The sequence below is a fragment of the Diceros bicornis genome, chromosome 4 (assembly GCF_020826845.1).
Source record: "Diceros bicornis minor isolate mBicDic1 chromosome 4, mDicBic1.mat.cur, whole genome shotgun sequence".
Lineage (NCBI taxonomy): Eukaryota > Metazoa > Chordata > Mammalia > Perissodactyla > Rhinocerotidae > Diceros > Diceros bicornis.
In genome coordinates this window covers 102,077,580-102,147,336 of record NC_080743.1, presented here as the reverse complement: position 1 = coordinate 102,147,336, position 69,757 = coordinate 102,077,580, and the positions used below count along the sequence as shown (strand labels likewise).

Below are 69,757 nucleotides of genomic sequence, written 5' to 3'. Positions count from 1 at the left end.
CATTTGCTTTCTTGGGAGGAAAGGGATCAGGAGAATGTTTAAACAACAAAGCTACTATAAAGCCCCTGCCTATGTTGGAGGCAGGCCACTGTGCCCATTCACAGTTACCCATAAGCTAAACAAGGCCTTTGAGACCATGGAATCCTGCCCTTTACCACAGAATTAATGGTAGGACCACTCCCAGCCAGAGGTTCATTGGAGGGACGCGTAGGATTCAGAAAACAATGCAGAAAGGTCGGCAGGCCGGACTTCAAACACAACACAACCATGGCACCTGGATAACTCCCATCCTGGTCTCTTCCCATTTTGTCAAGGCTGGGTTCTTCAGGGACCACCTTCTCCAGAAGACTTCCCAGAAATAACGTACCATGTCTCCTCTCTCAGGCACCTACACACAACTCCCCAGGGCTTTCCCTCAGGTAACCCTTCTCTCTTCTCAATCTGCTAATCCCACTTCTCCAAGTTGCTAGGAGCCTCATACATCTCAAGCCTCCTGTAGGAGCTGGCACCGCACAGGGCTCAAGAGATGGAGGATGGCCTGACTGTTCCACTTACTGATGAGTCTTAAGAAATAGCCCCTCCCAGTGAAATAACCTCTAGCTGTCTGAGTACACAATTTGCTGTTACATGTGATGGTGCTCAGGGCAAGCTACCCCAGGAGGCACCACTCTGGTATGCAGATTATTTTGAACTGAAGACAATAAGGACTCAGAGAACTCAGGATGAATATTTGAGTTTCCTCTCCCAAACTGCCTAAAGAATTTAAAACAAAAGATCTGTTTCAGGAAGGAGTTATTATCATGATGGCTGTAAAGATAATGTAGGATAGAGGTTACAATAGGAAAGGCACCAAGCTCCTTTTATCAAAAACTCTATCTCTCCCTGACCACATTATCTATAGATGACCCTGAGAAGAGTTGCCAGGCAAACATTTGCATTTCTATCTCCATGTGAGTTGTCTTCTTGCCCTCTAAGGTCCCAGACCACTACCCACCCCCAACACCTTCCTCGCCTTTAGCTACAATACTTAAGCGGGCAGCTTAGACAGAGGGACGAGTTGTTCATTTCTGAGTTTCTCCCATGTATACATGTTATTAAACTTGGTATTATTTTCTCCTGCTAACCTGTCTTGTAGATTATTTGGCCAGCCATAAGAACCTTAAGGAAAAGGGCAGAGGGAGATTCTCCCTTTCTCCCGACACATGTTAATGTAGATTTTAGGGTTGTCCCAGTATTGTTTTCCAGAGAAAAGATACAGCAAGAGCTTAAAAGGGTCCTGAACTCGAGACCCAGACTTCTTGGTTTCAAAGCCCACTCTGCCACTTGCTAGCTGTAAATGTATAGGCAAGTTCCCCAACCTCCCTGTACCTCAACTTCCTTATCCATAAAATGGGGACAACAGTAGCACCTGCCTCCCAGGGCCGGCAAGAGGAGTGGATGAGTCAGCACGTGTAAAGGGCTTAGAACAGTGTCTGCCACACAAGCAGGAACTCATAATGTGATCCTCTCCTTAATTAAATGGATGATTCTCACATGACCTCAGGTGATTCTCACAACACTGGGAAGTGGGTAAAGCTATCTCCTGTCGGGAGAGAGGGAGAATCTCCCTCTGCCCTTTTCCTTAAGGTTCTTATGGCTGGCCAAATAATTAACAAGACAGGTTAGCAGGAGAAAATAATACCAAGTTTAATAACATGTATACATGGGAGAAAGCAGGGACACTGCGTTTCTCAACACAATAGCAGAAATTCTCGTCTTAAATACCATGTTCAGCCAATGACAAAGGAGGATGTTGGGGGTGGGGGGAGTCAGTTACAGGAGATTACCACCAAAGCACAGTAAACAAGAGTAAGGTTATTATGCAGATTTAAGGCCTCACCTTCCACATTGATAAGTCTCTAGAAATGAGGCCATCCCCCCTCTTCCCAAAACAGAGAGGGAGATACCTTTACAAATGGAGATTTCCCTTATAAATGTAAATGTTTGTCTGGCAACTCCTTGCAGGGCCATCTAGAGAATGTGGCCAGAGAGACATAAGATGGGCTTGTTGATGCATTTTCTATTGTAACATCTATTTTACATTATATTACAGCCATCAGATAGATAATCTGTTCCAGGAAGGAGTTACTATGTCCAATTCTTTAGGCAGTTAGTGGGGGAGGTCAAATGTCCTCAGAGAAAACAACCAAGGTAAAGAGATAGATTTCAGGGTGGCCAAATCTTGATCTCCCACACTCCTCTTCACAGAAGAGGGAACCAGGCTCAAAGAAGATAAAGTACTTGCCTCAGGCAACACAGCTACTGAGAGAGCACATGGTTACTCACAGCTGGGATTCTGAGTCCCCCAGACGCAGCCTGTGGAAGCCCTGAACTCTGGCAGCCCTGCAGTCCCTCCGTTTCCCCCTCCTCTGGCATCCTTGTGGCCTCCCCATACATGCTTGAAGCCTCCCGGTAACAGTTGGCGTTCCCACTCAAAACCCACTGTGGGCTAGGGGAATGGTGACCCCTCGCCACACTCCTGCCTTTCTGGTCTGGGGCAGGGAGCCCTACAGGAGCCACACTGGACTCGAGTGGCAGCTCTGGTGGGCGCTGTAGGTGGGCAGGAGCCACTGCCCTCATTTGGCTCTCCCAGGGCCCAGCCTGCACAGGATCCTATAGATTCTCTCCTGGCATCAACCTGCCAGGCTTTGCTGGCACAGCCCCAGGGCCCAGTACAGTGGAGCCTCATCAGAGCAGGACACCACAGACCCCAAGACTCTGCCTCTGAGACAGCCTGGTAGACCAGGTGTGGCAGGAAGGAGGCTGGGTAGGGGTCCTTGGACAGCTGCAGACAGAGAGCAGTTGAGGAGCTTGCTCTGCACAGGCGCCGGACGTTATCCGAGAGGCAGAATGACGTTGTATAGAATATTTCGCTGGGACCCTCAGGCAGGGCTGCCTGCACAGAGACCACCGGCAGCCCTTATGAAGTGTGGATGTGAACGCTGTGAGTGACCGCTGATCCCTCCAGGGTGTCTGGGCTTTGCAGCTCCCACAGTCCCTTCACAGCTGCTGCCTCGGGAGGTCTCCGAAGCAGGACCAGAGGAAGGTATTGCCATTATCTCCACCCACAGGGGGAACTGAAGCACAGAGCTCCTGACTCCTGTTCAGAGGGCTTGGACCGACTTCACCCTTGGACAGACACACTACAGACACAGAGCTGGCCTCCGGTCGCGCCCCGTGAGTGGGCGCAGCTGGCGGGAGCGGGTGGGGCCTAGAGACGGCCTGCTTAGTGCCTGATGATTGTTGCCAGGTGGGAATGCAGCTTCAGGATTGCGAGATCTTTGGATTTTTCCAGAGAAGCTGGAAATCTGGATTTTTAAAATGTGAAATTTCTCATATTTTTAATGTTGGCAACTAATTTAATTCACTTTAAAATGTCTAGCGGGCTAAACAAAACACATTCTTGGGCTAGACTCGACTCCAGGCTGCCAGTTTGCAAGACCTGGGCCCACACATTGCCTCTCAGATGCCAGTAAGGCTGGGATAAGGCCCACCCTCCTCAACTGAAATGAGACATTCAAATGCCCCTGGCGTGGGTCACCACAAAGGTGTGGGGAATTATTTGTTGGGTGCCTACATGTCAGACTTAGTTTGGAATATGGGAGGTAAATCGACAAAAACCCCAGCCTCACAGAGCTTACATTTTAACTGAAGAGACATATTATACAGATAAATTTGTAAAATTTATAGTGTCTTAATAATAACTACTAAGGAGAAGAAGAAAGCAGAAAAGTGGTTTAAGAAGTTTTATGCAGGTATTTCAACTTCAGAGAGGGCTACCAGAGACATCTCACTGAAAAGGTGCAAGACGATGAGGAGGAGAGGAGGGAGGGAGCACACAGACACCTGTAGGAAGAACACACGGAAAGAGGGAGCAACAAGTATGAAGGCCCTGAGGCCCAGGGAGAGCATTCCAATGGTTGAGATAGGAAGGGAGCAAGGGTGGCTAGGAGAGGGTGGGGAGGAGTGTTAGAGGTCAGGGATGTAAGAGTGAGGAGGGGAAGCCAGAGTGCCTAGGGCCTGCGGTCTTACTCTGAACAAGATTGGAAGCCATTGGAGTGACAGGATCATTCCTGCTGCTGGGTTGAGAGTAGATTGAAGAGAAGCAGGAAAGGAAGCTGAAAGACCCTTTAAGAGGCTATTGCAATAATCTGGGTGAGGAAAGATGGTGGCTGGGCCCTGGTGGTGGCTGTGAATGTAGTGAGAAGCAATCAGATTCTGCATATATTTTGTAGGTAAACCCAGTGGTGTGCTGGTAAAGGTTTAACAACTAGCTCGCAGGGGGTGGTGGCTGATTTCCACGGTGTAAATATTCCTAATACGGCTGATTTCAAGCCACCAACAGGATGTCAACTGGCTCACAAGATTTTTAAAAGTTTTACAATCGGCTCTTGCAAGTCAGGCCAGGCCAGCTTCAACACAAGGCTGGTAGACTAACTGGACCTGCTAATGAACTAGATGTGAGAGGTGAGGGAACAAGGAGAACTCGGAGATCTGGGCAATTGATAAGACGGAGTTGCCACTTATTTCGATGGGGAAGAATATGACGAGATTAGGTTTGGAGGAAGTATCAGAGATCTCAGTTTGGACATTATAAATTTGAGAAACCCATTATATCTTTTATTTTTAAGCCTCACAAAACATTATTATTACTGTTTTATATAGTCGTTCATTTAGATTTACTCACGTATTTGCCACTGTATTTCCTCTCCATTCTTTCTCACCTCTTAGACCTTCCCTCTGGGATCATTTTCCTTCCGCCTAAAAAGAATTTCCTTCGGTGAGAATCAGTTGGTAGCAAACTTCATTTTTTGTTTGTTTTTTACTTTATTTTTATCATCTGAAAGCGTCTATATTTCACCTTCATTATTGAAATGTATTTTCACTGAGAGAAGAATTTTAGGTGGGCAATTATTTTCTTTTAGCATATTGAAAAAAACTTTTAAGATAATCTGTCTTTAATATTTTTCTCTGTGTTTTGATTTATTAAAGTTTTAAAATGATGTGACTGGCTGTGGATATCTGTTTCTCCTGCTTGTGATTAATTTGCCTTCTTGAATTTGTGACCTGTTGTCTTTCATCAGCTCTGGCACACTGTCAGCTGTCATCTGTTTATATGTTGCCTCTGACACAGTGTCTGTCTTTTGTGTTTCTGGGACTCCAATTAAACATCTGTTGGTTCTTCTACAGCTCCTAACTTTTCTTTCATAGTTTCCATGTTTTTGTTCCTCTGTGCTAAATTTTAGATAATTTTTTCTATCTTCTAGTTTACTAATTGTCTCCAGTTGCATCTTTTGAGCTTTTATTTTCATTAATTGAATTATTACTTCTAGAAATTGGATTTGGTCTTTTCCAAATGTAAATCAATTGTTATAGTCTCTTATTAACTGCAAATATTTTCAAGTGTGTCTTTCATTTCTCTAAACATAGTAATCATGATTGTTTTGTATTTTGTGTCTGATAAAATACAAAATCTGAAGTTTTTGCTATTTAGTGTCTCTTGTCTGTTGTATCCATAGGTTCTTACTCATGATGCCTGTTTCCTGGTATATTTGGTTATTTTTGTTTGCTGCTCATCATACTTCAAAATAATTTGAGACACAGGGGATAAGAGTGTCTTCCTCCAGAGAAATGTTTTTATTTGTTTGTTTTATTCTGTTTTTTGCTTTTGCCAAGCACTTGTGGGCAGTACTGATCTGGAAACACCTTAAATCAACTTCAAGTTATTAAGATTGCGTGAACCAGGGCTGGCCTTGTGGCTTAGCAGTTAAGTGCGTGCGCTCCGCTACTGGCGGCCTGGGTTCGGATCCCGGGCGTGCACCGAGGCACCGTTTCTCCAGCCATGCTGAGGCTACTTCCCACATACAGCAACTAGAAGGATGTGCAACTATGACATACAACTATCTGCTGGGGCTTTGGGGAAAAAAAGGAGGAGGATTGGCAATAGATGTTAGCTCAGGGCCGGTCTTCCTCAGCAAAAAAGAGGAGGATTGGCATGGATGTTAGCTCAGGGCTGATCTTCCTCGAGAAAAAAAAAAAAAAGATTGCGTGAACCACACAGTGATGAGAACTCCGTAGAATTGTTACCAATTGGTTTCATTTAATTCCCCTTTGCCCTCAGAGTGTAGTCCTTTGGGATCCTTGTTTATGGAGGAGAATACTTCCCCACCTTCTTCAAGTCCCGAGCTTCAGTATGCATCCTCCTTGTTCTCACAGGTACCAAATAGATGGTCAGATTTACTGGATCAGCAAATACCCTCAGGGCAAACCTTCAGTCTCTGTCTCTGGGGTTTCCATATTTTCCCTTCAATTCAGCCTAGTTGTTTCATTCTCTCTTACTAACTCTCTAGTTAGCTCTTGTTTTTTAGGAAAAAAATTTTTAATGTCTTATCTATCAGCTTTACTTGTTTCCAATGGTAGAGTTTGTCCAAATAACCTAGTCCACCATTCCCGGAGATTGGGATTCCCACTGAATGGTTGGGGGGGTGGGCATGACAGAATTTTTCAGGGTGATGGAAATATTTTACATCTGATTGGAGTGGTGGTTACATGAGTATGTACATTTGTCAAAGTTCATCAAACTGTACACTTAAAAGGGGAACATTTTACTCTATGCAAATTATAACTAAAAAAAAGTTGATTTAAAAAGTAAGAAAAAAATATCTCTTCCTCCTGGTGAAGAATGGATTATAGAGTGCAAAAGGCCCTGCACAGGACCTTGACAGAAAGAAGAAAGATGAGGCATGCTCCCTGGCCCAGCCATCTGTGAGTCTGGAGTCTGATTACAGGCAGGAGGTAACAGCCCCTCGTTTATAAACGCAGCGTCAATGAGTTTGTACCACTGTTAAGATGGATCAGTTGGTAGCATGTGGGGTGGAATTGTTTATCAGAATAAATCCAAAGCTAAATAGAAATAAATGGGTCTGAGGAACTAGAGATGGTAGGATAACCCCAGAGATGCATCTTAGAGAAAGCAGCCTTGTCTACGAGAAGAGAAGAGCCCAGGATGCCTTGACCCTGATGCTCTTGTGGGCAGACTTTGATGGAACGGCAGGGAGGGAGAGAGACAGAAGTGAAGATGGTGGCAGGTTCAGGGAGGGGGTGGCATGGCTTAGAGAACAGAGTGGGTCCCCGTGCATCTTCAGGTGCAGAAAAGGGTGTCTGAGCACAGGGGCAGGAGCCCTCCAAGGACAGGAAGGGTGCCAACCCCACTGCTGCTGGACCCAGCAGGGGACTGGAGGCACAGCTATACTTCCAGGTCTGTTCCTCCCCATCAGCTTGGTTCTCTAACTCCTTTTATGGGATCTTGGGGGCCCCTGCCCATGGGGCCACGAAGAAGGGTAAGACACAGACCCTCTATCAGTGATAGCTGTGTGGCTTCTGACAAGTTATTTAATCTGAGTCTCAGTTTCCTTATATTTAAAGTGGGGATAAAAATTAAAATGAGGCAATAAATTAAGGTTCTTAATATATTGCCTGTCACATATTAGTCATTTAATGCATGGAAATTATTATTATTATATTATTAGGGAGACAAGATTAATACAAGGGAAACAAATGAGAGACCAACTTAGCACAGGATATAATTAAGGATATTTTTAGGTGGTCTAGCCCGGACCAGCCTTCAGGCTCCAAAGTGGGGCTGAGTGCCTTCATCATTCCAGCAGTAGTGACTGTGTCTTAGGGACCCACTCTGGATCCTTCCTCCTCATAGCACTACCGCCATCGTGATATACTTAGATTTATGTATGTGTTTATTTTATGTTTTCCCAGCTCTACTGAGGTATGACTGACAAATAAAACTGGTACGTGTTTACGTTGTACAACGTGAATTTTTTTAAGTTGTTTGTTTTCCGTGCCTCCACTGGACTGAGCCCCCCAGGGGGCAGGCCCCACGTCTGTCTTGCTCACAGCCGTGTCCTCGGAGCCCAGCACGATGCCAGCCACAGGGTCGGTGCTCGGAGAACCTTTGTCGGACAGACGCCAGGCCTGTGTGGGGGCTGGGGTGTGCTGTGAGCCCTCATGGAGCTTCTAGTCTCAAGGGGAAGCCAGGGTAATTTGAATAATTAGTCTGAGGGCAGTTTCCCGATCTCTGTGAGAGCAGAAGGTATCAGGCAAGGGGGCTGAGGTGACAGGGACAGGGCGGTGGAGGAAGACGACAGGGCTGGCACAGGAGTCCTGACAGGAAGATGGGTGTAGGGGTTGGGGAGAAGCAAGAGAAAGGGCCCAAGGCCGGGCTTGAAGCGGGCGCCGGGCCAGGCGGCGGGGTGAAGCGCGGAGAAGGAGGCTGCCACGTGGGCAGCTTCGGGCTCAGAGCCACCGCCACCGCCAGCTCTGGGTCCCGGGACTGGCCCGCGGCCCCGCAGGGCCTGACGGGAACCAGGGCGCGGGAGCCAGCGGCCGGACCACTCAGACCCACAGCGCGGCGGCGCCGCAGTTTCGTGCCCTCGCGAGAGGAGAGGCGGCAGAGGCGGGCGGAGCGCGGACGGAGAGTCACGTGAGCGGCGGGAGGGCGAGACGCAGCAGAAGGGGGAGGCGGGGGTGGGGTGAGGGAGGGAAAGCGTCTCCTGTCTACAAGAAGCCGAGTGACGGGAACGAAATCATCCAGAGCTCCCCGCCCGCGCCTCAGCGGGAGGGCTCGGCACACACGGGGCTCCGGAGGTAGCCCCTCTGCCCACTCCTCCCCAGACTTCCTCATCCCCATCTTTCTTCCTCCCTGCAGAGCAAACAGGAGGAGGGTGGCTGCCTGCCCAGAGAGCTGCTGCGTTCAGAAGGAAGGCAGATGAGTAATGCTTATGGTGTCACAGCGCTAATGACAACACGCTATTTACCCAGCACCTGTCTCCAACGAGCCCAAGCTCTCTGCAAACCCAAATTCCACTTAAGGTGGGAGGGGGCTTCTCTGTCCCCAGTAAGGATCGGAATATAAGAAAGGAGCTCGAATTCCAGCATGAGAGAGGCAAGGTGGATGGAAGGAAGAACTTCCCGACAAGGTCATTTCAGCCTGAAGTGCTAGGCTAACAAAGATGAGCGGATGGTGGGGTGGTGAGTTCCTTTCTGGGGGTCTCTAGAGCCACCACTGTCCCGGCCTGCCTTCCCCCCACGCCCCACACCACTGTGCTAACTCCACAGCCTCTCATTGAGCCCTGGCCCATGGAGCAGACAGACAGGGCTGCCAGCCACCTTTCAAAACATGTTTTGCCTTTTTGCCTTCATTCTGTGGCTTGGCTCAGCTGGGCCTGAAAATTTGCCACACCTGGGGTGGGCCAGGATGGGCCGCTCTGTCGCTAGCATCACTGTTTCCATCCTGAAAGCCCTGCTCTGTCCTCAGAACAGCCTTACAGGGTGGGACAGCAGCCTGGAGGCCCTCAGGTTAGCAAGGGGCAGCTCCCAGGGCTGCGTGGCGGGAGGTCAGGTGGTGGTGGGGGAGCGGCTGGGGTCTTGCCACACAGCCCATAGGCCCACCCCCAGAGTGCCTCCCGACACAGGGCATCCAGGATGGTCATCAAGACCTGGCTGGGTGCCCACATTAGCTCACTGCAGAGAGGTGACTGGATCGAAGGGGCAACATTTGTGCCCAGGAAATTACTTCCCAGCTCGCAGCCGTCGGCCTGGAGCTCCCTTGGCCAAATCCTCTGCTGATGGATGCCAAGGCCAGCATAAACACTATGAAGGAAACACAGTGTCTCTGGGCGAGGACACTTCATAACCCTGCTCGGGATCCTTCCACAATGCTGTTTCATGAGCCACAGCCATAAAAAGTATTTATCCTTTAATGTGTATCCTTGGGGTCAGACAGACAGTCGTTATGGGTCTTGGTGCCTGGATTGTCCTATGTGTATAGTGCCTGTTTTAGACTTGTGTTAGCTCTCAGAGTAGAAGACAAGTCCCTTTGCTTGTTCCATGGAGCACTTCAAATAGGCCCTAGGCCCCCTGCACCCTCCCTGGACACTGACTGGGGAGGGAGAACTGGGAGGAAGCCAAGCACAGCCCACTTTCCCACACTATTGGCTGGGAGAGTCCCTTCTCACAGTGCTTTTGGGAAATGCCAGTCTGGTGGGGAGAGACAGCCTCTGTCTGGGGGAACATTCAACCTGGTAGGCTAAGGGCGGAGCCACGCCATATGAAGGGTGCATGTAGGAGACCCAAGAACAAGCCACAGGCAAGTCAATGTGAGCAGAAGGCAGGGGGAGTGTAGGAGCAGAAGGGCTGCAGTGATTGCTCAGGTGGGCAGCCTTCCCTGGAGGAGCAGTGCTTCGATGCAATTTCCAGGGCAGGATGGTGGCTCCCCTCTATGGAGAACCAAGCCTGGGCATGGGGTGGGCATGACAGTTACAAAAGGGTGTCTCTCCCTCCCTCTCCCTGATTCAGCCTACTGCCCTGTGTCACCAGCCCCAGGGGGCAACAGAAGCCCCAGGTGTTAGTGGGAGTTCGTATGCACATTGCTTATGACATCCCAGAGTAGCACCTCAGAATCCAGCAAGCTGAGACAGGAGAAAACTGGAGGCTAAGAACATTCCTGACTTTAGCCTTTGCCTCTGGCTGTCCTTTGCCTTTGGTAGGCGGAGTCAGGAGGCTCACAGACTCAGAAGGGAGCAGGGGGTGGGGAGGCACATGGCTCGGCCCCTGAGAGTTGATCTGGCTCTGAATAAGGCCAGAGCTGTGCATGGGAGGTAGAAGGAGGGGGCCCAGGAGGCAGAAAGGGAGATGGGGCACCACTCCCTGAGCTGCAGGCCAACCAAGTCATTTTTCTAGACTGGGCAAGCAGAGCAGAATAAAGAAGAAATTTAAAAAGGGGGCTAAGTCTTCTGAGGGTATGAGAGGAGTGGGCGAGCATCGGTGTCACATGCTGGAAAAGAGATGACAGCTCTGTCATTTCAGTAAAAGCCATAGACCAGGCCTCAGGAGACCAGGGTTCCAACCCAGCCTGACACCAGGAGTAGTGTGCACGGGAACCAAGTTATATCATGTTTTATTAACTCACACCCCGCCACACACACTCACTGTGGATCGCTGTTCACTCTGCAAGCATTATCAGTACAGTGTGGGCAGCATGGAGCTGGGACCATATCCTAGCCATGATACTAGTGACTGTACCATACTCTCTACAGTGGGGATGGTAATAACAGCACCTACTCCTGGGGTGTTAGGAGGATTCAATAAGCTAATGCAAAGTACACACATGGCACCTGTTGAGCTCTTGGTGTGTGTTAGCCATTCTGATCCTTATTACTTTTCTGCCAAGTCCTTTGCCAGGATCTGGGTTCTGCCTGGGAGACCCTGCATCACGCAGAGGAGGCAGCTGAGGAATGAGCAGTAGCAGAGCTGTGGTCTGGGGGGCAGAGGCCAGAGCAAGCTCACTCTGCCTGTGCAAATCAGGGTAACATTCGACTGGGGCCTTGCGGGGCGAATAGGTGTTCCCCAAGTGGAGACTAAGGGAGGAATGACATCTGAACCCGGATTGGGCAGAGGCCTAGAGACAGGAAAAGATGATCTCAGGGATCTGGTTCTCGGGTTCTGCAGGAACACGGAAGGAAGTGACAACGGCAGGAAAGTGGGTCAGGTGGCAGGGCCTCAAGTGTCCTGCTAAGGCATTTGAATTTTGTTCTGTAAAAAACTGAGACACATTGGAGAATTGTAAGTAAGGGAATTGGATGAGCAGGTTGGTCTTTTGGGAAATAATGCACTGGGTGGGTCATGGAAAATAGTTTAGAAAGCGAGAAGGCTGCAGAAACACACACACAGGAGGATTTTACAATAACTCGGGCAAACACAAAAGAGGAGAAACTATTCTAGTGCTTCTGGGCTCGCGGTCAGAGTGCACAGGGGCCAGGGGCAGGAAGCTGAACACCCACTGGGTGTTGGAACTCTGCGAGGCCCCAGGGCTTCAGATGGGGATCAGCTTTGGCACAGGCCCCTGGGGAGCTGGTAGACCAGGCAGACAGGAGAACAGCAGAGGGCAGGGAAGTGGCTCAGGTCCTGGGTTGGACACACACTGGGGGACGGCTAGAGCACCTGGACAGAGTGGTCATTGCTACCGGGGTTGAAGAGGAAAGCACTGTCAGGGGAGCATCCTGGAGGACGTAACACCTGGGGGAGGAGGGCTTTCTAGAGAGAAGGAGCGGTGAGCAAAGACGTGGAGATGTGCAATAGCTTGGAGTATTCTGGTTGGGGTTTAGAGTTTGAGAAATGGTGCTGGAGAGGTAAACAGGGGTCAGAGCATGGAGCTTGGGCTACATTCTGCAGGTTTATCATTCTCAGGCGAAGGTGTGGATGCAAATCACTCATGGTGACAGCCTTAAGAATACAGTCTACTTGAATCGGCACCTCTAAGGGTAGGGTCTTGGGTGTTTTTTTTTTTTCGTGAGGAAGATCAGCCCTGAGCTAACATCCATGGCAATCCTCCTCTTTTTGCTGAGGAAGACTGGCTCTGAGCTAACATCTATTGCCAATCCTCCTCCTTTTTTTCCCCAAAGCCCCAGGAGATATAGTTGCACATCCTTCTAGTTGCCGTATGTGGGACGTGGCCTCAGCATGGCTGGAGAAGCGGTGCGTCGGTGTGTGCCGGGGATCCGAACCCAGGCCGCCAGTAGCAGAGAGCGTGCATTTAACCGCTAAGTCACAGGGCCGGCCCTCTCGGGCATTTTTAAGAGCTCTCAGGTGAATGTGACCTGCACCGTAGGCTAGGAACCATGGTCATGGGGACAGGGAGCCACTGAAAGGTGACCTGGTCAGATCCATGTCTTAGGAAGAGGCAGGTGGGGGGGGGGGCAAGGCAGTGTGACCCATAAGGAAACTACAGTAGTGGTTCAGTACGTGGCAGGAAAGAGGGGGAAGCCACAAAAGTCATTAAGGAAACAGAACTGACAGAACTTAGGGAGTCCACATGGGAGGTAAGAAAGAGAGGAGTTGAGAATAACTCTCTATTTGAGGAATGAGAAACTGAGGCCTAGGTCAGTGGTTCTCAACAGTTTCCTGTGTGAGGATTTCTTTTCAACATCAGAAAAAAAAAAAGATTATAGTTAAATTTGCATGAATAGGAAGCACCTAATGACTTCCAGCTATGTGGACTTAGAGAGGGTTTTAAAGAATTTGCATTTTATTCATCACAACAGCATAGACACAAACAAGAGCATTGCAGGCAGGAGGACCTGGGTTCAGATCTTATCTCCACCATTACTAGATGTGTGGCCTTGGGCCTCAGTCTCTCACCTATAAAATGGGTATTATGGCAGGACCTACCACATGGAGTTGTGTGAGGACTAGAGTCATATGAGTAGACAGCCTAGAAGAATGCTTAGCATATAGGAAGCCTCAATAAGCTTAGGCTATTACTCCTACTGTTATTCAGTTTAAAGACCATGCTTGGTGCACTTGTGGATGTGAGGACCCTCAAGGTCATGTGTGGTGGTCCCTGGCAGGGATGCCTTGCTCCTGCCCTCCCAGACCTTGCTGCTTGGGGCATAACTGACTACACATGTCCACATGTTGTCATCACATGGCTGCAGTGTGACTGTGCCTATGTGAGGCAGCGCTGTTACTCAATAATCTATTGCATGGAGCAGGGTGGCATCGGTGGCTCATTCAGAATTATACCCAGAACCTGGATATTAGATCCAGGTGCTGTGAGTTGCAAAAGGCTATTTTTACAACATAAAATTAAGTTAGACTGGAGTTCTAGGATGATGTGATTGGGGGGCCGAAGAGGCATCCCCAAACCTAGGAGGGCCTCATCTTGGAAGGCAGAATGCCATCGCCACTCCCCTGAGCCTGGGCTCTCCAGCACCTGAGGAACTCCAGAAGCAATGCTGACCGAGCAGACCCCAGACTAGTATGGTCTGGTCACACCAGCTGACGGTGTAGCAGGACTGCTCAGCTGGCCCACAAGTTGACAACCCTAGACAGGATCGTGGACAATGAGTGGAAAGGGACTTCGGGTCCTCCAGTTCCACTGTACTCACGGCGTGGCTGATAGACGTTCCATTTCTTCCTTCCCTGTCTTTGCCCCTCCCTTCCTCTGGCTGACAGGAGCAGACCAGTTCCATGCTCCCTGCCGCAGGGGAGGCAGGAAAATGGAAGCAGCCTACAAGTTCTTTGGCTTCATTTTCCACAAGCCTGAGTCCTTGGGGGTTTCTGGGCATAGATACCATGTCTTGGCCAGAAGTAAGAGGACAAGGAAGCTTCCTCTCCCAGAGAAGAAACGACCCCTAGCTAGGCCAGGTCAGGGGAGAATGTGGGGTTCTGTGGGGCCTGAGCTCCTGGCAGAGTGCCAGGCAGCCAGCATGTCTCCAGAGAGGACGTGACAACTCTGCAGTTTCTGTCCCCTGCACACAGCCTGGAAAGTGTTAAACAGCTGCTTGGCCAGAGGGGCCTCACGGGGTGAAGGGTGTGTCCGGAACAGCCCAGGGGGAATGTTAGCCCAGATGTGCATGCCTTCCCCGCAGACCTCCCCCCACCGGGGCCCTGGCACCATGTAAACCACCTCAGCTGCTATACAACCCCGGGGGGAGCGACACCAAGAAGGACCAAGATGGAGTTTTCCACTGTCCCAGTGAAATGAGCGCTCAGATTTAGGAATTAAGTTAAATTACAGAAGATGGACTGAGTTGATGGACTGCAATTGACACCTGCCACAGACAAATAAGAAAACTGATGTTCAGAGGGGCAAATGAGCAGCGCAAGGCCACCTAAGTAGCATGGAGAGGAGGCAGAGCCAGAACTGGACCCAAGTCTGTGAGACTCCAAGCCCAGCACTGCCTTCCTGAAAAATGGTGTGGGGTGGAGGGCGAATGTCCATCAAGTAGGCCTGGTCAAAAAAAAGATGGGGCAGAGAGTGAGAGAGAGAGAGCCTCATGGACCAATATGGAGTGATCATCTGTATACACTACTGAGTAAATATAAAAGTGCATAGCTGCTGTACTGATTGCTGTATGTGCATTAAATAAATCTGCAGGACACAGGAAACTGGTATGCTGATTGTCTCCTGGAGGAAACTGGGTGATGGGGAGACGGGGGAAGAAGACTGTTCTCTGTGCAACCTTTTGTGCCTTTTGGATTTTGAATCAAGGGAATGTATTACCTGTTCGTATTGAAAAAATAATAACTTTTTAAAAAGGAGAGTGACAGAGAATCTCCTTGTTCAACCCTCAAATGTGGTGAAACAGACTCCTACTGAGCACCCAGGGTGTGCCAAGCCCCTGGGGGCGCTGCAGGCTACACCATGATGGACAGGGCACTGCCTCCACCAACCAGGAGCCCATTCACCGCAGGCAACCCAGGACCGCCAGGCTGGGCAGTGGGATAAGCGACCACAGGACTCCCACAGCTCCTCCCAGCCACCCTGGGCTGTGAGCCGCAACTGGTGAGGGGTGAGGGTCTGTCCAGGGCCAGCCCCTGTGGGCCTGATGACCGCAGGGCAGCCTGGGCCAGAACTCCTCTGCTTCCCCACAGAAGCGAGTCTGCGAATCTGTGGACAGCGCGGGGGAGGTGGAGAGCCTGAGCCGCCTCCCTCCTGGATTTCTATGGAAAGGATCCTATACAATCGTGCCCTTTCTTCTCTTGCTTTAAGCACTCACTGCTTGTAACCAAGCAGCAGTTACCGTGCAGGTCAAATAAGCAGGGAGCCCCTAAGACGGAATTTCAACCTGGGTGGGAAGTGTGAGCAGGTACAGACTCTCTGGAAGTATAGCTGCAGTCCACCCCACTGGAGAGCCACCTCCCTCCCCTGTACACCCTCCCTGCAGCCTTCTGCCCCACACTCTGCCCCCTGACCACACTGCTCTAGGCCCCATCCTCGGAGTAGGCAACAGCAGCAGCAACCTGGACATTGGGACTTGCCACCCCTGTCCCCAGCACTCACTTGTGTTGTCCTTGACCCTATGAGTGTCCTCTGGACACACCAACAAATGAAAAATACTTCCCCTTGGGGTGAAGCTACACCCATTGGTGTCCCTGAGACTCTCAGAGGGGCAACTCTTTCCGGAGGAGTCCAGGGTCTGGCTGTATGAAGCCAGTGAATCACAGAACGCTCTCCCAGCCAGTGCTTCTGCCGCTGCTGTCATCCCAGGTGTACCCTGGGCAGAAGAAGGGGCAGAGCTGTTACCATCCAAGGACAGATGAGGAAACCAAGACACAGGATTGTTGGAGATCTGCTCACGAGGTGGCTGGGGGCAACAGAGCTGAAATTTTAACCCAAGTGTCCTGACTCCAAATTCAGGTTCTCTTCACACTCTTGCTGGAAGAGAGCTCAGAGGTCACTTAGTATTTGCATTTCCAAATGATGAACTGAGGCCAGAGAGGGAGAGGGCCATCTCCAAGGTCACACAGTGTGTAAGAGTCAAAGCCAGGTCCCAAGAACACAGCCTCTGTCTCCCACTCTCGCAGCCCTTGTGGCTTCTGTCACTTGGATGAGAAAGGCGAGCTGGCTGAGATGTCCTGACACCTTCTTCCTTATTAGCATCCCCGATTTGTCCCAACTCACTTCATTTCTCAGTTGCTGCCCCTAGACTGGTGTTGTGACTGAGGCAGGTAAGTGAGTGTGGTGGTCTAGGCCCTCGACTCTAGGACCAGATGCACAGAGGATGATGACCATGTTGAACTGGGAAGTGCTTTCTCTGCCTAAAGGCTTCAAATCCAATTTTTAAAAAAATGAATGCTTCAAAATATATCAGTAGAGTTTGTGGGAGTGGGGGACATGGAGGGAACAGGACTGGCCGTGAGCTGGTAATTGTTGAAGTTGGATGTTAGGTACATGGGTAATACTATTCTGAGTAAATGTGTATATGTTTTAAATTTTCCACAATAAAAAGTTTTTTTATTAATGTGCTATCAAAAAACATATTGGGGGGCCAGCCCAGTGTCACAGCAGTTAAGTGCACACGCTCCGCTGCAGTGGCCCAGGGTTCGCAGGTTAGGATCCCAGGTGTGCACCGATGCACCACTTGTCAAGCCATGCTGTGGTGGAGTCCCAAATAAAGTAGAGGAAGATGGGCACGGATGTTAGCCCAGGGCCAATCTTCCTCAGCAAAAAAAAAAAAAAAAAAAGAGGAGGATTGGCATCAGATGTTAGCTCAGGGCTAATCTTCCTCACAAGAAAAAAAAAACATATTGGGTCCTCAAGTCATATTAGACCCACAGGCCATCAATTAGCAAACTCTACTCTAGACATTCCTGAATATCCCCCTGGCCCTCTCTTTCCTTCATTGCAATTCTCTCTGCATAGCCCAGGACAGGGGATGAGGGAGGAACAGAGACATGTCAGCTTGGGAAGGGCTTGGAGTTGGTCATCCTCAATGCCCAAGAGCATAGACTCTGGGGATTTGGATGGGTCCTGTAAAAATGGATGCAAGTCACACCCCCGGCACCCTGTCCAACCCCTCCCATCCCCACCCCCTGCCCGTCCTCCCTGCACCTCATTGTACCCTGCTCACCATTCTTGAACTCTGCTTACCACCCACCACACCAAGGGAAACAAGCAAATCTAAGGTTTGATGTTCTCAGTCTGTAGAAGGGGACATATTCCATCTGGGCAAAAAACAAAATGCATGAGTGGCCTGGCACAGGCAGGGCTAATGTGAGTCTATGCAGACTTCCAGCAAGACCTCACCAGCAGGTGAGCACGGCACAAGTTCTGGGTGGAAGGCGGTGGGGAAAGAAAGTGAGGGCTTTATTTTGCCTTCTCTCTTTCTTAAGCTGACTACCATTTACCATAATCCCTCTTCCAAACCCAAACATCCTCCCAGTTTATAAAGTGACGTCGTGTAATCTTCCCAACCCTGTGAGGTAGGCAGTCTCCCCACTTTATAAATGAAGAAACTGAGGCTCCGCAGGCTCAAGTGAATTGCCCAAGATCACACAGCCTGTACGTGGCAGAGGCCAGGGCTGCTGACCCTAATTGTAACGTTCTCTCCTCTCCTCCAGACTGGGGAGGGGTGGAGGGAGTTCCCCGTCACTGGGCTCTGCAGCTCTCCATGGACATGATGATAGAAAAAGTAAATGTCGTGGAGTTTTCTAAATAGTCAGCTGGGGTGGCAGGAAGTTTCGATGGGCTGCTACTTAACTGCAAGTGTGATGCAGTTTTGTAATGGGGGAGAATTGTTAGAGGTGATGGTCTTCCTTGAATGGGTCTTCTGGGATGACATGGATGGGGGACATTTGGATTTCCTCATGTACTCTGTATGATAACCCCCAAATCTCTCCTGAGTGTGCTATATACGGAGAAGCCAAAAGAAGACACTGACATTGTCCACATGAGCTGGGACAGTGACTTCAGGTCTTACACCAAATCTGAATTCTGCCTTCCCTTTGCTGTGTGACCCCAGGCCAGACTTTTCCCTCTCTGGTCCTCAGAACATCTGTCCAGCAGCCAAACCAAGTCTATCTCCCGTGCCAACTCACTGCCCAGGGAGACTCCACTCCCTCCGTAGCCTCCTAGAGAAGGAGACTTAGGGAAGGATTGTCACTACTCAGAAGAAGCATCCCACACCCTCCCAGGTTTGGGAATCTGGCACCCAGTGGGTGACAGGCAGCAGAAGAAAGATAATCATTAAGGGGAAGAATGAAACGGCCATCCAGCTCTGGCCTGCACAGAGGTTGCTATTCATGCTTTCTTCCTCTGTTAATTTGGCTTGTTTTTCAAACACGGGTCTCCCTTCAGAAGCAGCAGCAGCAGCAGAAGGCAATGTTATTAAAAACAAGTCCGTTAGTGGGCATGGTGTGTGGACGCAGTCTAGAGAGTTTTGGCTGCCAAATAAAGACTTTATTGTTGTCATGCCTCCTTTCCCAAGCTCCCCCTCTCCTCCCCTCGCTCCCTCCTCTCCTCCCTCCCTACAATCTGCCCGTCCCTCCCCCTAACCTAACCTCCCCACCCCAGTAGGATCTGGTGGAAGAAAAGTCAGGCAAACACAAGCACGGAGGCACCACTGGGAGCTCAGAACTTCTAGCAGGCTCTCTGCTGCCACAGCTCCACGGAGGTGGGGGAGGAAGAGGAGGGAGCCTTGCCACTCTAAATCCAGAGCTGAGAGGAGGGCAGGTGTGTGCAGGTAAGCACAGTGGGGAGATGGGCAGGAAGACTCCCTCCTCCAGCAACTTTCCTCTTGCTCTGTCCAACCTAGGTTACTGATCTCGTCTCGGTCTTCTCCTTTCCTTCCTTCCTTCCACCTTGTTCTGCTTCCCAATGAGCTCAAACCAGCCTTCCTCTCTCCATCTGCACCCTCTCCCTTTCCTTCTCTTCATCATCCTACACCCGTGAGTCTGCTTGCTGCGGAGGTTATACTTCCTTGGTCCAGATGTCTGTGGTAGCCCAGAGATGATGCTGCCACAGTGTTTCTACACGTGTTTCCATAGAAACCACTCTAGAACCCATTTCTCTGCACCTTTCACATACTGTCACAGGCGCACACACACACATCAAACAGAGGCTGCACTTTCACTACACACACACACACACACACACAAATACACAATATGAAGGCATCTGGTCCATTCACCTCCACTCTCTGACTGCATCTGACATGCAGAGCTATACCACACAGTGCCTAGATACCAGCAGACACACACACACACACACACACACACACACACACATTGCGTCTTGTCTCTCACCCTCTGATACACCTCCCCAGCTGTAAGAGCAAAGAGAAAGTACGTCTTCCCACTGAGATGGCAGAGCCAAAAGAAAATCATGTGTCTTGAGTCTAGGCCGAGCAGGGAGGAGATGAACAAGAGCAGGAACCGGAAGGATTTCTTAGTTCTTGAGAACTTAATTGGGTAGGAGGGAGAAAAAATTGGCTTTCCAACCTGCACAGTATCTTCCCAGTAGCTTGAATTTCTCTGTCTCATTGGTCCAAACCACTTGGCTTTTGGAAAGAAAGAGAAGAAAGCAACCCAGCTTCCAAGGCTTAGAGGTCCTAATTCCAAGCTATGAAGGCAGTTCATTTATTTTCTCTGCAGGCAGCCAGAAAATATTTCTCTCTAAAGCCATTTCGAAATTATCCTCCTTGGCGAGGTTGGCGAGGCATCCTTGTGGCAGAGGAAAAAAGACAGTAGCTCCTTAATCAGTTGGGGAAGGGAAAACTCAGGTGGGTCACTGAATGGAGCTTGTTTCCTAATAGGGTGGACCCTTTCCCAACCACAGAGAGTGCTGTTCCAAGGCAGGCAGGGTGTAGGCTAGAGCAGGGTCCCCAAATATGGTTCATCTTCAAAATCACCAGGGGTATGGGAGGGGGTATGGAGGGCTTACTAAGAATACAGGTGTCTGGACCCCTCACTCCAGACCTCCTGGATGGAGACCCCAGTGCTTGAGAACCTGAGTTGGGGCCTGAGGGAGACCCACGCTGGGACAGAAGGGCCCAGGACCCCTGGTGCTGGTAGCAGGGCAGAGAGCTGAGTGGTCTCCTGGACAAGGACAGTCGGATGGAGGGGCTCCAGAGTGTCCCAAGTGGGCCACCCTCTTTTGGGGAGTGGGAACAAGCACCAAGGGAACAGGAAAGACCTCCTTTGTGCTCTCCGCCTCCTTCCTCCTTGCAAGCACCACAGCCACATCACGGAGAAGCGTCCCAGGAAGTCCCTCACGACAGCTCCACAGAGCTTAGGTTTCTTCCCACCTGCTGATCTGCCTGCCCTGGGCCTCCAGGGGTACGGCGCATCTACACCCTTCCCTGTCCCTTCTACACCCCTCTCCTCCTGCTGGCCAACTGTCTGTTCCGATGGGCTCACCCTTTGCACCTCCTCTCCCTGGTGGGCGGCCCCATTTATCCAGCATGAGGGGTAAGTGTTTCAAGGCTGGAAAGGGCAAAAAGTTCAGATGCAAAAGGCTGGGAAGGGAAGTCATAAGTCACAGTGAGCTCCACAGCCAGCTGAGGAGGGGAGACTGCAGCTTCCCCAGCCAGCGCCCTCCCCTGCTGCAGAAAGGCCTGGGGGATAGTGGATTGGAGGGACAGAGGGGGCATTCCCTGGGTGGCTGGGGCTTCTATGGTCTCTCCAGTTAGTTGGTTCTGAGACCCACGTGTGGTCTCGCAGGCCCCAAAGGGAAGGAAGTTACTTTGTGTGGAAGAGCTGGGGGAAATCCAGGCACCAGGACCCGGTGCGAGGCCCCTGCCTTCAGGCGGAGGGCAGGGCTGCTCTCTGGCCAAGCTGAAGGGAAAGATACCCCATTGCTTTGAAATAATGTCAACAATAGCTGAACATTCACTGAGCACTCACTTTATATACACATTTACTCATTTAATCCTCAAAACAATCTGATAAGAAGATGTTAGTATGCCCATTTCACAGATGAGGAAACTGAAGCTCAGTGGAGCTAAGAGATTTTCCCAAGAGCACCCAGCTAAGTAGCTGAGCAGCTGCAGGTTGGGACCCAGGTCTATAAGCACCTAAGGCATCAGACAGACTCTTGTAGGCTTCCTTCAGGGGGTGGAGACGCTAGGGGAGGAGGCAGAAAGGCTGTCAGAGGGGCAGAGCCATCTCACCCTTGTTTCTTCCCCAGTCCCTCGGAATGGAAAACTTCTCTTCTGGACTAGTGGCCTGAGGCCAAAAAACTTTATTCTGTTTACACTTTGCTTTGTGGTAGACGCTGGGGAGACAGATGGCCACTCCATGACAGTGTTATATTTATTTTTAGCACTCTTTGATCTGCAGTGCAGTTTAAAGTCGCTTATCACACTTGCTTCTGACAACCACTGAGGAGGAATATAGGGATAGGGAAGCTTTTGTTATCCTCATTTTACAGAAAAGGAAACTGAAGCAAAAACAGGGTCATGTCACTAGGTAGTGGTGGCTGGGCTCAGAACTCTCGCCCCGTGTCAGGTAGGCACCATGGTGCTCTCGCCCCACTGCCCCAGCCAGGCTCACCTTTACACTGCCTTGACCCCCAGGAAAGGGGCAGATGCACCAGTGGGGTGCTGAATGCATCACACCCCCGCATCAGCCCTCTCATTGCCTCAGGACCACACAAGCCCTACTTGGAGGCTTTGAAAGGGTCTCAGGTAGCCTGGGTGGGCCTGCCTCACTCCTCTGCTAACAAATGAGTGGAGACCACCTGATTCTCCTGGTTTCCAACTCCCTTCTGGGCTTCAGGAGCAGATAAAGGGAGCAGGATGGCTTTCAGAAGTCTGAGTTTAGAACAGAAAGAAGGGAACAAAGTAAGACGGTCATCGCAATGTCCAGGGGATGGCTCTGGGCGGAGGGAGCCCCAGTCTCCACGGCGGGGTCGCAGGCTGGGTTACGCCCTGAAGGCTTAGAGGTGACAACTAGACAGGAAATCTGACAAGAAAGAAGAATGTTGGGCCAGCATATACATTCAGGGGCTATGGAGGGGTAGCATCCACTAGAGAATGTTAAGGGGACGCGGGCGGTGAGTCAGCCCTGTGGGGCCCAGGCTCCACATGGAGGCCTGCCACGTGGAGGGGCATGAGGCGGGGAGCTTTGTGTGTGTGGGGCAGTCCGTACAGGGAATAAATTACTGCAAGAAAAGGGGTAATATTTAGCACTTGTCCTGCATTAGAGCATAGTTTAAAGGGTGAAGCCGGGGCCAGCCCTGTGGCTTAGCAGTTAAGTGCGCACGCTTCACTACTGGCAGCCCAGGTTTGGATCCCAGGCGCGCACCGATGCACGGCTTGTCGGGCCATGCTGAGGCCGCATCCCACATACAGCAACTAGAAGGATGTGCAACTGTGACATACAACTATCTACTGGGGCTTTGGGGACAAAAAACAAGGAGGAGGATTGGCAATAGATGTTAGCTCAGGCTAGTCTTCCTCAGCAAAAAGAGGAGGATTAGCATGGATGTTAGCTCAGGGCTGATCTTCCTCACAAAAAAAAAAAAAAGAAGAAGAAGAATGCCAGTAAGTAGTGTGGAGAAATCCTTCAATTCGGGAGACATACCCAACCTCACTCCCAGCCCAACCCCAATCCCAGACTCTCCATGCAAAGCCAGTTACCCTTAAACTTGCTCCTAATGACTTGACAAACCCATGTGGACCTCAACTCAGCCCTGCCCCAAGCCTAACTAATGCATCAGTCCTGGGCATTCAAATCTTCAATAAATGAATCCATGAGCTAGATAGGCACAAGAGCTGTCTCACTTTAACAAGCAGAGGCTGTCTAGAGAGTCTGCTCCTTTATAAACATGTAAATGAAATAATGAAACCCTGCCATTTGTCGACACTTTATCCTCTAACATGCCTTCATGTGTGTGATCTCATTTGATCCTCACACAGATGAGGAGCCTGGGGCCTGGAGAGGAGGGTCAGAGCCAGGATTCAAGCCTAGATCTTCAAATACTTGGAACTGAAATTTGAATTTAAAACTCTCTTAGGAAATGTTCTTAAAAGGAGAGGGTGAATTTTGGGTTGGGCAAAGCAATTGCTTTTTCCTCCATGAAGCAGCAGCTTTTCGAAAGCCAATGCTGGCGAGCAGGGCTGCATAAGGGTGGTGGTTGTAGATGGTCATTGACTGAGCAGTGAGCACAGCCCAGCACAGTTGGGAGTTGGGGAGGTGCTTGCAAAAGCATAACGAATTTAAAAATCGCACACACTTACGATCTACCCTAAGGGAGCTTATGACTGGATAAAAGGTTCTGGAAGGTAGGAGCATAAGAAAAATGTGACTTTGGTCTTTGACGGGGGGACTATGACTCCCTTGGAGTCCAGGACCTCCAATCTGTCACATGGATTCTGGTTTTGGAGACTCAGGACATCACGGCGCATTGCCAGAGCAATGGCCGCACCATCAGGACTGGACTCCACACAGTCAAGCTCCAGCAGGAAGGGGCGTTGCCCGATGAGAAAAGCCTTGGAAATGAAGGCTATGCCCTCAAGAAAGAAGCATGGGCACATGCAAGCGCACGCACACACAGAACGGTTCAGCTGCGGGGCTAAGAGAAGGGGCGTTGAACAGATCCAGTTTCTCCATGGAACAGGCCCAGGAAGCTTTTCCCCGGGAACCTCCTATTGGCTCTGAGAGGAGCTTGGCCAGGCCCCAGAGGTGTGGAATGTGCAAGGGTCAGAAGCACTGGTGGGGACATGAGAACTTCCCGAAGGATCTGGCACAGAAGATGGCGAGGAGGAAGGCCCGTGTTCACTGGGGATGGAAGGAGTGGGAGGCTGGCCTGCTGGGTGGAGCTGTGACTGACCTGTGATTCTGTCACTCCTGACCATGGGGACCAGGGCTGCCCATGCCTGGAGCCACCGAGAAACGCCCTCGAGCAAGGGCCAGCTGCCTGAGTCACTGTGCCTCACGGAGCAGGATTTTGCTGGAAGCTCTGGACGAGCTTTACTTGCTTAACCCGGGGCCCAGTACCTGGAAGGTGCGTTTGGTGACAAAGGCAATGAAGGGAAATAGGGAAGCCCCAGCCAGTGCTGGGGCGCCTCCCTGGGGCAGGGCTTCTCACAGCACGAGACATTTCTTGCTGATTTTCAGGCTTACGGGTGATCAGAAAATAAAGAAATGCCAAAACAAAAAAAATTCAGGGTCACAAAAATTGGGGCTTCTAAAAATGTTTGTTTTTAGCATACTAATGCTTTAACCGCCCCCTTACAATGTATATGCAATATGACTGTGCTCTTTTCAAGAATATTACAGGACTTACTTACATTAATTCATACTTCACCAATTACAAGTGGTATGGGGTCCGCAACAAGCCTCAAGTTTAGTCTTATGATGAACGTCTTCTCTGTTCAGTCCTTTCATTGTATCCCCAAGACTATTACATCCTCACCCCAAGATAAAGCCAAGAATCTAACTGCAAGGTCCTTTGTGACAGGAGGTCCAGGGAAATGGCCCTCCTGGACCCCTGGAGAGGCTTGCCTGGAAGAGACCACCTAAGAGGGAGGTGGAGAACAACAGTGGCTGCAGGACAGTCTCCTCCCCCTCCCTCCTCATCCACATTCCCTCCTCCTCTCCCTCCCTCACTCCCTCAGTGTCCTAAACAGGGGCTCACACATGCACACAGAGGACGTGTGGACATGAGTTTGCTTATGTGCACGGTACCGGGAGAGGAGCGTGGGTGTGTGTGCCTGAGTGTGCAGGCTGGGTGTCAAGGGTGTGCGTGAAAGGTGCAGGGAGACGCCCTCTGCCTCTCTGGGATTCAGCTCTGCCCTCTATCCTGTCCCTTGTCACACTTAGCTCCTCCTGAGCATCTGGCCCAAGACTAAGCAGCTGGTGAGGGGCTTCTATCATCTTCCTTTGATCAAAGTCAGCAAGAAGTCAGCACTGAGTCACGCAAGGGAGGGTCTAAGCCGAAGCCGGCTCAAAGGGAGGAGAGCAAGAGACCCAGCACAGGGGTGCTGATCACAGGGTCCAGATGCAGCTGAGGACACACTCCAGCCCGCTCTCTCTCAGAGAACCCCAGGAAACCTGCATCCCCAACGTGTCCCAGAGCCCAGGAGGGAGAGGGGTGGACCACATAATTGGGAAGCAACATCAAGGAGGGCCAGTGGGAGCAATGTGGGAACAGGGATGCTGGCAGGAGACCCAAGAGGGTGTGATAGGGATGCAGGACCTGGGGAGGGGAAGGTACAGGAAACTCTTCCCTGGCCAGGAGAGGAAGCCTGTGGGAGCTGCCACTTTCTGTCTACAGCCGTGGGTCTATTGTCTTTTCCCCAATTTAATTCAACCCAAACCACATGGCGCTATCAAGGGGTCATCAGGGCCAATGGGAAGGGGAATCCCAAAACATCCTTCAGCAACCTATTCCACTATGTCACCAAGGCCAGCAGGAAGTTCTTCTTGATATCCCACCTCAACACCTCATCACCAGTGGATATGGAGAGCACAATACTAGGTCAGAAGCATGTGTGGTTTCCCCACAGCTTTCCATCTCTTCCCTGTTTATTTTTCTAGGAGCCTCCACATCTGGGGAGAAATTCTTGATTCCTGCTGACAAAGACCAGCATTCTCTGAGCTGAGCACAAGGGCAGGGGGCGAGCAGGGCGGGCACAGGGGTCTGCAGCACTCTCCTTCCTTCCCAGGGTCTCCACAAGCTCTACTCCGGAAGGCAGGAGACCTGCGTGTTTGTCTGCATCTGCTGCTAAATAGCTTCCTGGCCTTGGCAAGCCACTTCTTCCCTCCAGTACTCAATTTTTATAAACAGTAGAGTCTGGACTTGATTGGTGAATTTCAATCCATTTTTAGCAATGCCACTTTTTTTTCAAATGAATGCTTTGGCTAAACCTCAATATGTATAACAGATTAAAAAACACAGAGCTGCTCAGGTTGGCACAGGAGTGGGTTGGGGGTGCCCCAGGGTCATCCCCTCGGTCTCCCTCCACCAAGGGGGCTCCACAGAAGTGGGGGCACAGTTTGAAACCACTGGGTTATGGGATCTCGAAGGACCCTTCCACATGTAACCCCCAGGACTCTGTGGTTCATATGTCCTGACATCTCTCTTACAAGGACTGGGATGATTTTCTCATGCTGCAAATGGGGAGACTGGGGGCCAGGGAGGTGAAGGGTCTTCTCCAGCAAGCCCCAGGACTCCTGATCCACAGCCCAACGTGCTTTCTGCCAGGATGGCTCACCCTCTCCTGAGCAGGCTCCACACACTGAGGGCTAGGCCTCTGGGCAGGGGATCCAGACCCACAAGCCCTTGTTCCTTTTTTACCTGCTGGATGCAGACAAACAAGGAGATGCTTCCGCAGGCCCTCCATAGCTCCGCCAGAGCCTATCCTGACCTACTCCAGCTGCAAAGACAAGGCCCAGCAGGCTGACCACCTCCTGTTGTCTCCTCCCTGCAGGTGCATCACCTGGATCATGAGTTCATCCCTCTGCTGGCTCCTCCCACTTCTCCTCATCCTGGCCTCAGTGGCCCAAGGCCAGCCAACAAGACGACCAAGACCCAGGCCCAGGCCCAGGCCCAGGCCCAGACTCCAGCCCACACCCAGCTTTCCTCAGCCCCATGAGCCCTCGGAACCTACAGACCTGCCTCCTCCCCTCCCACCGGGCCCTCCATCAGTCTTTCCCGACTGTCCCCGGGAATGCTACTGCCCCCCTGACTTCCCGTCTGCCCTCTACTGTGATAGCCGCAACCTTCGAAAGGTCCCTGTCATCCCATCTCGAATCCATTATCTCTATCTCCAGAACAACTTTATAACTGAGCTCCCAGTGGAGGCCTTCAAGAATGCCTCGGGCCTCAGGTGGGTCAACCTGGATAACAACCGAATTCGCAAGGTAGACCAGAAGGTGCTGGAGAAACTACCCAGCCTGGTGTTCCTCTACATGGAGAAGAACCAGCTCGAAGAAGTACCCTCGGCCCTGCCCCGGAACCTAGAGCAGCTGAGGCTGAGCCAGAACAGGATCTCCAGAATCCCACCCGGCGTCTTCAGCAAGCTGGAGAACCTGCTGCTCTTGGATCTCCAACACAACAAGCTGAGTGACGGTGTCTTCAAGCCTGACACCTTCCAGGGCCTCAAGAACCTCATGCAGCTCAACCTGGCCCACAACATCCTGAGAAAGATGCCACCCAAGGTCCCCACAGCAATTCACCAGCTCTACCTGGACAGCAACAACATTGAGACCATCCCCAACGGCTACTTCAACGGCTTCCCCAACCTTGCCTTCATTCGCCTTAACTACAACAAGCTGTCAGACAAGGGGCTCCCCAAGAACTCCTTTAATATCTCCAACCTGCTGGTGCTCCACCTGTCCCATAACAGGATCAGCAACGTGCCTGCCATCAGCAGCAAGCTGGAGCACCTGTACCTCAACAACAACAGCATTGAGAGTGAGTGTGGGCGGGGTGGGCCGGGGCCCCAGGGTGGGAGGCTGGAGACTCTGACCACGCCTCAACCCTTTCTCAGGGGCCTCAGGGTGGGGTGGTGCAAAAAGCACCCAATTTGGCACTGGACTTCAAATCTTGGCCTTCCGCTTACTATCCGTGTGACCTTGAACAGATATTTCACCTCTCTGGGAAGTTTCCTCATCTGTAAAATGAGAACGGTAATAATACCTTCTGTCACAAAGTTGATTTAATTGTCTAATACGGATAAAGTGCCTAGAATCCCATGCTTGGAGGGTAGTAGGTTTTCTTCCTCCATCCCTTCTCATCAGCCCCAACTTCTTTGCCCTCCAGATCTACAAGGAGGATAGACATGGGATAGAGTCCCAGACGTTCCCCTAAAAACAGAACAGTGACATGTAAATGCCACTCCGAGATGTCCTGGGCCTGCCACTGCAGCAGCTGGCAGCTGTGACAGGAAGCTTCTTCCCAAGTCTGAGTGTAGGTTTTGAAGTGTCTGTAAAACGTATCCACAGAAAGTCAGCAATATACTCAGGGCAAGCAACTGGTAAAAATGTGGCAGCCAGAAAAACATGTCTGCATGCAGGTGCTTTCTGAATCTATCTGGAAGGCTGGAATATTTAACCATATAAGACAGTATATTTAAGGCAGAATTTGCCTAAGCTACGTTTACAGGGGCCTAGGTTTGGGGTATAAATTGTCATCCAGAAGAAGAAGCTGGAAGTTGCAGTTTTGCTTCAATCAAAAGTGTTGGGTCTGAGCAGAGCCCCAGCAGAAAGTTTTAAAAACAAGAGAGAATATTACCTGGTCCTTGAACAAAATCAACTACATCCTGACACACAAGGAATGCAGCAACGTAGGATGAAGGGGACCAAGGGGGAAGAGAAGCACTCCTAAAATAACATTAGGAATCCTTAGTTTCCAAGCCAAAGGATGAGGGAGACTGTTGAATGTCTACAATCTTGAAACAAGTGGATGGGAGAAGAGGCTTCTTCACTCATCTGGGATACTTACACAAAGTGGGGGAAGCCTTTTTAAATCTTACAAGAAACAGATTCAGGAAAAAAGAAAACTGTCTAATTTTACCCTACAGATAGTAAACTGATGGAGCACATTACCCCCAGGAAGCTGGATAGGCCGAAAATATAGACAGAAATGGTACCTTTATTAATAAATGGCTGACAGGTCTCTCCCGGATTGTGGAAGAACCAGCTGTTGGATATCCAGCCTTCCGAGGTTAAAGACAAAAAAATCACACCCTGCCCACACAGGCCCCCCCCCACCCCCGCCAACCAGCCCTCCCATGCCCCTGACAGACAACAGGGCCAAGTGGGATCTCAGTCAGTGTGATGATGCTGTTCTTAGGGACAATCATAATGCTGCCACCTACACTGTCCTTATGTTTGCAAAATGCCTTCACCAATATTCTCTCATCTGATGTAAAGGGCAAGTGCCCTTTACATGCTCACCATTTCACAGATTTAGGAACTGAGCATCAGGGTGGTAAGGTGACAGTCCAAAGTCACAAAGGCCATAAGAAGAAAATCCACCTATGGCAGGTTCTTTCTGCTACGCCAATGATGAAGAGAGAAGAAGAAGGAGAAGACGAAGAAGAATAACAACAACAACTGCAACGCCAACCCCACCGACAGTCAAAGAGGCAGGGCTTAGGGACAATAAAAAATTCATTTAGAAGATGACATACCTTATGTCATCTAACAAGAGGTGAGGGAGAAAATGGAATCTCATTTTCCATTTGAACCTACCACAATTTGGCCACGACTGACCTTTCCAGTTTACTCTCCCTAGAATCAGTAATCATTTTCAGCATCGATAGGATTATCAGGCCCCTAGACCCCTGTACCCCCCAGGCCCCCTTTCTCCTTTGTGTCATCCCTATTTCAGCTCACGTAACTACCTTCTGTCCATCTTTCTGTCTCACATCCAGTTCACAGGAAAACCTCCAGAGTAATTCTCACATCCACCTGCTGGCTTCACCCCATTGTTTCTCCACACTGTAGCTAGATTCATCTTTCTACAGCACAAACCTGATCACAAGACCCTTCCAGATTTAACACCCCAGGATGTTATGGTTCATATATCCTACCATCTATCTCATAACGCAGTCCTGCTCAATGCCATTCCTCAGAATGGAGATCAAAGCCTTAGTGAAATATTTGAAAGCCTACCATAATTTTTGGCTATAACTTACCTTTCCAGCTTATGCTCCCTAGCACATCACAGTCGACTATTTACTACTCCCAGATTCTGTCATGAGCTTTACGGCCTCCACAACTTCATTCAAATAAGTCCCTCTATCAGAACACCAGCCCCCAAGTCTCCACCTGTTGTAATCCTACCCATCTTTGAAGGTATTAACTCAAAGTTTACTTTCTCCATGACTCTTCAGAGTGAATTTCCAATAACAATTATTGATCAACTTAATTCATTTTACAAACAAGTAAAGCAAACCTGGAGGTTAGGGTCGACTCATCCATGGCCACGCATTCCCAAAGCCAGCCAGTTCCAGAGAGTCCTGACTTTCAGTCTTCCACCCCTTCTCCTTCCTGTCTTTGCCTCCAGCCCCGTCTGTCCTGACTCCCCCCGCACCCCCTCACCTCTCTTGCTGACTTCTCCCCTTCTTTCTCCATAGAAATCAATGGGACCCAGATCTGCCCCAACAACCTAGTCGCCTTCCATGACTTCTCCTCGGATCTGGAGAACGTGCCACACCTCCGCTACCTGCGGCTGGATGGGAACTTCCTGAAGCCGCCCATCCCGCTGGACCTCATGATGTGCTTCCGCCTGCTGCAGTCTGTGGTCATCTAGGCCTCACTCTGCCCCTGGATCTCCTCTGACTGGACTTGAATGCTGGTGGCCCAGGCACCTATGCCCACCATTCATTTTCTCTCTCCCGTTCTTGCTCCTAGCTTTGTCTTTCTTATCCCAGCTTCCTGAGGCAGGTACAGGCCACATATCCTGCAGCACCTGAGGCTTCTAGATCCAGACTTCCAAGGTCTTGACTTGGTCCACCCAGCTTAAAGGCACCCACTGCACACCCAAACTTCTGGCCCCCAAAGCACAGATGTGTGTCTAAAGACATCATATCCCCTTCTCGCTCCTCCTTCCCCCATCACTCCTGGGTAAGTCTGGGCCATGGACTGACATCTGGATCTTGGTCCTGGCTGAAGCAAACAGAAGATGGTCAGGGGCAGCCAGAGGTGATGTTCGGAAAGGCTTGCTGGAGATTTCTCCATTGTGAGCAGCTCTGGCCCCAAAAGGCCAAGAAACCCAGGTCCCCTTGGCCAAGGATCCTGTCTTCCAAAACTGCCGCTCCACGGCCTGTTCACCGGCATCAGACATCACAGTGGCTCTCTTCTCCAGAGAGGAAGTGCAAGGGAATGGCCGAGGGAGTGTTGGACGGTCAGGGTTCCCGTGAGGGCCTGCATTTGGCTGTCTCTTCACCGGATGAGCTAGGGCCCTCCTTCTCTGGGGTGAACACAGCACACATCCTCCTGGCTGGGTCTCTCTATCCCAAGAGCAAGAGCAGGGAAGGACAGTCAAGGAGAAGGCTCAAAGAAGCAGGAATCAAGCCGTGGGAGAAGAGCGGGAGTCAGAGCCCCTGGATGGGCCCGTGTGGGTCCACTTGGGTCCTGCAGCCCTCACGGTGACTCAGGACAAGAGGCCTGCTGCCCTGGGGAACACAGTGTCCACACTGGAGGGTACAGTGCCACCAGCCCCGCGCCACCATCTGTTCTCTATCAGTGTGGATGGCCCAGTCCTTTCCACCCTCCAGGAGCGGTTCCTGAGAACCCCTAGAGAAGGGGCAGAGCACCTGGAAATCTCCCAGAAGCCTCTTCCAAGTGTCTAAATTGGCCTCCCCTCTAAGACAGACGCATCAGCGACACCTGGTGGCTGGTGCAGGTCACAGCTGGCTCCCATCTTCCTCACCTCTCTCTGATGTGGCCTGGGCTCCAACGTGAAGAGCCATGGGCGATGTGCATGGTCTCTCTCTCCTCTGGGGTCTAAAGGGCACAAAGTACAGAGGCCCTGAGGTGGGGGCTGACTCCCATTCTGAGCGAGCACCAGTGGGAACCTTGGGGAAGTCAGGTAGGGTGCAGTTTGTTCCCATTTGCTGTGACCTTGCCAGTCCCTTCTGCTCTCAGCTCCCATATCCGTGAACCGAGGGGAGATAAGATGCCCCTCCGAGGTCCCTCTAGCGCTCATGTTCCAGTGTAAGGCTCCACCCTTTATAATCTATATATATATATTTTTTTTTTTTTTTGAGGAAGATCAGCCCTGAGCTAACATCCATGCTAATCCTCCTCTTTTTTTGCTGAGGAAGACCAGCCCTGAACTAACATCTATTGCCAATCCTCCTCCTTTTGTTTTTTCCCTTTTTCTCCCCAAAGCCCCAGTAGATAGTTGTATGTCATAGTTGCACATCCTTCTAGTTGCTGTATGTGGGACGCGGCCTCAGTGTGGCCGGACAAGTGGTGCATCGGTGCGCGCCCGGGATCCGAACCCCAGCCGCCAGTAGCGAAGCGTGCGCACTTAACCGCTAAGCCACAGGGCTGGCCCCGGCTCCACCCTTTAAACTATGCTCTAATGCAGGACAAGTGCTAAATATTACCCCTTTTCTTGCAGTAATTTATTCCCTGTACGGACTGCCTCACACACACAAAGCTCCCCACCCCATGCCCCTCCACGTGGCAGGCCTCCACGTGGAGCCTGGGCCCCACAGGGCTGACTCACCGCCCCCATCCCCTTAACTTTCTCTAGGGGATGCCACCCCTCCATAGCCCCTGAATGTATATGTTGGTGAGGGTGGGAGGATGTTCTAGAAATGAGTAGGACACAGTGCCCACCCTCAAGTTAGGTTGAGAAAAGTTCTAGAGATTTTTAAGAAACTGGATTAAGCTATCCCTAACTTCAAGAAATTCCCATTATACTCTTTCTCATCTTTCTCTTTTGCTAATTTACAGAAAACAGGGCCTGTTTCATCACAGCCTCCTTTGCCATGCTCCCATACAACTGCCTCATTCTTCCCAGCAGCAGCTGGTTTCCCCAAAGCTCCTGCTTCAAGTCGATGTATTATTGTACCTGTAAGCAACCCAGCGCTCTGGCCTGGATGAGCCCCCTTCTGCACCTTATTCACACTTTGCAACCTCAGCCCCCTGGTGAGGCCCTCAGGGGAGCACAGCTCCTGTGGTTTCCCAGGAAGGAGGGGTCAACCCCACTCCTGCAAACCTGAACTGTTCTGTTTCAGCAGCAACACAATCACCATCATCCCACTGCCTGTCTAGAATACGTCTGCATTGCTCCCTGCGGCTATAAGCTAGAGAGGATTCAAGTTCAGTTGGCTTTACAGAAACATCCCCCACGATGTGCTGATTTCCCCCGGGTTTATGGAAGCCCCCCTCCATACACAAGTTCACTCTCTCAGTGCCGTTGTGTGTACACAGGTGTTTATGTGTACTCTGTACCTATATCTGTTCTTTCTTGAAGACCATGTTAACTTTGTGAAACAACTTTCACATTCCAACATGCTTCACAGCAGAGGAAATAAAGTAATATGTAAAATATCCTGCTTGAACTTGACATTGTGAACAGGTCAAGAATAATACCTTAAAGTCATCTTGCCACTCCTGTTTTTTTTTTTTTGTTTTTGGTGAGGAAGAGTGGCCCTGAGCTAACATCTGTGCCCATTTTCCTCTACTTTGTATGTAGGACACCACCACAGCATGGCTTGATGAGCAGTGTGTAGGTCTGCACCCAGGACCCGAACCCATGAACACCAGGCCACTGAAGCGGAACATGCAAATTAACCACTATGCCACCGGGCCGGCCCCAAAAGGATCCTATTCTTAAGAAACTCTAAGAAAACGATTCCAAAGCCTTTTCTCAATGAATTTCCCCAAAACTCACAACCCTCATGAAAAATTATTCCTAGAGTCAGACCAGAAATCTGACAGCTACATTTCACGCCCAAAGCCTTGGGTTCTTTAAACCCAGATACCAAATTGTTGAGGGTCACCCAAATGCTCAGTACTGAGCCAGACATGGAAAGACACAAAACAGTCACCAACCCTGACGCAGCAAAGCTTGCAGACTAGTGGAGGAGATGCTTATCACGCAGATGTTCCCAGGAGGGCGAGAACGGGGTGCCCAGAACCACTCTTCAGCTTCCAGAGTGAGCTGTGATCCTTCTGGCCACACCATCTGCTTTAGGATGAAAAGCTCCCAGGCTGCACACACTTCTCCCCCCTGCCTCCTAAACACCTGTTGCAGTTCAATTCAGCAAGTTTTCAGCGGCCATCAACTGGGTGCAAGGTTACCAGCTAAGAATTCAGGGATAGGTAATATATACCCCATGCCCTTGAGGAATTCATAGCTTGGTAAAGGGGAAAATCCATGAATTAGTAATTGCATGTCTGAAGTGTCTATAATAATGCTGTGTAAAAGAGCATGGTGGAGAGGGCCTTTACTGCTGCCTGGTAGAAACCAGCAAGGCTCCTATCATTTGAGCTGGATCTTAAGGGATGAAACAGATTTTGCCAGGTAGGAGAACATAACCTGGAGGGGAAACAGCATGAGCCCAAAGGTAGGAAGGCATGGAGTATGCCCTGTGGGGTGTGTGTGTCTGAGAAGGGGAGAGGGCCGGGTTCCTCACAGAGTTATGTGGCTACAAACCCTTGGCAGGGAATATATCCCTGTTGTCCAAAAAGCAGGAGGGATCCTGAAATTTCCACCCCTGCCTCTCTCCCTGCCCATGAAAGGGGCAGCCACAGGGTCAGCAGGCCAGACTTCTGTCCCCACCACCTGCCACCTCCCTTCCATCAGCATGCCTTGTGCTTCTCCTAATGAGAGGTTTGGATGAGAAGGGCGCCCGCACTCCTGCCTGCTGTTCCAGGATTTCCGGGAGCTGGGCCGCCTGAACAACAGCAGGATGGCTGGGCGGTTCCCACACAGGCACAAGCACACGGTCCCCTGGGCCCTCCCTGACATCCACGGGAACCGGAGCGTCTGCGGACGAGCTCGTGCAGCGGGGCTCGGAGCTAGGAGAGGGTCGCAGGTGGGAGAGGGTCGCAGCTGGGAGTGGTTCGCAACTAGGAGAGGGTCGCACCTGGGAAAGGGTCGCACCTGGGAGAGGGTCGCAACTGGAAGAAGGTTGAGGACGTGACGCCCGCCCGGGTCAGAAGCGGCTGGGGGAGGGGAGAGGGGGATGCGCGTGCGCTGCAGGGCGCTGACTCAGCGCGTGGCTGCCGAGCTGGAAGAGCTGGCGGGGGTGGGGGGGGGGCACCCAATTGCAGGGCAAGGGGCGCGGTGGCAGAGCTGGGAGAGCGAGAGTGCTGGGGCCAGTGTCACCGAGTAAGCGGGGAGGGAGTGGGGCAGGCGACAGGGGAAGGAATGAATAGTCGCGTCTTCGTCCTCGCAGGGAATGAATGGGGTAGGGTGGGGTGGGAGGGGGTGACGCGGCTGACTGCGGGGGCGGAGGGCCTCTGGCTGCGGAGCCCAAGCTATAGAGAGAATGAGGGAGGACAGCCGCCAAATGTGCCGTCTGCTTCCTGGGCACCCTCAGCTCGGGCTCTCTCTCCCTCCACCCAGCAGAGCCCTGTGGTGTCTCTCCCAAGATGGGGGCTGCCCGGGCGCAGGAACATGCGTTGCTGTGACCAGGTTCTTGGGCTGGGGGAAGCCCCCTTCACACCAGCTGGTGCCCAAAACGCTGCAGGCCAAGCATTGCCCCTTGGGCCAGGCTATTAGATCTGCCCTGGCACCTGGTGAGCTGGGCAGAGATGAGTTCTGCCGAGGCCATCTGTTTCTGAGGGCAAAACACGGTGGGGGGGGGGGTGCTGAAGAATGAACAAAGGAGGGCTCTCTGGCCTGAGAACTGAGAGTCAGGAAATCCAGGACCTGGCTCTGTGTGACCTTGGGCAAGTCACCTCACCTCGCTGGGTCCCTGTGTCCCCATGTGTACAATGAGGGTTTTGGACTAGATGATCTTTAGGGAGCTTGCAGCTGAGATTCCGTATCTGGCCAGTGGGAGGGAGTAGGGGAAGGAACACCGTTGAAGAGCCTGGGCACATGTGCAGGCTGGCAGCATCTCGGGGGAGATATCTTAGCCCACTCCCTGCCTTCAGCAAGGACTTGCCCTGTAGCAGCCGGGGGCACCAAGGAGAGGAGAGTCTCTCTCGATGTGTACATCTTCGGTGGGAGGAGGGGGACTGAGAGGATTCTTCTCTGCGGCTTGAGGACCCCACACAGTGCCTTCTGGTGTCTGTGATCAGGACCTCCTTTCTAGGGCCCAACCTAGCAGATTTAGAGAATTTCCTGTATCCTCCTCGAGGTCATCATGGGAGAACTTGAAGTTGGCTTTCAAATGCTACCCCACCCCCCATTCACCTTCTCTTTGAGTCGCCCTCCCTCTGGTGGTTGCTGTTCAGTTATGGGCCCATGTTGGGGCTCTGGGTGCTGAAGCTGGTTAGTGTACCCCAGTTCAGCCTCTTTTAATCTTTGGACTCCATACAAAGCATCATCACTCTCTAGCTGGAGAAAGGCAAGCCCCATCTCTCTACATACCCCACTGCTGCCTTCTCTGAGAGTACAGAATCTGAGGGGTGGGGCCCCCGGAGGGGATGGAACTGCCTGCCCCCTCAAAGAGGTGGCCAGAAAGAGAGAGAGGTAGCAGACAGAGAGAGAGAGGGAGAGATGAGGGTGGGAGGTGGGGAGGGGGATGTATAGGGAGGTGGGAGTGGAGCTGGTGGAGGGAGAGAGAAAGAATTCCCTCCCATCAAGCAAAGGAACTGAACCTTGGGGCACCTGCTGAGGAAAGAGGAGGGGAAACAGCTGGACATCAGGAAGAAGTTGGATTGGCCGCCTGCCTGCCTTGGCCAGCTCCGGCCCTCCCCAGGCACTGTCTACCCAGCCCCACTGCACACACTCTTTCCATCAGAGTCCCCACCTCTCTGGAAGCTGTGAGGCTCCGTTTGGAACCCAAAGTGTATACAGGGTAAGGTTCAAGGGTTGCGGCGTTAGGCCCAATGGGTGGGCAGGTGAGGGGAAAGAGTATGGGCTGGGTGTGGATCGGGTAGAAGAGAGACTTCAGCCCTCTGGGCCAGAGAAGTTGGGGGGAGGCTTGGATGGGGGAGCGTGGAGGCGAGGTAGTAAACTCTGTCTTAAGCCTTTTCTTTAAGGTTTTTTTAAGATTATATGATTTGGTTTGGAGTGAGGAATAGGAAGATGGAGGTAAGATGAAGAGATACCTCTTGCTACTGCTGGGAGCTTATTACCTCTTGCCCAGCTACAATTAAGAAAGGGGGAGAATCTACTAGAAACTTGTGCAGCTGGCTTTGGGGAGGGCTGCATCATCAAAAATGCACTGGGTACCTGACACCACACAGCACACATTGCTTGACCTGTCTGTGCATATGTAGACGAACTCACTCCTGTGCACATCACATAGGTACACAATCTCCTCTGCACACACACAGGTGTCTATAGATATCTGAGGAGCCTTCCGGATGTGTGCACACTGCCACAACCACACACAAAGAGCTGTTTTGTTTCTACAAAGCTGCATTTATAAGTATATTTTATAAACTAACATTCTTTTTTTACAGCATATGTCAATTTTTAAGCCCATGTCTCCTAAATGGATGAGGCATTGCTGGACCTAGGCGTGCCTTATTCATTTCTGTACCCTTAGAGACAAGTCCAGTGCCTGGAGCTTAATAGACACCCCATAAATGTTTGTTGAGCAAATGCGTGAATGAATGAAGAATCTTTTTAAAAAGCATAAGACTCCTTGATGTTGAAGTTTCTCTAAATCCAGGGTAGTGACTAATGATTGTAGTCTGAATATGTGGTTGTATAAGAGAGAACACCTGTATAAATGCACGAGTGTGTGCCTAGTTAGTAGGGAGGTGTGTAGACAAGGGGCCGTGCATGAGTGTGCCTGTGCTGAGATGAGTTGAGAGTCTGTGCTGGCTGTCTGCACGTGCCTGTGGCGGTGGATATCAGAGCATGGGGAGCATGTAAAGAGACTCGAGTGGCAGTGAGAGGCCGCCTAGACACAGCCCAGCCTTTAGAGAGCTTGCACGTGTAATGAAGGCACTGAGTGTGTGAGGAATAGCATAAGAGTCTGCAAGTGTGGGATGGGAAGTGGGGCATGTTTGTGAGCCGCTTGCACAAAGCTCGAGAGACCCCTGCCCCTCACATGGCTGCCCTTCCTCCTGTCCACTCCCCAGGACTGGATGCCCAGGTGATTCAGCCCCATTCTCATCCCAACCCCCACCCCCCAGGACCCCCATGAAGCTCTCAGCTTTCCTGAGCCTGCTGGCCCTGGCGCTGCAGGAAGCAGGGACAGCTTCTCTCCCAAAGAAGGAGAGGAGGAGAAGAGAGGACCAGGCGCACGGGGATGGCAGTTCCGACAGAGCTCTGCGCCTGGAGAACTATGTCCTGAGCCTGGACGACTACGATGAGGTCATCGATCTGAGCAACTATGAGGAGCCCGCAGACTACGGGGGCCAGCTCCCCAAGGTGAGGGCACATAGCAGAGCAGCTGCATTCCCTGCAAGAAACTGGGAGCCAGAGGCCTGGTCTCTCTCCACCTGCTCTGTAATGCAGGTGTCTCAAGCCTCCATCTCTTTCTCTAGGAGATGGAAATTCTTCTCCCTCCACAGGAACTTGTCACTTAGGTGATAGTAGGAAAGAGAACAATGAAATGTCAATTTCTTTGTCCATTTGGAGAAAACTTGGTGGGACTTCCCTTGGAAATCACACATCACCCCCCTCCCCCTGCCTTCAAGTAAGACCGTAAGCCACATCTCTCTGGGACATCAGCAGTGTCCTCATATTCTCCCTAGAAAAAGAAATGCCACCACCCCCTCTCTTTTCTTAGACTGTCTTCAGTCTGAAGTCCCTTCTCAGCCCTTCCCGGCCTTTGCAGGGGCTAATCTGAAGCCTGACGCGTCTGCTGTGTGAGCTTGGTCAGTGCGGGGCAAGGGCAAAAGCACCAGCCCAGGAAATCTGGGGATGCGGGTCTAGCTCTGCCGCAGCTTGGCCACCAGCTGGCTCCTTGATTCCAGTCCCTCCACTCTCTGGGCCTCAGTTTCCTCACCCACGGAATGAAGATGTCAGACCAGATGCTTTCTAAGAAGGTGCCCTCCTTGCTCACTCCTTCTGTTGTCCCTCCCTCCTTCTCCACAGTGACTCTTGGCAAGTGTGAAATTGGTCACTAGGGTTCCCAGAACCCAAAGTTAAGTCTCCCCCAGGCAAGAGCTGGCTTACTGTGTGCTATGTGCTATGTCCCCAGGTTAAAGGGACCAGCCTGGCTCCTTCAACCAGGATCAGTTCCACTGAGAGCCTTTTGGGTCCAAGGACACCCTCTTCAAACCCCACAATGACCAGGCCTACCACACTGACCAGGCCTACTACACTGGGCCTGCTGGGTTCCCCAACAAGCCACGGTAAGTTTATTGTCACAAGTCTCAACATCCATAGGTCATAGCCTATGCAGACATGACCCGGCACCATAGGTACCAAAGCGGAGGATCAGGGTTGAGGGCGGAAGGTCAGGGCTGGCTCTTACCAGCAGGTGGAGAAGAGGAAACAGCCACAGTAAAAACAGAAAAAAAAAAAATCAAAAGGAGAGGCTTGCTGTCCCCAGTGCTTTTGCCTGAACGCACACACTGAATAGAAGGCAAAGAAATGCAGGAATTCCGCTCTGCCTAGCAAAGCCACCCTACCTTATTTAATAGCATCACTGGGGGAGCAGGTTGACGCTAATTAGATTAGAGACAATTAAAAGGCTGTGGAGAAGAGTAAATATCTTTGTGGCTGTGACTTGGCACGGGGGCAAATGAAGCAGTCATACTGCTTTTCAGCTTTAAATTCCCTCCATAGCAGCTCTTTTCCCCTCCAGGAGACCAGGATGCCATCCTATCTGGCAGTGAGGGGTTGGCCCTCTGCTGAGGGGATCAGACCTGAGGCAGAGGAGGGATGCAGTTAATTCCAGACTGGCTTGCCCTCAGTTTCTGTTCTCCTCTTGACATGTTTGCCGCGGGTGCCTCTAGGGTGTTGGGGCATCAGGAGGGAAAACACTTCAGAATCCACAACCTCTCAGAGCTACAGAATCCCAAACTTAGGGAGACCATAAAGACCATAAAGACTTGACCTGCCATTCAAGGCCTTGGGATGAGAAGGGCGCTGGGGCCCTCTCTGCTCCATCTACACTGTCTGGTCGCTGCTGGCGAGGAAGAGCTGCCTCTTAGTCTTGGGGCAGTGTCACTGCCTAACAGAGTTCCCCCTCGAGTTGGACTAGCAATCATCTCCCGTAGTCTCTGGCCCTTGAAATGGCAAGTAATGGAAACCTCCTGCACTATTCAGTTGTCTGAGTCAGTAAAGTCTTCCCAACTTTTTAAAGCCAGTCTGAGTTCGATGGCCTGGCCTAAGTCTCATGACCACTAGTCGTCGACTGAGAACAGAGGAGGGCTGTTTCCCAATGTAAAACTGGGATGCTGACACCATAAGAAGGGGAAATGAATCCTGGGCAGGCACTGGCCACTCCACTTTGGCTCTGTTGTGTTTCTTGGAGCCACGTGGAATGTGTCTAACTCCTCATGCACAAGGCACCTGGCAGTGCCACTGGCCATTCCAGCTTAATTCTATTTATTTCATCTTCACTGTATCTTTTGGGACCAGAGAGGAGCCCTGTGGGAAAACAACCAATGGATGTTCTAGAAACACCCACATAGGCCCAGGAAAACGTACACAGGACAGGGTCTGATGAAAGCACTCATGGGCTTAGACTGAGTAATAGCCGAGGTGGATCTGCTTCTCTTAGGTTGAGGGCTGAGTTCCAGGCTGGGAGCTGCCACCAGCAATCCCTGGGTGCATTGTGACGGTCAGTTCTGGGCAGCAACCCAAGAGGACAAAGATGGCCATGGCTCAGATGCTCCTGGGGTGAGGGCCAGTGGTCCCAGAGGCTGAAAGGAGTCTTGACCTACGGGGTCTCCGTTTGTTCTCTCTTCCCCCTGGACCAGGTCTACCTACCTGTCTGGTCTGTGTGTGCCTTGGTTCTTCTGTGTACTGTGATGATGCTGACCTACAGAACATCCCTCCTCTTCCCAAGACAACCGCCTACCTGTACGCCCGCTTCAACCGCATCAGCCATATCCGGGCTGGAGACTTCAAAGGGCTGAGTATGTAATGCCCTGGCAAAAGAGGAGGGCAGGTCCGGCAAAGGGAACCCCCAGGGTCCTCTCCTTCGTCACTCAGCCACATGAACAGTCACCAGACAGGGTCCCACCTGTGTTAGCCTTTCCCCATTAGCTTTCAGTCTTTCCAGCCATCAGATGGAAACAGCCCCAAGACTCTCTAATACCTTCCCTTGAAGATTTCAGATGGCAGAAGTGCCCTGTTCTCATTTGTCCTCCCAAAAGCCCTGGGAAGGGAAAGATATGATCAAGCCTCTGTTTTCAGTATGTCCCAGCACCTGTAGCTCTGTGCCTGCCTGGCCTCTGGACAAGGCCAACCCTCCATGGCACTGACGCTGTTGACATGGCTTTTGTTTTCTGGTTTGCTTTGCTTCTTTATGGCTTATACCCTGCCTGCAATAGGAGACCTAGGCTCTAATCCAGGTTCTACCACCAATAACCACAGCCTTCTGGGCCTCAGTGTCCTTTCGTGAAGATTAATGGTGGAGGGTAGAGTGGGGATGGGCCGGGGATTCCTGGGCCACTTGGTCTTGCCCTCGAAAGGTTTCTTCCAGACGGATCTAAGGTGGGCAGCCACCATGCAGGACAGAACTCCAGGGAAAAGTGTTGCAGAATCCAAGGGCTTTCTCAGAGAGTCCTGGTTTATAGTGTTCTCTCTTGTGATTTGGACCTGGTGCAGGTGGAGAACTGGCTAGCATTCCCTACCCTGAGAGGGATGGAGCAGGGTACCAGCAGCTCCCCGAGGGGCAAGGGAAGATGGCCGTGTCTGTGCTCTCTCCTGTGTTCCTTAGCAAAACTGAAAAGGATTGACCTCTCTAGCAATTTCATCTCCTCCATCGATGACGAGGCCCTCCGCCTGCTGCCTGATCTGAAGGATCTGATCCTCCCAGAGAACCAGCTGGCAGCTCTGCCTGTGCTGCCTACTGGCATCGAGGTCCTGGACGTCCGCCTGAATCAGCTCCGGAGCTCAGGGATACAGCCTGAAGCCTTCAGGGTGAGCCAGGGCCTTCGGTCCACCATCTACCACCTGCCACCCATGCCCAGAACCACACACATGCCTTGCCTTCACAGGGTGACCCTGCTCCAACCCTAGTCTGGAGTCTGAAAATCAAACCCTGTTCTTTTCATCACTTTATTAAAGGTTCTTTTTGTTGCAAGCAACTGATTCTGACTGAAGAAGAGGGTATTTTACCACCTGCCATCCCAGGAACCTCCGTGAAAAGAAACTTGGGCTTCATAGGCCTGTTCCTGGGAGTAGGGGTGGGGGTGTCAGAAACCAAGGTCGATAACTCTCCCTCTCCCTCTGGGGCACGTGGTCTCTTGGCTTCTTTCTGTGCATCTGCTCCATTCACCTCTGCACACCAGTGGCCTCTGCACACTCAGTGTCTGCTCCCTTACAACTCGGGCTTACATGTGACTTTGACTTGCAGTAGTGCTGGCTCCAGCCCTAACTCTACCTATCCTTTTATTTATTTTTGTGTGTGTGTGTGTGTGTGTGTGTGTGTGTGTGTGAGGAAGATCAGCCCTGAGCTAACATCCATGCTAATCCTCCTCTTTTTGCTGAGGAAGACTGGCTCTGAGTTAACATCTATTGCCAATCCTCCTCCTTTTTTTTTCCCCAAAGCCCCAGTAGATAGTTGTATGTCACAGTTGCACATCCTTCTAGTTGCTGTATGTGGGACGCGGCCTCAGCATGGCCGGAGAAGCGGTGCGTCGGTGCGGGCCCGGGATCTGAACCCCGGCCGCCAGTAGCGGAGCGCATGCACTTAACCGCTTAGCCACGGGGCCGGCCCTATCCTTTTATTTCTAAAACCCCCCACTAACTGACTAATCATTGTCTTTCTATGATGAAATTCTCAAGAGAGACAATCTGACTGGTTACTGGCTGGCAGTTTTCATGGGAAGGGCTAACATGTGGCCAAAATATGCCCCTTGTGGCTGCCCAATCAACAGGGCCAAGAGGAGCCCCAGGCAATTGCAGTGATGAAGAGGAGCATGGACAAGATTGACACTCACAGGTTCAGTTGGCCTCAGGTGTGCCTGTGGCTCTCATTCTGCTGGTCTGGATGCTTCCAGAACATGCTCTCCACAGCTGCTCCAGGTTTAGCATCTGGAGGCTTTTCATTTGGGAAAATCTCTTCTGATAGCAGAGAAGTTGCAGCTGGGCTGAAATGTCCCCTTGTCCTGCCTCCCAGCCCGGCCTGCCCTTGCCCACTCCTTGCCCCCTCCTCATCAACTGCTGACCAGCTCCTTCACACTCCCCCAGCTGTGGCACCTCAATAGCTGCAGCTTCCCTTCTGCATCCAGTGGGAGTTAGCACCTGTGAGCTCCTGGGTATCGCCCACAGCACCCAGCACGGGGCCTGGCACATGGCTGAGGTTCAGGAGACCCTGAGTGAACGAATGGGGTCACATCAGGCATCCCTCACTGTTAGGGCCAGCCTCCCCCGCCCTTTGCCTCCTCCCCAGGCGCTGGAGAAGCTGCAGTTCCTCTACCTGGCCGACAACCTGCTAGAGTCCATCCCCGGGCCCCTGCCCCTGAGCCTGCGCGTGCTACACCTGCAGGTGAGCAGCCTTCCCAAGAACAAGGGGGTCCAACAGAGCACAGAAGGTGGAGGTCAGACAGCAGGAGCATCTTCGGCAGCGGTGGGGTCTCCTCACTGAGAGCTGATGGCAGACGTGGGTCAACAGGTCACATCACAGTCATTGTCCACAGACTCAGTGTGACTTTCTCCCTTTCCTTCTCTTTGAAACACCTCACCTCCCTCCACGTACTTACCCCAACTCACCCAACTGTTTGTCCCTTCTCTCCTTCCCCTCTGTCTCTCCTCTTCCCTTCAGCCCTCTTCATCTCTCCTCTCTCCATCCACCCTCCATGGCCTCCTCTCCTCACCCTTGTTGTGTGACCTTGGCCTCATGTGCCTCGAGTTCTCCGGCTGCGAAAGGAGAGCAGAGCTGGTGGGTGTAGCTGATTGAGCCTGACTCTCCAGTGGAGGCTCAGTAGCTGTCAGTGTGTTCTTTCCAGAATAACAAGATAGAGACCATGCAAAGAGACGCCTTCTGCGACACTGAGAAGCATAAACACACGCGGCGGCAGCTGGAAGACATCCGCCTGGATGGCAATCCCATCAACCTGGGCCTCTTCCCCAGCGCCTACTTCTGCCTGCCACGGCTCCCCACGGGCCGCTTTGCCTAGCTCACCTTCCCTCTCCTCCCAGGTGAGCGCCCTCAGGGACCACCAAGGGCACAGGCACCCAGGCCCTATTTAGGGCCCAGTCCCCTGTCTCTGAACAGTGCTCTTTCATCCAGGCATTAATCAGCCTCATGCTCTGGTTGCAAAAATCACCCCCCACCCCCAGCCACACACACACACACTGAAATGTTCTTCGGTAGCCAAATGTGCATTTTTCATCCTCTTCCCATCCCTGTCCCCTTCCACCTTATGGCTCCTGGCTCAGAGAATAGGGTTGTCAGCAGCAAAGCTCTTTCCCATATTCCCCATCCCTCCTACCCACACAGAATGCCAGGGAAGTCACGGAAGAGGAAGACGAGGAGAGAAAGAGGAGGAAAGGGGAGAATCAGTGGTGTGCTGGAACCAGCTCTTACTAGTAGGCTTGAAAGAACCGATTATTAAATTTTCCAGAATTTTGCAAGCCAGTTGTTAAACACAGCCTTTATTAAAAATTAAATTATATAAACTCCCAATTAAATATATTATGTTGAAAACAAAACAACAAAATAAATACTCAAACTCATCACTTCCCAACCATTTTACTATTAACCATGTTCTAGAACTTATTTTACGTCTGTGGGATCTGTGTGGTGGAAACACACTGACGTGCTCGTCTCTCCCTAGCTCTTTTCTCAGTGACGTCACATCGGTTATCTGAAATCAGCCGTGGTGGGAGTAGTTATACCATGGAAATCGGAAAATGCTACACGTTGGGGTCTTGTCTTTTCTTTTTTTTTTGTTTGAAAGCTGGTTGTTAAGCATTTGCCAGCACTACTGAGGAGAAAGGAGAACTATATAACTGGCCCTGTCCCTACCCCAGGCCACCCCACTGGGGTAGCGTGGGGTTTCCATGGGGCTTTCTGTAATTTCCTGCTCTTCCTAGGCCAGGGCTGCTTGTTAGATTTGGAAGGAGCCATTTGTAAGGATGGAGAACTGAACTGAATCTTCGCCTGGATGCCCTCCTGTAGCGCTTACCTATCCTGGCTCTCTGGCCAGTCTCTGAGCATGGCCCGGCGACGGCTTCCTGGCCATGGGGTTTCCACCCTCCAATGCTCCCTTCCATGTTTAACCACCAGAGGGCAGCCTTGTGCAAAGATAAATAAAGAAAGAGAGCAATTCCTCGCCTGCAACCTTCTTGGATCTTGGGTGGGGCCTGCTGTGTTGGGAGGAGGGGAAGAAGAGCAACTGTGGTCCAGCCCACTTGCTGCTTGAATTACAAAAGGAGGGGAGACGGCACCCTTCTCCTCTTCTAAGGAGGTGTTGGGCAGGGGGAGGTAATAGAGGGGTGCTTGGCACCAGATGTTGACTGAAGCATAAAGAAGGGGGGAGGCAGCAGTTCATTTCCTCACTCAGCAAGGAGTTCAGTGAGCACCTGCCTGCTGGGGCAGTGATAAGATGGTGTGCCACAGACATACTCCTTTTCCTCAGAGCTTAGAGGCCGGTGCAAAAGACACATGTTATAAAACATCACACAAATGACCACACTGTTCAGCTCATGATAAATGCTATAAAAGGATACACACAACACTGTGACAGCTTACAGGAGGGGCCAGTCTAAGGGTCCAGGAGACCTTGAAGAATCGAAGTCTGCGCTGAAACCTGAAGGAGGAGGGGTTAGCCAGGTGCTCTGTTGCCAAGGCAACCACTCCAGGTTTCAGGTGTGTCCTGTGGCCACGTGGAAACCCATTCCCCTTCCTCCCCTGCCTGTCTAGCACCTCTCCACACACTGCAGAGCCTCAGGACAGTCCTGCGAGCAGACCGAGCAGACCGTCAGCGATGAGTCACGTTCTTCAGATGAAGAAATGGAGAACTAGAGAAAAGAAAGCACTTACGCCAGCTCACAAGGCTGGCTGAGGCTTGGACCAAGACTCGACAGAACGACAGAACGGATGGGAGTCTTGGAGGTGGTGAGGGCGGTGCCCCCTCTCTCCTGGAGAGCCAAGGATCCCGGCACACCTGCCCAGGGGAGGGCTGGGAAGGCCGTGAGCAAATCGCTCCTTGCCTCTCAGAACAGTAGAATCTCAGAACAGGGGCGTCCTGGCCCTTCCCTCTCTTTTCTCCCCCAGGCTGTCACAGCAGGAGCGCTCTCTGTCCCTCATCCACCATCCCCTCCTCTCCCACACCGCCCGCTTCCACACCCTGCTTCGCTGGATGACCGCAAGGCCTGGGCACACAACTCCTGAATGCCTCAAGACTCCCAACTGAAGAGACCCTGGCTTGAAATAATCCAATGAAAAAAACAGAAGGGTAGGGCCGGCCCCGTGGCTTAGCGGTTAAGTGTGCGCGCTCCGCTGCTGGCAGCCCGGGTTCGGATCCTGGGTGCGCACCGATGCACCGCTTCTCCGGCCATGCTGAGGCCGCGTCCCACATACAGCAACTAGAAGGATGTGCAGCTATGACATACAACTATCTACTGGGGCTTTGGGGAGAAAAAATAAATAAATAAATAAATTTAAAAAAAAGAAAAAAAAAACAGAAGGGGAATTTTCCAGAACTGGAGCTCCTGAGTGCTAGAAGCCACACCACACCCACATGCCCCAAGGTTAACGTGCTGAGTACAGAAAGCCATTGGTCCCCTTGCTCTGTTGGGGGAGAAGGGGACAAGTCCTGGAATTTCCAGACACTGTAACGGAAGCTTTTATGCACATCAGCTCATTTAATCCCAGCCACAGCCTTGGATGGCAGGGATGTTTATCTCCATACTGCAGGGGGAACACAGGCTTCTGAAGGGAAGTGGCCCAGAGTCACAGAGCTAGTAAGTGGCAGAGCCAGGATTCAAACCCAGGTGCCTTTGAGCATAGGGCCCGAAGTTCTGCTCCTACACCAGCTTCAACATAGGCACTGCATTGAGCCCAGTCAGAGGTGGCAGGCTTCTGATGGGCTTCCCCTGAGGCCACGGCTGCTCCACGGGGTAAGATTCCGCCGGGGCCTGCCGCCTCTGCAGCTGTCTCCTAACTAATCGCCCCTTTTTGGCTAGGGAAGCCTGACGAATAGAAAGAATGCCCTGTTGGCCATCTCCCTGAAGAAATTCTAAACAGTGCATCATCCCTTGGCCCCTCCCATGATCCAGGAGGGGGCAGGGAGAGAAATTACATCTTGATGCGGAGGAGCAGGGCTCCCACTTCCCAGGAACCTGAAGGAGTAAGGGTGGGCAGCTGGCCAGCGAAACAGAGAGCAGCTCTCTTTCCAGACTGAGGTCCTCCTGTCCTGTGGAATGGTAAAGATGTGACTCAGCCCTGAGAAGGAAAAACAGGGAATGGAGAGCAAAGAGGAGGGGGCCGGGGGGGGGTCACTGCTGACGCCAGCCAGCAGTCCTAGGGTGGCTTAAAATCCACTCTGTCAAGAGCCCGACTTTTCATGCCTCAGTTCTCCAGGTCCTTAGTGGCCATCAACACCTGTACTCCACCTTGGCGATCTTGGCGAGTGCCCTTGCTCTTGGGCAGCTCTCTCGTTGCCGATCTGCCAGCCCTGTAGGAAGGAGCACCTCCCTGCCCTGCCGCTCTGCAGCACCCCGTGGCCTTCTGGATGGTTCTAGCTCCAGGCAGCCTGCCCCACCCTGTTCTGTGAGTGTCCTAAGAGGAGGTGCGGGAGAGGCCAGAGGGAGTTGGCAGTGACTGCCCCTCCACCGCCCATCCTCAACAGCACAGCTCGGCCCAGGGCGGAGAAGGTGGGTGGATGGAGGGTGGGAGGGCCAGGGAGTGTTTCCTAGCCCTGACCTGGCCTGGGCTTCCTTCCTGCTTCCTTTTCCCTTTAGTCTCCTCACTGAATAATAATCTCTGATGCTTATGCTGTAAATTTGCACTTTACAAGCTCTTTTACGTATAGGATCTAATTTATAGTCCCAATGACTACGTGAAAGAAGGTGTCATTAGCCCTACTTTTACAGACAGGAAATGGGAGGTTGAGTGATTCGTTCAAGAAAAAGATGACTTAGCAAATAGAAAAAGAAGATTGGGGGAAGGGATGGAAAGCCAACATTTCTTGGGAATTCCTGCAGGACAAATGGGAAATCCCATTCCCAGCGGCTGGAGCAATGGATTAGTGTCCCTCCCTTCCCCACTCACCCCCACCCCCACCCCCACCAGAGCTCTTTGAAAAGCAGGGAGTAGGGAGAGGTCTCCAGGCCAGAGACCTGGGTCAGGGCCTGCATCCTGGGAGAGCATGAGGTAATGAGGTGACCGTGGCTTCTGTGGATCTCAGCTCAGGAAAGCCCCAGGGCTCAAAGACACACTGTCTGCCAGCTCTGCCCCCACCCTACAAGCACCCACGTGCCTGCCCATATCTGTGTCCTCCTTGCTTCCAGCCAGGAGGAGAGAGGCGGGCAGACAGGAGGTGGACACGCTCTGCCCCTCCCCCTCCACTGTCAGGATCTCTCTCAGCTTTCTCCTTCCTCCTCGCCTGCCCCTCCCCACTCCCCCTCATGGGACACCAGCTCAATTTTGCCTTCCCTCTCTCTCAAGGTCTCCTCTCAGGCTGGGCCAGCTTCACATTCCCTAGCAGCCACCACCGCACCATCTCACACACCTCCCTCCCCTGGTTGTCACTAGCTTCAACGAGGGTCTCTATGTGGGCTGCTGGCTTCTTTCTCCACCACTCTCATGTCTCCCTTCCCCTCCAGGGGTGACAAAGCACCCAAGGGACCACCTCATTCCTGCCTCACTGCAATAAAATCCCCAAATCCGGGCCTCCTCCTTGTCTTCACATCAGCCTGTCCCTCCCTCCTAAGCGTGGCCAGCCCGTGGCTCTGAACACGCATGTGCACACCCCCTGAACGTGCACACAGAACACACTACACCTGCTCCCCCCTTTTCTCTCCTCTGCCTTCCCTCTGTCTCCCTTCCTGTGTCCCCTTCTGTGCTCCAGGCAGCAGAGCAAACAGCTTTTAGCCTTCTCCTAGCACCACCGGTCCAGCCCCGTTTTCTGGAATCCTTGTGTCTGGTGTGTGTCTAACACATTGTTCCTACACAAGAGGAAGTGCAAGGGTTTCATGCTGTGACCACCTGCAAAGGAACCTCGGTGCAAGGGAGCGAGTACTGGAATAAGAGTCCAGAGCCCCAGACCTGACCTGCTGTGTGACACATGCCAGCACCTCATTCTGTCGACCCTCCCCTTGAAGCTCCCTCAGCCCAATTCTCTTGCTCGAAGCATGCCCAAGAGGCGTGGTTTCTGTCCCCATTCGCAACCCATTTCTAGTCTGAGAACAAAGACCAGATCCTCCCCAACTGTTCCCTGTGGCACAGACCCACATGGAGAAAGAGATTCCTAGTGGTGAAGAACACAAAGCGAGGCAAGGACTGAGCGTGCAGACGCACAGAACCATTGAGTCTCCCAAGTCAAGGTTTCTGATCTCAAATCGCCCTGACCCTGAAGCTGCCTTAGCTACAGGCCTTCCTGAGCCCCTCTGTGGTCCCTGCAGAAGCAGGACAATCCAAACTCTCCTCCCACCTGGGCCCAGGAACCTGTGACAGGGACAACTATCCTGATATCTTGACACAAGACGCAACAACTCTTGAACCACATGTTGCCCGTAATCAATGTCCCCCCCTCAAAGGATTAGCGACATGCAGTCTCAGGAGAGGCTCCCCTGCAGAGGGGCCCCGCATTCCAGGACAGGCTCCCGGAGCCCAGTGCCTGCAAGAGGAGCAGTGCCTTCCTTGGGGATCTAAGAAATCCACTAGGAGCCATGTCCTGGGAAACAGGAAGGATGGCAGGTTTGAACCTTGGGGACAAGTGATGGCAGGTGAAACTCTCCAGGAGGGGGAGTTCTGGGGGAAGGGGGACAGTGGGACTGGGGTGGGCGGAGGAGAGGCGGGACCATTGGCAGTGCACAAGGTCCTTGGCTCTGGGTAACCCTGAAAAATGACAGCCAGAAAGACGCAAACAGCCCCCACACTAGGAATGTTCTACAAAGTAGGAAGGTGTTGAGCAGTTACACAGATGTTTCAAGCTAAAGCTCCCTGCAGAGGAAGGAAAAAAAATATCGTCTTCGGGGATCCAAGTCTTCCACATTGTCTGTATACTTGGGTTAAAATTACCCTGCCAGTGTAGATGCTACCCCCTTGACAAGTCTGACTGAAAATAAGGTCCTTCTTGAAGTCAGCAGATCAGGACATCATCCCTGCACAGATTATGGGAGGTAGAGGAGGATGGGAAGCTGGCAGAAATTCAGTATTCCAAAGGCCCTGAGATTCCTCAGAGTCCTCCAGTCCAAGTCCCTGTGCCCAGGCAGGCCAGTGCCTAGTGTAGACTGTGGTCTGCCCTGGTTTTAAGTAAGAGCCCGAGGTCCAGGCTGCAGAGAGCTACCTGGCCATCATTGCAGGACACTGTGCCGGGCCTTGGGCTGGCCCTCTGCACAGTATGCGTTATCACATTTAATCCCCACAGTAGCTCAATGAGGTGGGCACTGCCCCAATTGTAAAGAAGAACTCAGAGACATTAAGTTCTTTGTCCAAGGTCGCGCAGCAAGAGGCAGAATGGAAATTCAAACTTGGCCTGACTGCAAAGCCCCCGCCCTCTGGGACTGGGGCTAGGTGTCTGACACACTTGCTCAATCACCTCACACTTCCTACAGGAGCTTGCACAAAGAATACACTCAATAGGGCCCGCCCCGTGGCTTAGCGGTTAAGTGCGTGCACTCCGCTGCTGGCGGCCTGGGTTCGGATCCAGGCGCGCACCGACGCACTGTTTCTCCAGCCATGCTGAGGTCGGGTCCCACATACAGCAACTAGAAGGATGTCCAGCTATGACATACAACTATCTACTGGGGCTTTGGGGGGAAAATAAATAAATTAATTAAAATAAAATAAAATAAAATAAACCACAATTAAAAAAAAAAAAAAAGAATACACTCAATAAACACCGGGCCTGGCCAGCTCCATGGCATGGGGGAGGGGGCCAGACATGCTCCAGAAATCAGACTATAAATGGCCCCTTTTCTGCGCCCCCCCCCAACCTCCCCAAACAGTGGCTCAGGCATACGTGATTTTCTCCTCAGCCTTTCCAGTCTAGATCTCCCTTCCCACACCCCTTCCCTTCCTCTCTGTCATCTCTGAGCCCAACTTCTTGGCTCCCAAGCTCTTATTCACCGATTTCTTTCTGCTTTTTCATCCTGAGTACAATAGGCTCCTTCCTGCTTGTTGGTAAACAGAATCACAAGCCTGAGGTGGGTGTTCCAGGCCAGGTTAGAGCTCCCCACGAGCCCCTCTCCTAGTACAGTCTCTCCCCAGTGGCACAGGAACTCCTGGAAAGGTGGCCTGGCCTGTCCCCTGCCTTCTTGTCACCCCCATTCTTGCACACTGCCGCTTGGGGGCCCAGAGGGCACGGCATCAAACACACTGTCTCTCTCCATCCTCAGAGCCCTGGAACTGCTCACTCCCCTCCCGCCTGGACCCTAGGCAGAGGAATGGAAAGGGCAAGTGTTGTTTGTTTGTCGCCATCACCAAGCGAGTTCCTGCCACCCCACTCCCAGAGTGAGGTCTGGGGGGTGGGGGCTGGTGCTTTCCCAGTGACCTCTGGGACAGCCTGCGAAGATGTGGTAACAAACAAGGCAGAGACGCCAACAGGTCAACCCCAAGAAGGAAGAGGACACATCGACCTGAAAGAGCAGCAGCCACAGCTCCTCCACCACGGAGGCTGACGGGATCCCCTCGTTCTTGGCCGGGAGATCCCTAGTCTTGCATGGGTCCTGAGCCTCAGTGTTCTGAGCAGGGCCCAGAGATTCACATAGATGCATCCTTACCCATCTCCTGTGTCCGCTGCACCACTGCACAGGCTGCTCTGCTCCCCCTATTGCCAAGGGATGCCAGTTATAGGGGCATCCCACTCACTCCCCGATGTTCACACACTGCTCTGGCCCAGCCACCTCCAAGGAACTGCCCCTCCCTCAGGGGCGGGGACTCCCAGAAGTTTCTAGAAGCTGCCATCTTTCGATGCCAAGACTGGGCTGGGTGCAGCCCCAGCAAGGTAGAAAAAGGGACCCAGTGACCATGTAAACCCTTCTCAAGGAAGGTGTCTGTGACCTCAGTGGATGAAATATCCCCCTGGAGAGCGGAGGAGCCCTCTCCCCTTGTGAGAGGACCTAGGCAGAGCCAAGATCTCGGTCCCTCTCTCCTTCTCACCCACCGCTTCAGAGCCCGCAGTCTCTGAGCCCTGGCCAGCCCTCTCCTCCCTCTCCTTCCCTCTAGCTTGGCCACCGGAGCTGGCGGATGGCTTCTTTGACAGACTGCCTGCTTTCTCATGCGCAATAAATGCTTCCCACAGAACCTGCTGCGCTTTCCACCACGTTAGTAATCAGCACGCATACAAGAGCTTTCTCTTCCTCTCCTCCCCCACCTTCTGTCTCTTTCCTACCTCTCTCTCTCGCTCCCCCTCCTCAACTCCCCGTTGCCTTCTTCTCCTGCCTCCTCCTCACCCATCAGAGCCACTGCCACCTCCTGGGAAGCTGAGAGGGTTTATTATCAAATCAGGCTTTGTCACAAGGAAAACAGGTTTCTTCTTCTCACGTTGAGGAGGTGCTGACAGGAGCAGCCACAGAAAAGGTGTTCTGTATATTCAAAGTGTCCTGGCCCCCCAGCTGAATCTGGCACTCTTTTCTCATTTTCCTCCAGCACTGCTCCTCTGACCTGCCTCTCAGGTCCCCCATCCTCCTAACCCTCATCTGTGAGCCTTTGCCCACCACACCCATCCACTCCTAACCATCCCTTCTTTCGGTTCATTTCACTCATTAGTAATTTAGAGTCATTGCTTTTATGTGCCAGGGACTCCAGGTGCTGGAGATACGAGACACCCGGGTGTGTAGCGGTGCACGGATACATGAATAAACCATTACAATGCAGATAGGTAACCGCGGTGACAGAGGGACCACACAGCACCAAGGTGGGGTGGCCATCATGGCGTGGGCAGAGATCAAGGCAGGCCTGCTGGAGGCAGAGACAGAGGTGGTCATGCTGGGGCCGGTGACCGGAGGCCGAGTGGGAGTTCCTGGGATGGAGGGCGGCTGTGTGGGAGAAAGGCGCTCCAGGCCCAGGCCCAGGCCCAGGGCTCGGCATCACCACGTGACCTGCGCACGAAGGAGTGCGAGTGCAGGGCGAGGCTGGAGCAGGGGCTGCGAGCAGAGCCAGCAGGGGCAGAAGGGGCTGAGAGAGGCCCGGCTGGTTTCCCGTGGGGATCAGAGGCTCGGATTGGTCTTTTGGAAGTTCTGTGAAAGGCAGTTTTGAAGGGGACAAGCCTGGAGTCTGGGGTAGGGAGACCGGGTAGGAGTCTGATGCCGAGTGAATTAGAAGAAAGATGCGAGTTCTGAGTGAGAATGGTGGTGGATGGGGAAGTGGGAGGAGGCGTCCAAGGAACTGCTAATGGTAAGAGGCTGCAATAGTTTCCTAGTGTGGGACTCTCCAGCAGAGGGGACAGCTGATTCCAGGCGGGCGTGAGATGGACTGCTGTGCACGCCTGCAGCTGCGTGTGTGCAGTGAGGGGGGCAGAAAGGGCACTCCTTGGGAAGAGCCCTCCCAGGACAGGCTGGGGAACGCCCCGTGAGCGTGCAAGCAGAAGAGAAACCAGAGGGGCCAGAGCAGCGGGAGAGACTCGCGACCCGGAAGGGAAGGAGGGAGGAGAGAGCAAAGCAGGAAGGAGCTGGGTCTGGCCTCACTGGGAGCAAAGTGTTGCTAACAGACATTCAGTGTGCACGTGACCGCCTTGTGAGCAGTCTGGGCTCGCTGCTGCCTCTCCCTCATCTCAGGGGTCTTCCGGGAGACAAACAGCTCTTCATTCTGCCACCCCATCATCAGCCACATTGACCACTTGATTTTGAGCACCAGTTGGCAGTCCAGCCTCTAGCCAGGCTCCAGTGGATGGAGGAGGCACAGCCTTCATGCTCAGAGAGCTCCAATCTAATGGTGGAGAGTGTGCACAAAATCCCCATCCATTAAAAAGCAACCAACAAGTAATATCAATAAGGAATGCACCTGATGTGCTATAAATGCACACTAAAAGGGTGCCAACGAGGAGGCAGACTTGTGGCAGGAAGGCCAGGACACCCTCTCTGGCTCTGGAGCACCAAGACTGACTGGGATGCGACGTCCATCATGCATAGCCGATCAAACCTGGAGGACCTAGTGCTCTGACCCCTTTGGAAACTGCTCTCCTCTCTGACAGCTGAGCCCTTCTCCATGGAAGCCCAGGGCAGGGAGGTTTCTCTGCGAGGTGGCCTCTGGTGCCCTGCAGCCAGGATGATGGATGAGGAGGCAAGAGCTGCTCAGGACAGCTGAGGCGCATGGGGCTGAGCAGAGAGAAATATGGCAGCAAAGCAACTCAGAAACATGAGCGTTGCTCAGGGCCTGGATGGGGGCAGCGGGGAGCTGAGTCCCTCTCTCATTCGTCTCCATTCGCCGATCTGCCTCTCCAACCAGGTCCTAAATTCTGTGACACATGACACAGAGAGGTTGGGGCAGCTGAGAGGGGAAGGGGAAAGATCAAGTGTCCAGAGGATCATCTCTGTTCTCTTCAGGGCCATGGATTTGGAGAGCTCTTGGGGTGCACTGAGGAGTGGCTCACCCAGCAGCCGAGTCCTGTGCCCCAGTGCCCCAGAAACGGGTCCAGCCCTGGGCTCTCCTGGCAGAGATTCAGGCTCCCATTCAACCTCCACTCCTTCAGGCATAGGAAACGCTGAGGCCAGCAGCTAGCAGAGGGAAAGACACATCTCCTGGGATTCAGCCCAATCAGGACTCCATCCCAGGGATCAAGGTAGAATAGAACTGCAGCCGATCTCCCCAGGAGCTGAACCTGCCATTTGAGCTGCCTGGCAGGGGGAACAGTCCATAGGCGTGATGGGTGGGGCCTCAGCCTACTCTTCCCCAGTCTTTGCCTTCTCTTTGTCCAGGGCTCCTGGCTACACCACATCCCTTCCATGTACACACAGGAAACAGGTATGCTGGCAGGTTACCACTATCCTCCCACTCCCCATCAGCTGCTGGGTGAGAGGGGAACAAAGAAACAGAAAGTCAAGGGAGCCACCTTTGCAAGCAGCTAATGTGATAAGACCCTGGGCACCAGGAGAGGGGTGCTGGGGTGGGGGCAGCCAGCACAATTGGTCTCACTGCCCAGCAGACAGACAAGGACTGTGTGACTGGTTGGGTAATTGAACGGTCTCTCTTCTGAAGGTGAGCATGGAGCAGCAGGGGTTACAGAGCATCTCAGAGCTGAGCGTTCCATGCCTGAGGGCCCCTCACTCCTAAGTATGGGGATTATATGGATGAATCAAACAGGTAGCCTGTGCTGGGAAGTTCCCTCTGGAGGCCATGGCTCCAGGCAGCAATACTAACAATGTGAAACCCAGAAGCTCAGGACAGGAGAGTGCCTTAGGCGGAGGTTGGCGGCTGGAAGACTCCGTGGAGGAGGCGGCACGTGAACCAGCATTGCCCCCGCCTCACTGACTCAGAGAGCAGCTCATGGAGGGCAGCACCACACAGACAGCTGATTAGGACAAGCTCCCGCCTGGCAGGGACAGCCTTGCACACAGTCAGCACGCATCCACGTGTGTAGAAAGAACAACAGGCTTGGACAGTGAGTGTGTACTGAAGGGCAGGAGCATGAAGGCGCTCATTCTGGTGGGCTTGCCCTCGCTGCTCCCTCTCTTCCACTCCTCTTCCTTCAGGGGTGCCTCTTCTCCCTGGCACCTCCTCATCTCCACCTGGCACCCCACCCAATCTCCAGGTAGGCCCCTGTTCAAGTCCGGGGCACCCCTGGGTCCCTTGGGGAAGGAACAGGGACCTTCCCTGGGCCTCTTGCACCCAGGACGTGAGGGGGAAGCTGCTGTCCTGGACACAGGCAAATAGCACCATCTGCTTCCCCCACGCACCCCCTTCTCGGGGTCCTGGAGCCTCGAGGCAGAGGTGCCCTGCACTGAATAGTCCCGCTTGCCCTCCCCCACTGCCCACTGTCCCCTGCTCCACCCTGCTCTGTGCCCTGTACCTGGAAGACTGGTTTCTGAGGCTACACCAGCCAGGCTCTCTGGGCCTCCCGCCTCCTGCAGGGTCAGCTGTTGGGGACCAGACGTGGAGCAGAAAGACTGTGCAGTCCCCATTTGTTCCCACTTCCCGCGGGCCTGTGGTTTAGTGGCACTCCTCTAGGAAGGCAGAGCCCTCATCAGGTGGCCCTCCACAGCTACAGCCTCTCCAGGTGCAGGGCCGGCTCTCCTCCGCAGCCCTGCAGGGCGTTTTGCTCTCTCTTGCTGGTATCCCTTAACCCTGCCTGGGTGTGTAGCTGTCTCTCTCCTGCCAGACCCCAACTCATGACTCGTGCACAGTTCACCCCTCCTCTCCTCACCAGCAGGAGAAGACAGGAGGGAAAGATCCCTCAGATTGTAGGCCCAGAACAAGGCCCCGACTGGGTAACACACAGAGGTGAACCTGGGTTTGAATCTTAGTTCTGCCATGAGGTAAGTTATTTTTCTTGTGCTTTACTTTTTTCATCTGTAAAATGGGGATACTACTCCCTCCTGGGGTTGTTATGAGGATTAAATTAAATAACATATGCATACACAGTGCTTACCATTATTTGGCCCATAGAGCTTAACAACAGAATGATTGTTATTGTGCTAGAAGAGAAGCATGGGAGATCAAAATTGGCCACTCTGAAATATATCTCTTTACCTGGATTATTTTCTCTGATGGACATATGACCTCCCCCAAACTGCCTAAAGGAATTTAACTCTGGGTGTAGACAGACTGGCAGTGTCCTTGCTAAGCCCATTCTTAACAAAGTTCTGTTTACCAAATATTTACATTTGTAAAGGTATCTCCCTCTGTGTAGTGGGAAGAGGAGGGGGATGACCTTATCTGTGAAAACTCTTATCAGTACGGAAGAAGAAGACTTAAATCTACATACTCTTGATTACTGTAATTCCTGTCTCTCCAGCCACATTCTCTATAGGTGGCCCTGCAAAGCATTGTCTGACAAACATTTACATTTCCCTCTCCATGTCAATTGTCTTCTTCCCCTCTAAAATCCCAAAACACCACCCACCCCCAACATCCTCCTTTGTCTTTAGCTGAAGATAGTATTTAAGATGAGAATCTCTGCTATTGTGTTGAGAAACTCAGTTTCCGTGGTTTCTCCCATGTATACAAGCTATTAAACTTGGTATTATCTTCTCCTGCTAACCTGTCTTGTTAATTATTTGGCCAGCCAGAAGAACCTTGAGGGGAAGGGCAGAGGGGGATTCTCCCTCTTCCCTGACAGAAGCGTGCTGTGCCCTGAACTCTCCCTCTTTGACCCCTTTGGGGCCCAGCCAGCAGTCTGATGACCAAGATGTGGGGCTGCTCTGGGGCCTCTGAGAGCCTGCAGCAAAGTTCCTGGAGCATAAGTCCCAGACCCTCCTCCCCTGAAAGGTGACCTTCCCAAGAGACCTCCACCCTCCCTCTAGTGCCACAAGAACAGCCAGGAGCAACAGGTGGCGGGGGGCAATTAACAAAGACTCTTTGTATTGGAATCCAAGTTGGCAAGGGCAGGGACCCAGAGCAGCCTGCCCCTGGTGCATTTCTGGGTTTCTGGAAGAAGCTCATAATGCTTACTATCATACAAGATCGCAGTGCTTCTCCTTTCATTTCTATGGTTCCAGCCTGCTGTGACTCATTCACCAAGTCTCAGGGCACGTTAGGAGCCGCTGAGCCCATGTGGATCCAGATACATCACTTCTGGGGAGTGGGAAGTGGGAACTGAGGCCTGAGGCCTCACATGACACAGATGAGGCCAAGGTGACAGCAGCCCCGGCCGCCATGGGACCTCCCAGGTGCTGACTGACTCCCAGACCTATCACATCCCTGCGGCAGCCAGATGCTCAAGGGACACAGATTAGCCAGAAAGAGGAAAGGGAAATGGGGAACCAGGACCGATGTACACCCACTGTGCACCAGAGGCCAGGTTAACAGAGTACACTCACTTTCTCATTTGATCCACACCTTCAACCAGAGCTCTCTCCATTTCACAGATAAGAAAAAACTAAGGCTCAGAAGGGTGATGTGCTTTGCTGCAGGACACACAGCTAGTCAGCGGGATCGCAGCCCCACCCCCCACTCGCCAGGCTGCATCCTCACCAGGAGCACGGTGGGTAGTTAGGTGGCTGCATCTGGAGATTCAGGCTGGGGAGTGAGGAGGTCAGTGAGCAAGAGCAGAGGGAAGCTTGGTGGGCTCGGCAGGCTGCTGGTGTTGGGGCCTGAGCAGCAGGGGCCATGAGCAGCACCATGGTGGGGCTGGAAACTAGGGGCGATCAGCACCAGAGGCCCCTTGGCTGGAGATGGGCACAGGGTGCCTGCGCAGTTCTCAGAAGGATGAGGGGGGTGGGAGAGAGTGGCAGAGAAAGAGGCACAAACCAATGAAAAAAAAAAATAGGATTAACTCCAATGCCAAAAGACACTGGGCCTTGGGATCTGGGGCTGGGAAGGCTGGCCTGCCACTGGAACAGGGGCACCAGACATGGGTGATCCTGTCCAAAGTGGGGGAGCTGCGCCTGCAGGTCTCCCACTTGAGCTCAGAGATGACAGCATCGCCTGCCACTCCACCAGGTCCTGATGTTACCACCCAACGTGGGGCCTTCTGCTCACTGCAAGACATGCCAATAGTCAAGAGGCAAGGTGGTATTGGGGCCGGCCCGGTGGCGCAAGCGGTTAAGTGCGCGCACTCCGCTGCGGCGGCCCGGGGCTCGCTGGTTCGGATCCCGGGCGCGCACTGACGCACTGCTTGGTAAGCCATGCTGTGGCGGCGTCCCATATAAAGTGGAGGAAGATGGGCACCGATGTTAGCCCAGGGCCGTCTTCCTCAGCAAAAAAAAAAAAAAAAGAGGAGGATTGGCGGATGTTAGCTCAGGGCTGATCTCCTCACAAAAAAAAAAAGAGGCAAGGTGGTAGGAAAGAAAGGATTTTTTATTACAGCTTGCTAGCAAGGGGAAGATGGCCGACTCATGTCTGAAAGAACCATCTTAAAAGGGCACAAAATCTTACAACAGTTATATGGGCCAGTGCATTATAGGGGAGAAGGTTAGGAATGTTGACATTCTAGTGTTACAGACTGAAAGTCACCACCCCAGATCTTTTCGGTTTCATTGATGATGGCTATTAGCATAGATTCTCTGTTGGGGGTCATCACACTCCTAAGGAACTCAAAAGAACAAAGTTATCATCTTATCACAGCTGGAAAGTATATGCGTAGGCAGGGGTTGTAAAATCAACATAGTAGTTAGATTTCCTGGAGGGTGCATATCCAGCTTGGTTAATTTGTCAGAGGTCATTCAAAGTTACAATAGGGTTTCTTTTCTACAACATGGCTTCCCTTATGTCAACCTTGTCTTGAGCCAGTATCACTGAGGCAACTTAGAGGAGACAGGGACAGGAAGGAGAGCCAGGGAGCTCTCTATGCACCATGAGGAGGGAAGGGGGGGATGGGGCACGTCCCAGAGGCACTTATGTCTGCCTCCTGCCTCCTGTCTTCTTGGAAAGTAGAGGGGCCCAGGTGTCAAAAGAGCACCAGAGCACAGACCTGTGCTGGGAACAAAGCCCTACCGCAGGATCTCTAGGACATTTCCAGAACATTCAGCAACAGTGTGCCTGGGACATTCATTGCCTGTCCTCGCCTCTGGGGTACAAGCAGGCCATTGTCCCATCCGCAGAAGGATCCAGAACTCACCAGTGTCAACCACAAAACCTGCAATAATTTTTAACCGTTAACAGCTGATCCACTTAATGTTTTTCAGTAGAAAAGAAAAATGTTCACATTACACATCCATTTGTTTGTGAGTATATGAAATCTGTTTTCATAATGTTTAATATTTTTGATTTATTGAATTTTCACTTGACTTTTATTGGCCACTCCCCTCCTCTGCACTTGCTGCAAGAGCTGCACGTGGCTGTGATTTGCACACATTCAGCCAGGAGACACGATAGCATCCTACGTGGTGAGAGAGTGCCAGGCGCCAGCCAGCAGCAGGACCCCAGGACCAAAAGAGCCCCCCAGGTGGTAATGGACAAGGGCTTCAGTCAACAAGGGTGGCCTTACCCTCAGCACACCAGTGGAGGAGGGGACCTGGAAGGCACACCAGGAGCCAGAGCTGAAACCCAGGGCATGGCCCACAGCCCAGGGCCATCATCCAAGCCCAGGGCTCAGGCAGGTGGCTCTCACATCAGACAGGTTTCGTTCTCCTGGGCTCAAGTGTGTGATGAGCCTAGAGCTCACCAAGGATCCTCAGTGTCTGCACCAGAACAGGATAGAGCCATTCAGGACAGACATCCAGAAAGGTCTGGAAGTTCTGCCACTGTTACCAAACCAGGTCCATTTTGCCTGCCGCAGGATTATGCCAATCACCGAGATGATGAGTTTGCAGCAGAGAAAGGGTTTAATTCACAAGGCAGCCAATTGAGGAGACCAAGCTCAAGTCTGTCTCCCTGAAAAATGGGGATTAGGGCTATTTATGGAATAAAGGGAAAAGGTGGTCTGAAGTGTGGGGATAGGTGATTGATTGGAGGTGACAAGAAGTGAGGTAATTGAGGATCTGCACAAGCGTAATCAAGCTTCATGCCTCTTCATAAGATGCATGTTCACAAAATGGCAGCATTACCATGATCTGAGGGTGGAGTTTTTGGCTCCTTGACGTCAAAGGGTCACCTATTGGTCATGGCAGGCCCAGTTGATGAGTTGATTATCTTAACCAGCCTGAACTGGACAAGGAGTCAACTCTCAGATCCTGAAAAACTTAAGCTCCTGTTACCATGGTGACCCAAGCATCAAAGATGTTATATGTAGGGTGGGTTTTAGTAATCTGACTACTTTTGCAGACAACTGAGCATAGTGAAGGCAGGTTGTCCCGGGTCTTACCACCAGCGATCTGTGAAATGGAGTTTTCTCATCTACAAAGTACAAGACTTGAGTCCAATCCCAGTTCTGCCCTTTCCTAGCTGAGTGTCCTCGGACAAGTCACCTTGATTCTCTGAGCTTTGGCTGCCTCTGTAAATAGGTTAATAAGGTGCCTGGAAAGGTTGACATACAGATTAAAGAAAACCACCTGGGTAAAGCTCCTAAGACCATGCCTGACACACAGTAGGGGTTCACGAATGCTTACTCCCCCTCGCCCTCACCCCGACCCCAGAAGTGTCAGGGTGTTGCGGGGGAAGAGGGAGAATCTCCCTCTGTCCTTTCCCTTAAGGTTCTTATGGCTGGCCAAATAATTAACAAGACAGGTTAGCAGGAGAAAATAATACCAAGTTTAATAACATGTATACATGGGAGAAACTCAGAAATGAGCAACTCGTCCCTCTGTCTAAGCTGCTTGCTTAAGTATTGCAGCTAAAGGCGAGGAGCGTGTTGGGGGTGGGTAGTGGTCTGGGACTTCAGAGGGCAGGAGGACAATTCTTTTCAGGGTCATCTATAGATAATGTGGTCAGGGAGAGATAAAGTTTTTGATAAAAGAGGCTTGGTGCCTTTCCTATTATAACCTCTATCCTACATTATCTTTACAGCCATCATGATAGAAGATCTGTTCCAGGAAGGAGCCACCATGTCAAATTCTTTAGGCAGTTAGTGGGGGAGGTCAAATGTCCTTCAGAGAAAACAATCAAGGTAAAGAGATATATTTCAGGGTGGCCAAATCTTGATCTCCAACAGTCCCACCTTTGAAACTAAAATTTTCACTGTCCTTTTGAAACTTAAAGAAGTTTCATAGTCCCGAAGCTGAGTTGGTAGATTGTTTCATCTCACTGAACACATTTCTTAGTCCTGATAATAGATCAGTTCAATTAAGTTCCTTTTGGAAGGTGATGATGCAGGTGGGCTCTCAAGGTTACGCCTGTATTATGGAAGCAAGCAATCAAGTATTTAATAAGAAGCATTTCTATGGAAACAAAAGAAAAACAAGGTTAATGGTTGGAGCAAATTGGAAACGTGTTTCTGAGATAGGACAGCCAGTTAAGAAGATTTTTAGATGTCAGCGTCAAAGTATCTTTTGCAGTTTAAATGTCTCTGATGATGTCATGGGTAATCTCTTAAGTTTGTATCAAGTCCATCAGCTTCAGTTTGTAAGGCTTCAGGAAAAAGGGCAGGTTCAGTTTTCAGTGATTTCAAATGAAAATGATGGAAAAAAAAATAAAAAATGTTAGTTTGGATATCTGTGGCCAGATATTTCAGGAGACTGGAAGAAATCAGGATCCAGTCTAGTCAACAGATATAAAACAAAAACCTCAAAAGACAATTAACAAAACTAGGATCTAATATCCGCAAATTTATACTGAAATAGTTTTTACTGAAATATAAGTTTTCTCTCTAAAATCACCCTCATTTTCATTACGATAGCCAAATTAAAACTAACTAGTTTGCAAAATAAGTCTAGTTCCAATAGAGTTGGCACAATTATTTACATAAGTACAGCAAGAATAGCAGTTGATCACATAGGCTCTTTTAAGTCTGCTTTGCTGGAACTTTTTATAAGGAATCTCAGATTGAATTTCAAAGGCCTTGAGGCCAGGAAAGCCAAGCCAAGGATTTTGTCATCAGACTTTGCCTGCAATACCTACAGATTTGGGTGAATTCCTCTCCTCTGAGGTTCCCCCAAAATATTTCGAGGTTCCTTGTACCTGCCAGATAAGTGACATTCTTTACTTATCCTGGTAAGTGCTGCTTGGAACATAAGGTACCAGGCCAATAGTTCCATGTGGCTTTATCCCATAAAGTCCAATCTTCATTCCTCAAAAGCTGTATGGTTATATCGCAAATATGATGTTCCAGTCGCAGCCTTGGTAATATAACCAGTGTGTTTCCAATTGTGTCCTGTTATAAGGAGAACACATTCTTATTGAACTTATGGAAATAACTATATTGCCATGAAAACAACAATACTCACTTACTAAGAGTTTCTAAATTCGAGGGATCAGATAGAGAGAAAAAGATAAATATTTCAATTTTACTTACAAAAGTATCATTTACCAAATTGCTATAAATCATAGCTAGCTCAGGAGAAAAGAGAAAAAGTTTTCCTTAAATCTGAAAAAAGAAAACATTAAAAATTCAGCAATACTTCAAATGAAAAATCATAAAAATTATAATCATCCTTATCAGTTCATTCAGTCCCGTGTAATCCATTCTCGATCCCAGTCTTTTTGTTAGCAGCTTCATGAAGTCAGTTTCTCCATCAGATTTCTGTAATTTCTTACCAAGTTCAGTTTTATGATCAGAAAGTTTGTCAGAAACCTGTATTCCAGTGTAAATATCAGAGTCCTTTCCATGAATTTTTCTGAAGTTGAAACATATTTTGCAAAAGCATTAGAGCAAAGAAATAAGTCTGTAAACAACAAGACCTCAAAATGGCAATTGACAAAGAAATTTGGTTAATTTTGTGACATACAACACTTTAAAATAATAATAACCAGAATTATGACTGATAATCAGGACAGATCAGCATTTCAGTAATGTTATACAATTTTAAAACACCTATGTCAATAACATTTACCTACATAATAGCACCTAAGCAGACTTATCATCACTTGTCTGACAATGCTTTCCATGTAATTTAACGTACTGAATCAGCCTAATAAGTTTAGTATCTTTCTCCTTAAGAGAGCAAATTTCTTTGAGAAGTTCCAGGGCCCTTTGAAAATTCTCAAAGAAAAAAAGTAAAAAAAAAGACTTTATTTAAGATATGAATTTTGGGGAGCTTGTCAAAAATATAAACAGTCAAAGCAAACAGAGCATTAACAGTCCTCAATAGAGAGACCTTGATAGAGAGACCTCAGTCTTTTGAACGTAGGAAATTATTTTAACAGGTTTTTTTTTTTAGGTAGACTTACTCAAAGGTAAAGAAAAATCTTTTGTAACCTCTTTATCAAGTTTAAGCAAATTATCCTTTTGAGAGACAGAAGACCAAATTATAATTTTGTACCAGCTTACTTCTGCTATTAAAACTCATTTACTTAATTAAGTTCATTTTAATCTTAGCCAACTTGACCATGCATAAAACTCTTCTTCCAGAATTCCTCTTTCACAAACCTATAACTTTCTTTTTACATTCAGAATTTGTCCCATGTCTTTCTTTTCCCTCCTAGTACTTGAGGACAAATTTATCTTTCTTAATCAATCAAACAAAATATTTCCATTCTTTGTACCTTCTTTATGCATCTTACTTTCCTTCTACACAGACATATTTTTCTTAATTTTTAGTAGCTTCAATCACATATACTAATTAGAAATTTTAACTCTTAGAAACCCCAATTTGTAAGTAAAAACTAAGTAAACAATTATAAACTTTCTTTTACATTAGTATCTTGTGGCTTGGAAAATTTATGAACACTTACTTCATCATTTCTGGAAACATGTTACTTTATAGTACAATCTTTTAATAAAACACATGTTTACCAATAGACCCAAAACACCTTTTAGTTTTCCTGTGATGAAAAGCCAAAAGTAGACAAACGTAAGTTTAGCAATCAATGTCTAATATCTTATCTTATTTGGAAATGATGATACTCAGTGAATTTTTTTCATAAAATTTAGCAAAACTCTAAAGTTTTAAGTCACCAAAAAGAGTTTGGAAGCTATAACCACCATAACACATAATTATTGTTTAAAGTTCATCCAACATTCATCTTTTTCACAGCTATTTAGTTACTTATTCCCAATAATTATTTAGATTGCCTACAAGACTTCATAAGACTTCAGATAAAATTAGCCATCATTTAAATTACTATTTTTGTTAACCAGTTCTGTAATAGAAATAACATCAGTTTTTTCCTACAAAATTTCATGTAAATTTCATCACCTCTTGTACCTTTAGACATAGTTTTCATTAAGATTTTTATCAATAGGTCTTGGCCTTCTAATTTTGGACAAGGGAAACATTCCCAGTCAGACATTTTAAAACATACTCAGGCAAAGTTGATGTAACCTCTTTATATAAGATTAACTCAAACATTCCAACCTTTATAATCTTATCAACACTTAACACTTTTACATGTTCTCAATTCAATTGTAACCTGAGTCAAGGTCTTAAGACTAGTCAAATGTTTTCCTTCCTTTTTCTGGCCTTTTCTTAGGTACCAAATAAATAATTATGTGAGAGCTCTCAAAACATTTTTTTTCCCCCAATTTAGAAGTTTTTCCAATTCAATGGATCCGTCCTCTGGCCATTGACGAGTAGGATCTTCATTTGTATATTTATTCCAATAGCGACTCGATCCAATAAGCCTTTTTCAGGAAAGACCCGGAGGTAACTTTCCATGCTTAGAATAAATCTTTACCATGGACGCAAGAGGTATCCCTGGTGAGGGCGCAGATGATGTAGCCCCCATGATCCACAGAATTCACTCCCAAAGATATTCAGAGAAAGTAAAGACCTTCGTTGCACAGGCGGTAAGGATGGTGTAGTGAAAACGGTGTCTCCGGTCTCTCACAATAGTGTGGGACGCCTCCAGTCACAGACCCGCTAATCTGTGACACTGGGCAGGCGATACTGGAATGGGATTTTTCCAGCACTAACAAGCAACGAAGGTTAAGACGACAAAAGCCCTTATGGACTGGGCCCTTTATGACAAACTCCCCTGAGAGCTTGGCACAGCTGGACAAAGAGACAGTTCGGAACCCCAGTCTACTCCACTGGCCACCAAGGGGCACCCCGGTAAATGCACCTTCCGTATGGTGGAGACCAAGGAGAAGATTCTCACTGGTCACAAAGCCAAGTTTTCAGGACACAGAACAAAACAGAGACTACTCTGGGAGGAAAAGGGATCAAGATCAAAACCAAGAGTACTCTACCAAATTTAAACCAAGAGTCACTAAAAGCACAAGAAACTAGTTTCCCAAATATTTTCTCCTGCCAATCTAAATTTAGAAAGAGAAAAAATTCTCACCATTTCCTTCCGCCGGACTCCGCAGATAGAGATTCCGGGAGGCTGACATGGTAAGAAGCCTTACCTGTTTGCCGGCTTTCGTCAGGCGTTCCCATATCTCATCATCTGCAGTAGTCCAGGGAGAAGGCAGGTCTTCCAGCCAGAGAAGGCAACTTGCCAGCCAGTGTGGCTCCCGGCGACTACGCCAAAACTGTCGGGGGAAGAGAGAAACTCTCCCTCTGCCCTTTCCCTTAAGGTTCTTATGGCTGGCCAAATAATTAACAAGACAGGTTAGCAGGAGAAAATAATACCAAGTTTAATAACATGTATACATGGGAGAAACTCAGAAATGAGCAACTCGTCCCTCTGTCTAAGCTGCTTGCTTAAGTATTACAGCTAAAGGCGAGGAGCATGTTGGGGGTGGGTAGTGGTCTGGGACTTCAGAGGGCAGGAGGACAATTCTTTTCAGGGTCATCTATAGATAATGTGGTCAGGGAGAGACAGAGTTTTTGATAAAAGAGGCTTGGTGCCTTTCCTATTATAACCTCTATCCTACATTATCTTTACAGCCATCATGATAGAAGATCTGTTCCAGGAAGGAGCCACCATGTCAAATTCTTTAGGCAGTTAGTGGGGGAGGTCAAATGTCCTTCAGAGAAAACAATCAAGGTAAAGAGATATATTTCAGGGTGGCCAAATCTTGATCTCCCACAAAACTGAGGCACAGAGCTGGTTAAATAATTTGCCCAAAGTGACTAAACCTTACATGGCAGATCCAGGACTTGAACTTAGGTGGCCCAACTTCAGTGTCTGTGCCTTTGACCCCTTCTCTGTGCAGCTTTGCAGCCCCTGTGCCTGGCTGGAGAACACCGAGCTACTGGCTGCCTAGAGCACTGAACCGCCTGAGGTCCTGTCTCTTCCCACTCTCCCTCCCAGCACCTCCCAATTATGACATTTAGCACTACTCCCCACCCCTCCCCTACCCCCATCCCCACTGCATCCCAGAGTCTGGGATGTTCTGAAATGTTTCTCCAGCAAGCACTGGCATGTGCACAACTCCCTGGCCTGCGAGAGAGCACTCCCTCATCCCTTCCCCCACTCTGGCTGGGTCATGAGCACTGCCTAGGCCCCTCAGGGATGTGGGGCCATGACACCAACCCAGAAGCCCCCCTGAGTCTTTCTTTGGTGACTTACATACCTGGCCATTCCATGTGTCTCACCTGCTCTCAAAAGCCTAAAGCTAAGTGAGCTGGCAGTCGCCATCTTCCAGAGGAGTTTTCTGGGGATGAGACCATACAGAGGGGGCTCATTGGAAACGGCCATGCCCACCTCGTCCACCTGGGACCCAGCCACTTCTCCAGCAGAGAAACCCAGCTCCAACCTGCAGAATCAGGGCACATGAGACATTCCAGTTTTATGGTCTCAGACAGTTTACCTGGGTCCCCCGGAACTGCAACTCCGCCAGCTCAGTTCAGTGTCGGGAGAAAACGGGTCAGGGTCCAGATCTGCCGTGCCTGTCTCACTGTGTCCTGTACCCGGCACAGAGCTGCCACATATATATTTGTTTCATGATACGAGTGAACAAATGAAGGAATGAATGTTCTCCTTTGTCTCATTCACTATCTCATATTCCAGACTCCAGATAAGTTCTATTTGGGTTTTAGAAAACAGAATTTTTTAACATCTTTTTAGTTCTTCTTCAATGTATATTTTTTTTATTGTGAAAAATATGCACAACATAAAATTTACCATTTTAACCATTTTTAAGTGTACAGTTCAGTGGCATTAAGTACATTCACACTGTTGTGCAACCATCACCACCATCCATCTCCAGAATGTTTTTCATCTTCCCAAACTAGAACTCCATATCCCTTAAGCAATAATTCCCCATCCCTGCTTCCCCCAGCCCCTGGCACCCACCATTCTACTGTCTGTCTCCACGAGTTTGACTGCTCTAGAATCCTCATAATTACATAAATTTGGATAGATGGATCTATCGTAATTTAGTTAACTATTCTTTTAAGGATTGATCATACAGATGGTTTTCCATCTTTCCTTAGTATCAGTAATGCAGCAACAAATATGTTTGTGCAACAAGTTTTTTTTGTGTGTATTTAGGATTATTACCTTGGTTTTGATTGTTAGAATCATGAATTACTTGGAAAAAAATAACTTAGACATTTTTAGGTTTTCGATCCATATTCAGTTAGCTATCCAATGTTAAATGTGCCCATTTCTCTGAATGCCTACCACAGTTGGGTTTTTTTAACGTATTGCTGATTTGTTAGGCAAAAGTCTATCCATCGTTGTTAGACTAAAGATACTCCCGTGTGGCAATGGGAGCTTAGTGGGAGAGGCTGAACTTAGTGGGAGAGGGTCAGGTCTATTTTTGGAGGGTGAGTGTAGAGCAAACTGTACCCCGAACTGAAAGGAAACAGCATCCAGCAGGTGCAAGTATCTGGCCCCAGGGGGCTGGAAGAGGGAAAAGAAGGGAAGGAAGGAGAACAGCCTTTGTGTCCTGGATGCCCTGAGGGGCTGGGGACTCAAGGGCAGTGAGACGGTCCTTTGATCTGCTCTTAACTGAATAGACTCTTTTTAAAATTCCATTTTACAGGTGAGAAAACTGAGGATGAGAGCCAACTACTAAATAACTTTTGCAAGTCATACAATTCATCAGTGACGACATCAACTGAAAGGTAAACGGTGTGAGCACATCGGTTAGGTCACCTCACGCGTTCATTACCTCCCAGGTCCCCGTGAGGTTGCTGCCATGGTCCCAAGGCAGGAGAGCCTTGGTGCACACTCGGGCAGCCTGCTTTCGAGGTCTGACCCCCAGGCCCACCTGCGTGTCCCCATCACCTCTCACAGCACCAGGCACCCCCTTCCAGACAATACATAGCTCCCTGAAAGTCTCCCCTCCTTCCCTCCATGCTGTTTCCTCCTCTTGGAACACCCTTCCACATCCCCCAACTTTTTTTGGTTTGTCTAACCCACTCGTAAGGATCAGCTCGGATCAGTCCTGACTCCCAGCACCCCCACGCTCCCACCAGGTTTAGGTGTCCCTCTCTGTGCTTCAGTGGGTACACCTCACCATCACGACTCTTGCTGCACTCTATTGTAATCGCTAGTGTGTCTGAGGGAGAGACAGGTGGCTTTAAGATCACAGGCTGTGTTTTTCAAGTCTCCATGTTCCTTTCCCTTAGTTAGCATGCCTGGCACACAGTAGGTCTCAGTAAGTGTTTGGTTAATGAATGCATTCTCCGCCATTCACACCCGGATCGGCCCATTTCTGAGGCTGAGGGATTTCCAGCAAAGGTGAACGAAGCGGGGAGAGAGGAGGCACACAGGACTGGGTTTTCCTCCTGGGATGACTCTGAAATCTTCAGGGCCAGCCACGACTTTTCCATTCTCCACCCCTTCACCTTGAGCTCACGGACCTCCGCATAAGGAACTTTGGGGTGCTCTGGAGGGAGGCACTATGAAAACACAGAACTTTCAGCCTGGTGGGAGGGCAGTAATTCAATTTCTCTGCTAACAAGCTCATCCCAGAACAGCCTCCCCTCCAGACTGGTCCTCTGGGAACAGAGACCTGGCTGTTTTCTTTTCTGCGGCCAGAACCAGTGGCTGACTGGAAGTGCTGGAGGCCCGGGAAGCTGCTGGCACACGGAGCGGGGGAGGCAGGGATC

General features: G+C 50.8%; 2 protein-coding genes and 1 long non-coding RNA gene across 5 annotated transcripts in view; all 3 read left to right on the top strand.

The window, feature by feature from the left end:
- The first annotated feature begins 19,050 nt into the window (after positions 1–19,050).
- On the top strand, positions 19,051–30,775 carry PRELP (proline and arginine rich end leucine rich repeat protein). The gene is made up of 3 exons (XM_058538164.1): positions 19,051–19,079; positions 26,772–27,757; positions 30,426–30,775. The coding sequence occupies exons 2-3, from the start codon at positions 26,788–26,790 to the stop codon at positions 30,599–30,601; spliced, it is 1,146 nt and encodes a 381-aa protein (XP_058394147.1). The 5' UTR covers positions 19,051–19,079; positions 26,772–26,787; the 3' UTR covers positions 30,602–30,775.
- A 3,986-nt stretch (positions 30,776–34,761) lies between these two features.
- Positions 34,762–45,331, top strand: OPTC (opticin). Of its 3 annotated transcripts, XM_058540301.1 has the most exons (10): positions 34,762–34,847; positions 36,726–36,782; positions 38,074–38,311; positions 39,087–39,240; positions 40,816–40,974; positions 41,781–41,983; positions 42,943–43,023; positions 43,458–43,553; positions 44,014–44,206; positions 44,845–45,331. In XM_058540301.1, the coding sequence occupies exons 3-9, from the start codon at positions 38,081–38,083 to the stop codon at positions 44,182–44,184; spliced, it is 1,095 nt and encodes a 364-aa protein (XP_058396284.1). In that variant the 5' UTR covers positions 34,762–34,847; positions 36,726–36,782; positions 38,074–38,080; the 3' UTR covers positions 44,185–44,206; positions 44,845–45,331. The 3 variants fall into 3 exon arrangements, with proteins under 3 accessions (XP_058396284.1, XP_058396285.1, XP_058396286.1); XM_058540302.1 differs by lacking the exon at positions 42,943–43,023 and having other exon boundaries at positions 36,569–36,782; XM_058540303.1 differs by lacking the exons at positions 42,943–43,023; positions 43,458–43,553 and having other exon boundaries at positions 36,569–36,782.
- Positions 45,332–66,680: 21,349 nt separating this feature from the next.
- The window catches only part of LOC131404997 (uncharacterized), an 11,960-nt gene continuing 8,883 nt past the window's right edge, over positions 66,681–69,757 (top strand). The window contains exons 1-2 of the long non-coding RNA XR_009219887.1: positions 66,681–66,740; positions 68,686–68,767. This is a non-coding gene — a long non-coding RNA (uncharacterized LOC131404997). The remainder of the gene's footprint in view (positions 66,741–68,685; positions 68,768–69,757) is intronic.

Excerpts from the sequence above, each read along its gene's own strand:
- PRELP (XM_058538164.1), top strand. The coding sequence starts at position 26,788 with ATGAGTTCATCCCTCTGCTGGCTCCTCCCACTTCTCCTCATCCTGGCC. Across the intron at positions 27,758-30,425 it reads CAACAACAACAGCATTGAGA|AAATCAATGGGACCCAGATC; the intron begins GTGAGTGTGGGC and ends CTTTCTCCATAG.
- OPTC (XM_058540301.1), top strand. The coding sequence starts at position 38,081 with ATGAAGCTCTCAGCTTTCCTGAGCCTGCTGGCCCTGGCGCTGCAGGAA. Across the intron at positions 43,024-43,457 it reads ACAGGTTCAGTTGGCCTCAG|GCGCTGGAGAAGCTGCAGTT; the intron begins GTGTGCCTGTGG and ends CCTCCTCCCCAG. Across the intron at positions 43,554-44,013 it reads TGCGCGTGCTACACCTGCAG|AATAACAAGATAGAGACCAT; the intron begins GTGAGCAGCCTT and ends TGTTCTTTCCAG.